General features: G+C 42.2%; 1 protein-coding gene and 1 long non-coding RNA gene across 10 annotated transcripts; one reads left to right on the top strand and one right to left on the bottom strand.

Moving 5' to 3' along the window:
- Positions 1 to 15,761: 15,761 nt before the first annotated feature.
- On the top strand, positions 15,762 to 25,371 carry LOC131913439 (uncharacterized). The gene is made up of 3 exons (XR_009379893.1): positions 15,762 to 15,875; positions 16,097 to 16,272; positions 25,114 to 25,371. It is a non-coding gene; the product is annotated as an uncharacterized LOC131913439 (long non-coding RNA).
- On the bottom strand, positions 21,722 to 43,469 carry Tial1 (TIA1 cytotoxic granule associated RNA binding protein like 1). 9 transcript variants are annotated; one of them, XM_059266019.1, is made up of 13 exons: positions 42,182 to 43,060; positions 39,600 to 39,661; positions 35,827 to 35,923; positions 28,434 to 28,583; positions 28,147 to 28,201; positions 27,925 to 28,012; positions 25,975 to 26,050; positions 25,096 to 25,204; positions 24,231 to 24,326; positions 24,046 to 24,130; positions 23,717 to 23,840; positions 23,244 to 23,383; positions 21,722 to 22,099 (listed from the first exon to the last, which is right to left on the bottom strand). In XM_059266019.1, exons 3-13 carry the CDS (start codon positions 35,836 to 35,838, stop codon positions 21,973 to 21,975), a joined length of 1,062 nt encoding a protein of 353 aa, XP_059122002.1. In that variant the 5' UTR covers positions 35,839 to 35,923; positions 39,600 to 39,661; positions 42,182 to 43,060; the 3' UTR covers positions 21,722 to 21,972. The 9 variants fall into 9 exon arrangements, with proteins under 9 accessions (XP_059122002.1, XP_059122022.1, XP_059122014.1 ...); XM_059266039.1 differs by having other exon boundaries at positions 28,434 to 28,532; positions 42,182 to 43,059; XM_059266031.1 differs by lacking the exons at positions 39,600 to 39,661; positions 42,182 to 43,060 and adding an exon at positions 43,451 to 43,469.
- Between the last annotated feature and the right edge of the window lie 12,943 nt (positions 43,470 to 56,412).

Raw genomic sequence — 56,412 nt, 5'->3', positions numbered from 1 at the left:
AGATCCACCTGCCTCTGCCTCCCTAGTGCTGGGATCAAAGGTGTGCCCCACCATTCCCAGGCCAATATGGACACTCTTACACACTTATACAGACTAAAATAAGTAAATGTGGGGACTGGAGAGAGGACTCAGTGGTTAGAGTACTTGCTGCTCTTGCAGAGGACCTGGATTCAATTCCCAGGGCCCACATGGTAACTCTCAGCCATCCGTAATACCAGTTCCACAGGATCCAAATGGCATGCATGTGGTGTACATAAGTGTGTGCAAGGAAAACATTCATACACGGAAGGTAAAGTAAAAATAGCTAAATAACTAAATAAATGTAGTAAAACTTTGGTAGGCCTGGTTGGTGATATAGTTCAGTTGCTAGGCAAGCACCAAGCTGTGGGTTTGATCTCCAACACTAAATAGAACAGGGCATGATGGTGTACACCTATATCACCAGCACTCAGGGGGAGGAGGCAGCAGGATCTGAAATTTAAGATCATCCTTGACTACATAGTGAGTTTAGAGCCAGTCTATACTACATGAAACCCTGTCTCAAACAAAACTAGTAAGCTGTGAATGTTAGAATCTCTCTTATGACATATATATATATATATGTGTGTGTATGTATGTATATATATTCACATGTGGTATATACAGACACATGTATGTGTGTATATCCTATATACATATATCATGTGTATACATATATACACATAATATATATGTACATACATATGTGTGTGTATATATATATATCAGATCCACATAAGCACTTTGAGGTAGGGTTAAATGCTAGGCTCCAAGTCAAATGACCTGGTACCCATCTTAGCCATGCAAACTGACCAGCACTCTGTCCTCAGCATATCACAGCCTCATGGGACACGGGAACACCTACATTCTGAAGGTGTGGCTGCAGCAGTAATAAACAATAAAAGCACCTGGCATGGTGCCCAGCACATGTAGGCGCACAAAGAAATCACTGGAGTCCAAATTACCCGCACTCCCACCGCAAGCCGTTTCCATAAATAGTAAACTTCAGCCTACATATAGTCAGAAAGGTTTGGGGGAGTGTTTCTTTGCTTATTTGTGGTGCTGGGGATGAAACCTGGAGCCTTGCACATGCCAGGCAAGCACTCTGCCGCTGAGCTAGACCTCAGCCCTGAATTTTTGTTTTAATTATAGGAAGTTGACATGGTAGTACCAGTGAGATGTGCACAAGGTATAATTACTAATAGTAATTCTTACAAGACGTAAGGGGAGGGCAAGTCCTTACAACTACTCAGTTGTTCAGGGAGACAGACGTGGTAAGGTGCTACTTGGCATTATGTATAGAGTCTTTGAAGTGTTTACATCCATTGAGCCAGTGAATAATTTGACAACCAGTCATTTCTGCCAAAAAGTATTAAAAAAAATAATCCGTGCAATTATTACATGTATCGTTGCAAGGTTCTTTTTGGTGTTGTTTATGGTGGCTAAAAATGCCCACTCAGAAGATGACCAAGCTACCAAGGAATGTGTTCATTCCTATGATAGACTAACAGTCCTAAAAGACCACGTGTTAGGAGGGAATGTGACTAAGTTGGTAGAGCACTTGCTTAGCATGCTGGAAGCCTGGATTCTACCCCGGCAATACAAAAACTGGGTGTGGTGGTAGCTGACTTTCATCCTAGCATTCAGGAGGTGGAGGCAGGACACCAGAAATTCAAGGTCGCTGTCAATCACATGGTGAGTTTGAGGCCAGCCTAGACTATGTAAGACACTGCCAGAAAACAAAAAAAAACAAACAAAAAAAAAAAAAACCACCAAAAACCACAAAAAAAGACCAAATGAAGCTCATGTGGTGTTATATGAGCAGACTTTTAACAAGACTTTCATAGGAAAAAAAAGGATCCCCAGATCCACATAGTGGAAGGGAAGAACTGACTCCTGCAAGTTGTCCCCTGACCTCCACATGCATGACCATGCACATACACAGTAAATAAACATAATGAATAGAAATAAATGAATAGAATACAACTTTGAGAAGCCCTGCTGGGGATATAGCTCAGTTGGTGAAGTCCACGTGCATGCCGTGGCACATGAACAACCATAAACATAAGCAATAAATTAATGCATGAATAAATAAATAAATTGAATTTAATTAAAATTTGATAAGCCTGGCTGGGGATAGCTCAGTTGGTAGAGTCTTCAGGCCCCAGCTTTTGGAATGGATGAGGTCAATATTTATTTATACAAAGCTAGCAGTTAACCACACTAAATGTTACTAGAATTTATCTTTGGATCATAGGCTTTTGGGTGACATATTTTCATTATTACATATATTCATGTTTTGCAAAATGGCCGCAGTTTATACATTATGTTGTTATTGTTGTTTTGTTTTTGTTTTTTCGAGACAGGGTTTCTCTGTGTAGCCCTGGCTGTCCTGGAACTCACTCTGTAGACCAGGCTGGTCTCGAACTCACAGGGATCCAGATGCCTCTGTTTCCCTAGTGCTGACACACACTTTAAAACCAGAGAGCCAGAAATCAGAAATCAGAACCTGACTCAAAACTCCATTTGAACTTATTGATACAAATATGAAGACTTTGTTTTTGTAAAAGTTTGCTTAAAGTGAGTGTTCAAAATAATATATTATATAGAAATTATGTAATTTAGTGGTTTCCTTATGGCATTTTTGTACACATATATCATCATACTTTGCTCATGCCCCTCCCCCATCCTCTTCTTCTGGGTTGTCATTTTTACAGCACTTTTTTTTTTTCTTTCTTAAAACTCAGTTTCCCATGGAAGGACCAGGCAGACAGCATCTGCTGTTCCCAGCTTTGATCTCTCTTGAACATCACCCCACGCGTTCCTGGCATGCCACAGTTCAGAGATCCTTGGAGGCCAGTATCGTGGGCTGCAAATCAGGAAGCTGAGGGCCAGACAGTAGCTGAACCTGGTTTGGCTATTTTCGGCTAATGTGATGTTGGGAGCACCTTCCTTGGGCTACCGGGAGCATCCTCCTCAGGCCGCATTGCATCCGTGGAGAGAAAGCTGAAGGTTCTGGATAGCACTTCAGCTAAATCGGCAGATTGGCAGGGCGTGGTGGCTCATGTCTATAATCCCGGCTGTAGAGAGGCTATAGAAAGAGGGTTGCCAAGAGTTTGAGACCACCCTTGACTACAATGTGAGTTCTAGGTGAGGCTAGGCTACAGTGAGATACTGTCTCAAGAAAAGTTGAAATAAAATAAAAATAAGACTGATTAATTCTATCAACTTGTACCTAGGCTTGTCTATTTCCAATTTCAAAATCAAAACAGTCCCAAGAAGGAAAGAAGGAAATACTGCTGTTCCTGAGACCTGGATAAACTTGAAGGATGTTGCACTAGGTGAGTACACGCAACAGGTGTGTACTAAGACGGCCGTGTGGGCAGAGCCACGAAGGAGGACCGCGGTTGCTGTGTGTCGGGCGGACGGAAACTGGGATCACAGGGCACAGATTTCAGCTATATGTGTGTGCCCCTCTAGGAGTGTGCACGTGAATACAGGTGCGGGGGGTGGGGGTGTAGAAGAGGGAGCCGAATCTCCTAGAGCCAGTTATAGGCAGTTGTGAGCCACCCAGTGTGGGTGCTGGGAACTGAACTTGGATCCTCTTCAAGAGTAATATACACTCTTCACCACTGAACCAACTCTCTAGTCCCCCAATCCGATATTGTTCTATTAAATAAGTAAACAATGAACTTTTCTCCCTAATGTGGTAGTGGTGTCTGTCTGTAATACTAGCAATGGGTGTGCTGAGGCAAGAGGATCTTGAGTTCGAGGCCAGCCTGCGCTATATAGGGAAACATGTCTTCAAAACAATTTTTAAAAATTCCCCACTTCTCCACTTATTCTGTTGCCCAACTTCATCACAGCATTTTCAACAAAACACTTCAAGTGACCTGATGCTCTCTCAACTTGCCTGGTCCCTCTCCTCCTAATCTCCTAGCCCTCACTAGTCCATTATCTGTCTCTACCACCCACGAAGATCGCCAGTCAGCCCTCTGTCCGTCTCACTTGACGGTCTCAACATTTGAGTCTGTTGAGGCCCCCCCCTTTCCATGACCCCCCTTGCTCCTTGCCTTCACCTCGATTGCTGCCCTTAGTCCCCTACCCCTCCTGTGGTGACAGTGTACCACAGGCCTGGCCCTCAGAGCTGGCTCTCGCACACTTACACTCCTTGCTATTCCATCATGTTTCATGGCTCTGAATAGCATTTTCTTGTTAAAAGACAAAAATCAACTTTATTTTGTGGAGAATTTTTAGGTTTACAGCAAAATTAAACAGAGCTTCCCTATCCTCCCAGACCTGCATGTGGGCAGCCTCCCCACAACAGGCCTCCCACACCGTAGAGGCATCTGTGAGCCATGGTTACCCAGAGATCGTATCAAGTGTGCTTTCCAGATCCAGGGTGCTCACACTTGTATCTTCAGCCCCACCCGCCTCCTCAACTTCTCCTTGGGCAGTCTAGTAAGACATTTCAGATGCAATGTTTCTAGAACAAATTCCTCCTTCCCACACCGGCTCTCTACCAGTTAAAGGTAACAATACCTCATCAGCTATTCAAACAAGTGTCTGCCAGCCATTGTTCCCGTCTTGTATCTGCTCTGCCCAGTAGTCCTTCAGAATCCAGGATTTGACGATTCTTGCTCCTCCACTCCATCCAAGGCACCATTTCTGCCCAGATGAAGCCCTTCTTCCCGGCCTGCTTCCTCTTCGCTGTCATCCGTCGTAAACCTAGTCTGCAGGGGGGCTGCTCCGTCCGGGGAAGTCTTCCATGCCAACCATCTGTGTGACACTGTTTCATGTCACCCTGAGAGGAAGTCCTGGGTCACATAGAGACCTATGAGGCTTCTGGTGACCAATTCACCCTCCTCAGGACTCCCCAGATACCTCCACATGCCCCCTGCCTGTGCCCAGTGTCTGCCTGGGTATCGAGAGCATCCTTTCCAGTATGAGTACCGCTCAGGGCCATGTCCACAGATCCTGGCCTCTCTTGTCTTCTCATCTAGGTCCCCACAAATCATGTTTAAGATGGCAGAGCCAGGACTAAGGATGTAGGTGAGTGGGTAGGTAGACTGCTTGCCTAGGATACCTGAAGTCCTGGGTTTAATCCCTAATGTTGCATGAACTAGGTTTTCTGGTGCATGTCTATAGTCCAGCACCTGACAGGTAAAGGCAGGAGGGTCAGAAGTTCAAGGTCATCCTTGGCTACATACTGAGTTTGAGTCTAGCCTGAGCTACATGAGACCCTGTCTCTAACCAAGCAAGCAAGCCTCCTTTTTCTCTATCCCTGCTTCCTGTCTTACAGCAGGTCCCTTCCAACACAGTATAATTTACAGGATCTGTTTCTTGCCAGCCCCTCCCCTAGCTCCGCACATTACATTCTCCCTTGACCATGGGCTCAGTGGTTCTGTTCGGTTCCTGCTGTCCCAGCACCTGCAAAGGTGTCTGGTCTAGGAAACACTCAATATAATGTTGGAGAATCAAAAGAAAGTACAAAGCTCTCCTTCCTCCCAAAGGCCATTGGAAGGGCAGAGGAGGAGTTAGAAGTCAAGAACATGAGAACTGGGAGATCACAACCAGTCGAGAGCAGGCAGAGAAGCAGAAACTGCCGTTAACAGGAGGAAGGACCTGAATGCAAGAAGTGCTCTGGGAGCACAACATGGTGCCCCACAGAGCTCAGAGAGTCCTGCCTGGAAAGCAGAGACCTCGGTGCAGGAAGACAGAGCAGGCAAAGGTCAGCATCAAGGACAGGAGAGAAGGCTATGTGAGCAGGAAGGGACAGAAACTATCTGGGGAAATATGAGGGCCCATGAGCAGGCAGAGGCTGGAGGGTCAGGAGTTCGAGACCAGCCCAGGCTATATAATGACAATCTGGCTTGAAACACTAAGGGGTGGGATGCAGCTCATTTGGCAGTGTTTGCTCTGGGTCCAGTCCCCAGCACCACATGAGCCAGGTGTGGGGTGCATGGCTGTCATCCAAGAACTTAGATAGTGGAAGCAGGGGGATTAAGAAGTTCAAGGTCATCCTCAGCCACAGTGAGTTTGAGGCCAGCCTGGAGTTCATGAGATATCATTTTTTGTTTTTTTAAAGGCAGTTAAACATATGTCTGTTGTTTAATCCAAACATTCCACAGAAAAATGGAAACATATGGCCAACAAGATGGTTCAACATGTAAAGGCATTTGCTGCCAAGCCTAATGCCCTGAGTTCAATCCCTGGGACCCACATGGTAGAAGGAGAGAACCGACTCCTGAAAGCTGTCCTCTGACCACAACACACTGTGACACACGTGCATGGGCACACGTACACACACTCACAAAATAAAAGTATAACAAAAAGTTTAAATGGAAGTGTGTGTAAGATCCTAATACAGAATGTCCGCAGCTATTTCAAACAGCACTAATTGGAAACACCACATGTCCATCAACAGTTGACTAGAAAGAACAATCCTGGCATATGGATATAATGGAATACTACTTGTCAACTAGAAAAGAACGCCCTCCCCCTCCATCTGCAAATGTTGGCTACCGATAGCTTCTGGGAGAGAGTGAATCATTGTTTTCAGCTGTGAACCCACTGAGTAAATCACAAGAAATGGCCAGAAAGGAAGCCTCCAAGCCTTGAAGAGAAAGTCCCGAAGATGGGAAAGGAAGGAGTAGCAGCTGGTTTTTCACACTATTATAAAATGCACACGCCATTTCACTGAAGATAAAAATTAATTTTTAAAATTCTGCTGATCCCACTTGCCTAGCCCACAGCAAGAGGGCAGATTTGGTGATGGCGGCGGTACTAGTGTCTGAAGTCTTCTTAGGTGCTTGGCACAGTGGAAAGTGTGGTTTTAAATACTGTCCTCACACCACAAGCCTTTGCCACCACACGGCCTCTAACGGTCACCTGGGCAACACAACGTCTGGGCTTCTCAGAAACTTCTCCTTGGGAATGTATCAGTCCTGGGAGGGTTTCAGGCTTTCATGGCTCTCACTGACTTTTGGAAACTGCCCAAAGCTCTTTGGTGATAATGAACAGAATGAGGTGTGAGATAACACAAAGAAATCAGCGTGGAGACTGAGGTACAGCTAGGGAGGAGCTGGGCCAGTGTATTGGTGTGTTTGCCAGTTCTGGAAACGAGTTCATGAGGTCCACAGTGGGAGAATGACAGATGACGGCTTTCAGAGACAAGCACATTTCCGGTTTGGACATCGCCGCCGCGATGGACTTGTCCTGGGGAGATGCAATACACAAACATCTAGAGGGGCCTAGTGACTCTGGTCAGTTTCAGGGACTTCCTGAAGCTATTTCGAGTTGTCTGCTTTCTGTCTTTTTTTTTTTTTTTCCTTTTATTGAAAATAGATTTTTTTCTCACATAATATATCCCGATTATGGTTTCCCCTCCCTTTCCTCCTCCCAGTTCCTCCCCTCCTCTCCTCCCCTCTGGATCTACTTCCTTTCTGTATCTCATTAGAAAACAAACAGGCCTGTAAGGGATAATAATAATAAAAATAAGACAAAACAAAACTAACACATTGTAACTGGACAAAACAAACAGAAGGAAAAGAGCCCAAGAGAAGGCACAAGAAATTTGTTTGTATATTCAGGCATCTCCAAAAGCACTAAACTGGAAGCCATGTATACACACAGAGGACCTGGTGCGGACCATTCAGGCCCTGTGTATGCTGCCTCAGCCTCTGAGTTCTTATGGGCTTTGATCACGTTGATTTAGAGGGCCTTGTTTTCTTGATGTCTTCCTTACCCTCTGGCTCTTACATTCTTTCTATCTCCTCTTCCATAGGATTCTCTGAGCCCCAAGGCAAGGGATTTGATGGAGACATCCCTTTTAGGGCTGAGTGTTCCAAGGTCCCTCACTCTCTGTATAATGTCTAACTCTGGATCTCTGTATCTGTTCCCATCTGCTGCAGGAGGAAGCTTCTCTGAGGGTAGCTGAGCAAGGAAGGCACTGATCTACGAGTATAACAGAATGTCATTAGGAGTCATTTTATTCCTGCTTTTTTGTTTGTTTTCGAACAGTAGTATTTGGTTTTACCCAGGTCCCTGAGCTCTCTAGTCTCAAGTTCTTGGTCACTCAAGCAGCGCTGGGTATGGATTCCATCTCGTGGAGTGGGCCGAAAGTCAAATTAGAGAGTGGTTGGTGACTCCCACAAGCTGTGTACCACCATTGTATCAGCGTACCATGCAGACAAGACATCATTGTAGATCAAACCTTTTGTGGCTTGCTTGGTGTATAATTCTCCTTTGGTAGCATGCAGAGTGCCTTCCTGTACCAAAGATGCTAGCACACATGGGTGAAGGCTCTCTGCAGGCACCAGCTTGGCCTCCTCATGTTCAGTGAGTTGTATAGGTGTTGTCTTCAGCAATGGGGCCTTGTCATCAGTTTGTGGAGAGCACCCTATAGTCTTGGCAACAGCCTGGGTTGTTGGGGAGTTCCCATGCGGCCCCTTTGGCCAACAACTCAATTAGATGTAACCCTGTCCTGGTACTGGAAGCTTTATTTAGTGACAAGAAATGTGCAGTTGGAGCTCTGTCTCCTGCATTATTTGGCGATTTCATTTCGACCACTTTCATATATAGATATATTTTAGGAAGCGTCTACCGTATTACGTTTCCATACTACCTCTCAAGTGGCCCTTCATTTTAACTGTCGTTCCCCCCCCCCCCCGCCGTATTCTCTCCCTCGTTCCCCTCTTGCCTCCCCTTCTTCACTTGGTCCTCCCCTTTCAGCCCCCCATCCATTCATAACTATCTGTTCTATTTCCCTTTCCTAATGAGATCTGTCTGCACCCCCTACCCCAGTCCCTTTCTCTACACTTAACCTCTGTGAGTCTGTGGATTGTAGCTTGGTTATTACCGACTTAAAAGCTAACATCCACATAGAAATAAATGCATATCATATTTGTCTGTCTGGGTCTGAGATACCTCACTCAGGATGATTTTTTTTCTAGTCCCATCCATTTACCTGCAAATTGATTTCATTTTTTTTAACAGTTGAGTAATATTCCATTGTGTAAGTACACCATTTTCTTTATCCATTCTTCTGTTGAGGGATTTCTAGGTTGTTTCCAATTTCTGGCTATTTTGAATAGAATAGCAATGAACGTGGCTGAGCAAGTGTCTCTGGGGTAGAATGAAGTGTTCTTTGGGTATGTGCCCAAGAGTGGTATAGCTGGATCTTATATTTTTGGTTGTGAGCCTAGCCTTTAGTGGCTGAGCCATCTATCCAGCCCAGTATAGCTGGATCTTGAGGTAGATCAGTTCCCATCTTCCTGAGGAAACACCACACTGATTTCCCCAGTTTTCCCTCCCACCAACAAAGGAGGAGAGTTCCCTCCCCTTACACCCTCAGGAGAATGAGCTGTCACTTGTGGCAGCTGAGGGAAAGACTGTATTTATTCACTATGTCCTGCATGCATTGAGAGCCTAACAGAACTGCTGAGATCATTTCTGCAGGCATAGTGTATGCCATTGGGTTCTAACTGCCAGCAGATTAGAATCGCCTCACAGCAAATTGAGGCAAAAGGCAACCCAGTAACAGGCTGATAGTTAGCTGGATATTTTTTTTTTTTTGCCCCCTTTGGCAATTTCATACCTATGCCTAATGAGTTTGGATCATTTTCACCACCTGTTAGCCTCTCTCATCCCTCTCCCTCTCCCGCTGAAGCCCCTTCTCCTAACCAATGCCTCCCCCACCTCCCACCCCCTACCCCTGCTTTCCGGTCTACTTTTGTGTACATGACCCACCGAGTTTAATTAGACTTGCTGACATGTGCATCTGTGGCAGTTATTAACTGGAGCACGGGCAGCTTGTCTGCGTCTACACCACACACCACTAAAGAACAGACCTCCCCTGCAGCCTCGAACTGCCCATAGCTCCTCGAGGGAGGGCCCTCTCTCCATTCGTGGTGGAATGTCTGACCTCAGTCTTGTGCAGCTGTGCAGGTAACCTCAGGTACTGTGGGTTCACGGGTGCAACAGATCTGTCATGCCCAGGGGACAGCTCCTCACAGCAAGTCTCCTCATCCTGTGACTTCTTACCTTCTTTCCTCCTGATCCGCCGGTGTTTCATGAGCCTTGAGGGAGTTGATACAAATATTCTCCCTGGGGTCCACTGTTACTTATTCTCTGCAGTTTTACTGGTTATGAATCTCTGCATTAGCCACCACCCATCACAAAAAGAAGCTTCTCCGGGGACTGGAGAGATGGCTCAGTGATTAAGAGCACTAGATGTTCTTCCAGAGGACTTGGGTTTGATTCCCAGCACCCACATGTGGTTCACAACTGTCTGTAACTCCAGTTCCAGGGGCTCTGACACCCTCTTCTGGCCTCTGAGGATACTAGCCACACATGTGGTATACAGACACTCATGCAGGCAAAACACCCATACACGTAAGATTCAATTTAAAAAAGTTTAAACACAACATCAAATTCCACACTCCACCTATTTTTAGGTGTTCAGGTCAGCCACATGGAACAGATTCGTATTGCAAAAGAGTTCTCTAGAATTTTCCATCTTGTCAACCTGCTGTTCTGCCTATTAACTAGCTTCACTCCCCACTCCTTTCACCTCTACCACTCGAGTTTGGATTCTTTAAATTTGACAACCTTAATTAACAATGTAAACAAATCTAGCTTACTTCACTTGGCCAACCGTCTTCATGGCTCCTCACGCTGTGTAAAGCCATCAGCGTTGGGCCCTCCTTCCCTCCATTCTTTACTTCTATTCCTTCTGTTCCACTTTTACAAGTCCGGGCCTCAATACGTAGCCCAGGCTGACTGCAAGTTAAGATCCTCTTGCTGCTGGGTGCTGGTGGCACGTGCCTTTAATTCCAACACTCAGGAGACAGAGGTAGGTGGGTCTCTGTGAGCTTGAGGCCAGCCTGGTCTACAAAGCGAGTTCCAGGACAGTCAGGGCTGTCACACAGAGAAAACCTGTCTTAAACCCCACCCCCCAAAAAAGGAAAACAACACGTAAGTTTCATGTATGAAACAGTGAAGTTGGGGAGCCATGAAGATGACTCGGTGGGTAAAGGTGACAGCTACCAAACCGGACAGCCTGAAGTCAGTCCCTGGCCCACACCGTGGGAGGAGAGAACTGACTCCCTAAAGTTGTCCTCTGACCCCCGGAGGTACATCGTGGCACTTGTCCCGTTTCCACACGTGCACAAAATAAAGGATTGATCTTTAAGTGAAAAAACCATTAACTAGCTCTAGTCAGTGAAGTGGCTTAGCAGGCAGAGGCGCTTGTGCACAAGCTGACGACAGGACTTTCTCTCCTGAGTCCCACAAGGTGGCAGAAGAGAACCAATTCCCATGTCTTAATATGTGCACCTGTGCTCATGTTCTCTCTCTCTCTCTCTCTCTCTCTCTCTCTCTCTCTCTCTCTCCCCCCCTCTCTCTCTAACCCTCCTTCTCTCTTCCCACTCTCTCACACACAATTTTAAAATGTAGTTAATTAGGTCACTGTTCCCAGAATATGAAAAATTTCTATTTCAAAATCTTTTATTAAATTTAGATTTCCACTTCTTTTATACATGCTTTCTTTATTCTTGCTACTAAAACCCTGACAGAGCCCATTCCTAATGAAAAGTCACCAGCGAGCCCTCAGAGCAGAAGAAGCACTCACTGGAATGCACACAGTGAAGCCTCAGCAGATGGCTTGACCTGGGAACAAAGAGGATGCGTGGCCAGGAGGAAGGCAAGACTGTGCACCCAGACCGGCTTCCTTCTTGGAAATTCTGTTCCCAACCTTCACAAAGCACTTTCACAAGCCCCACTGGGAGCACCTCAGACAATGCCAACCTGCTGGAGAGTCCCGCTTGTCAGTCAGAGGCTTCCGGGGGTACTCTTCGTGGCCCACCTCTCCCTCCCATAGAGCAGTGGTAGAACAGTGTCTAGACTTAGGGAGACAGTTGAGCTTTGATGTAGAAAATGAGTATCCTTGAAGTGGAGTGAGCTAAAAGCCTCCAGGATCACGGCATTTGCCTCGTTTCAACCGACGACCAGATTCTGTTCTGAACACAGTGCCTCTGTTCCCTTCTGGCCTAGGGGTGCTTTTTTAAATTTTTAACATTATTTGTTTAGAAACAGTTTACAAACTTATCTCACATAAACTTTATTTCTCAACAACTATTCATTAAGCATCTAATGTGAGTACAGGCTGTGACATCAGTAATATATAAAATAGGAAAAATCCCTAAAGCCCCGTGGAATTTATAGTCTGGGTAGCATCATTAAGCAAAGAATTATACAGATACACAGAGCCATCATCGAAAGGGCTATAAAAATAAATGATATGACAGAGGAAAGGCTGAATTTCCTCTTTCTACATAAAATATTACAGCCTCATTGTCACATGAAGGATTAGAGGTAACATAACCAAAAATATGGGGTGGAGGGGTACATTGAGCTTTTAATTAAAATATTGCATCTGGCCAGTGAGATGGCTCAGCAGGTAAAGGTGCTTGCTCCCAAGCCTGAAACCTAAGTTCCAGCTCCAAGATCGGCATGGTAGAAGTACAGCCAAAACTGAAGTTATCCTCCGACCTCTAGACATGCACCATGGCTTGTATGTGCCCACACACATACACAAAATAAATGCACGTATGCCTTAAAAAAATAAAAACAGTAATTCATAAACAAAGGATGAAGGAGCAATTGAAAATGTAACTGGAAAAAAATTAATGTGTATGTGCACATGTGTGCAAGTGTATGGTGGCCAGAAAACATCAGGGGGGCACTCTCAAGACACCACCCACTTCCTTTTTAGACAAGGTCTTTCCCTGGCTTAGAGCTGACCAATTAGGCTTGACTGACTGGCCAGTGAACCCAAGGGAGCCTCCTGCCTTCCCCTGAGACTTGGGCTCAGACTACAAGCATTCTCTACTGTGCCTGGCTTTAAAACAAACAAACATGGTTGTGAGCCTAGCCTTTAACGGCTGAGCCTGCCTCGGGAAAAAAAAAAAAAAAAAAAAAAAAAAAAAAAAAAAAAAGAAAAGAAAACAAAACGTGAATTATGGGGATTGAATTCCAGTCCCCACACTTGAAGAGGCAAACACTTTAGAGACTGGGCCATCTCTCCGGCCTGACAGTTCTCAATATGGAGATGAGGCAGTGGAGGAAGGCTTCTCAAAAAGTGAGGATGCCCGTGTAGGCAGTGAAGGAAGGCTTCTCAAAAAGTGAGGATGCCCATGTAGGCAGTGGAGGAAGGCTTCTCAAAAAGTGAGGATGCCCATGTAGGCAGTGGAGGAAGGCTTCTCAAAAAGTGAGGATGCCCGTGTAGGCAGTGGAGCTCGTTCTGGAGAGAAGGACTGCAGAGCGCACAGCCCTGGGGTGGGAACTCAGGCACTGAGAGCCAGCGGTGGACTTGATGCTTGCTCACATGGAAAGACAGGAGAAGAGGGCTAGGTAGGGAGGTGAGCACCCAGTTGCACATGCGTGTAAGAACCTATCAAGGAACTGGGTCTTAGGCTAGGGGCAAGGAGGAGTCACTGAGACATTTTTGAGCTGTTAGAGTAGGGATTTGAACAATAATGTAACCTTTATACAGTCAACTCTAAGATTTACTAAGTGAATGAAAGAAGGTACAAATGGAATGTAGCTTCTGGGGAAAAAAATGGGGTCCTAAATGTTCACATGCAGGTAAACCTCACCTCAAATCACACAGGACATGGATCACATTGGTACCTGTTCGGGTTGGAGCTACATGGCTGTGGGAATGGAAGGAGCATGGCTTGAGTTGTGGTTAAGATGGAGTGCAGTAGAATACTGCCTAGCATTAGTGAGACCCTGAGTTAATCCACAGGAGTGGAAAAATGAAAAACAAAAGGGACAGAAGAAAAAGAAGCCTGCTAAGATGTAATGCTGTGGATGTGAGGAACTGTGATTTTCACATACCACATGTAGAAAACAAATGTATCCAGCTTGAAAAACTATTGGACAACAGTAACCCCAACTAAACACATATATTCTAACCCAGAATTTCAGTCCTAAGCATACACTCTTACACAGTACTCACCAAGTTATTGGTTAAAAAAAGAAAATTCCTGCTGGGTGGTGGTGGTGCACATCTTTAATCCCAGCACTCCAGAGGCAGACAGATCTCTGTGAGTTTGAGGCCAGCCTGGTCTATAGAACAAGTTCCAGAACAGCCAAGGATACACAAAGAAACCCTGTCTCACAGGTGGGAGGTGGCAGATGGGGCAGGGATTCTAATAGCCTCTAAAAGTTGATGTTCAACCCAGAGTAGAATGGATAAATTGTAGCACATTCACAAGGCACTAAAAAGCTCAGCAACATTCAGAGAGGGGACTCACAGGATTAAGTAGGAATCATATAGTTTCACTCCACTTGCTAGTATATATATATATATATATATATATAAACAAACCACAGTGCCGGAGAGATGGCTCAGAGATTAAGACCACTGGCTGTTCGTCCAGAGGTCCTGAGTTCAATTCCCAGCAACCACATGGTGGCTCACAACCATCTATAATGAAATCTGGTGCTCTCTTCTGGCCTGCAGGCAGAACACTGTATACATAATAAATAAATCTAAAAAACAAACAATGAAGCCAGTCTCTCTGTGAAATCGGGCTATGAAATCAGGCTAGTGGCTGTCTAGGGAAGAATAATGTTGCATTTTTTTTTTAACAATGAAGTGTGTATGTGTGCAGGTGCCCTCAGAGGCATCCCCCTGGAGCTGGAGTTCCAGGCGGTTGTGGGCCACCCCATGTGGTCTTCTGGTAGAGAAGCAAGCGTTAGTACTGCTGACTAATCTCTCAAGAGTAGGATGAACAAACTGCGTGTATGTGTGCATGCACATGTGTGTATGTGTACAAAGAAAGCCTGGTAAGACGATACTGCAGGCTGGGGGTGTGGGCTCGGTGATAGAGCCGTGCGTAGCCCCTGCCCCTAACCTAACCCCCAAATACTACTGCAGATGTTAGTATCCATCAGGATACAAAAAGTGGGTGGAAGGGCTGGGGATACAGCTCAGCGGCAGACAGAGGGGCTGGCCTAACATACACATGGCCCTGGGGTTCATCCCCAGCACTGCCCTCCCCACCCTCCAAAGAGATCTATTTTTGTTTCTGCTTTTGAATTCCATCACCAATATAATGAGCATAATAAAACCCTCCCTCAGACCTAATGTCAAAACAGCATTGGCTTAAGAGTTAACTCAGTAAGTCAGCAGAGATCTGTGAGCAAACGCAAGTGACCTCCAGACATGTTGGAGTGAAAGCCTTGGTGTTTAGCAACACTAGTTTCAGGGTACATAGTCAAGACCCAACCAAACTAAGACTAGAGAACGTGAAGGCTTCAATAAACATGTAGCCTTCACAACAGAGGGGCAAATCAAATTGAATCAATACACTGGTTTGATTGCGCCTTCCTGTGGGGGATGTCGAAAGGGAGACTACCCCTGTTAAATGTTTTCTTTCCTAGGATTGGCAGGTCTTTCAGAGCTTATCACCACCACCACCACCCATGTCTCACAGTTAAGAGACTTTCTCATGTGATGGTGCCCAGCTCCTAGGAAGCTAAGACAGGTGCGTTCCCAGCCAGTATGGGCTATTCAGTGAGACTATGTCTCACAAAACAAAAACAATCTCCGGAAATAACAAAGGTACCAACTTTAAAACAAAAAATAGCCTCCTCTGCTAACCAATTTATCCCAAATGCTAAGCACTCTCTAGATGTCTGTGCTCTACTTAACTGCCACTTCAAGAGTCCCAACTGTCGCTTCCATGGGTAGGCTCAGATGTCTCCTTTCTGCCACACCAGCAGCCCCTCTTTCTAAAAAGCAACCCTGCCTAAGCTATCTGGTGCTAGCATGCAGTCTCATCCAGGTACTCCCAGAGTGCATGTCTCACTCAGTAGGAGAGCGTGAGGCTTGCTTTGAAGCCTAACACATGGTAGGAGAGAATTGACTCCTGCATGTTGTCCACGGTCTTCTACATGCACATATGGCAAACATGGATCATGCCCCACTACACACACACACACACACACACACACACACACACACACACTAAATAAATAAATGTAATTTTTTTTTTTTTTTTTACAGGAATACATCCCCATCAACCTCTGAAAGCTGTTTGGCAAACTATCCTGGGCAGCAGACACAGAGATCATGAACGCCAGAACTACGAGTACTTCTAAGACCTGGGAGAGGAAAAAAGAAACCAAGGCCAGTGAGTCTTACTCCACACTCTACAGCTCTGGAGCCCCGGAAAGTGCATTGTAAGTACCCAGCAGGATGGTATGGTCTCAACAGAGAGACTAAAATATGATTCCTCTCAGTCCCTTAGCTCATATGTTCTACATTATGGAACATTCCACGACATGCCAAAAGCACCATGCAGATGCTAGAATTCATGTATATGATAATCAATTTAAAAAAAAGTACCTGGGGCTGGAGAGATGACTCAGTGAATAGCACCAGTTGCTCTTTCCAGAAGACAGGGTAGCTGCCAACCATCTCTAACTCCAGGCCTGGATCTGATGCCCTCTTCTGGCCTCCATGGGCACCAGGCACATATGTGGTGCACAGACATCCATGCAGACAAAACACCCACACATATAACTTTTATTAAAAAGTACCTGCTCCACTGGGCAGTGGTGGTGCACAGTTTTAATCTCAGAATTTGGGAGGTAGAGGCAGGTGGATCTCTGTGAGTTCGAGGCCAGCCTGGTCTACAGAGTTAGTTTCAGGATAGCCAGGGCTACAGCAAGAAACCTGGTCTGGAAAAAACAAAAACCAAACAAACCAAAAGTGCCTGTTCCTTGCTTCTGGAAGCTCCTTCTCAGGGAAGAAGACTGACACCGTCAAGTGAAGCAACCATGGAATGAGATCATCCATTAAAAAAATATCCCTGGGTATAACACATCAGACACAGAATTGAAAAAGACCTCTCTTGCACTGCAAAATGCTCAAATGAAGTTAGTTACAAATAGTAACATTTGCCCAACACACATATAGAATCCACTTCACTAAATATAAACATATCTGAGTAGAAACTGAAGCTATCAGGGCCATATACTGGCTTTTATTGTATGGGGGGCGGGGGCGAGGACCAGGCTCTTGCTCTCTAGCCCTGGCTGCCCTGGAACTTGCTATGTAGACCAGGCAAGCTTCAAACTTGTGATTCTCCTGCATCTTGCTGAGATTATAAGCACGTGTCACCATACTCAGCCTTGCTACTCTTGATAACGTGTATACTCTTAAACCAGTGACATCAATAGCCAAGTTTGCATGGCATAAGCCAAACCATACTAGTGCCTAGCCAAACACAGTTAAAATGCTTTTCAAGTTTACTCCTTGCTTCAGAACGAAGCAAACTAAGATGAAATGGGCAAGGGTACGAGCTTGCTCTCCTATGCATCTGTTCTTTTATTTTTTGGTTTTCTTCGAGACAGGGTTTCTCTGTGTAGTTTTGGTACCTGTCCTGGATCTCGTGCTGTAGACCAGGCTGGCTGCGAACTCACAGAGATCCCCCAAGTGCTGGGATTAAAGGTGTGTGCCACCACCGCCCAGCCACATCTGTTCTTTTAAAGTTGTTGATGTGTGAACAGTGTGTGTGTGTGGGGTGTGTGTGTGTGATCAGAAGACAGCTCTCAGCAGTCAGATTTTCCCCTCCACTGTGGGATCCAGGGGTTGTCAGGTTTGTGTAGCAAATGCTTTGACCAGCTGAGACATCTCATCAGCCCATTTTACTTTTTTAAAAAATTAGACATGTAGATTGTGTTTTGCCCCCATGTTATGTATGTGCACCATGTACATGCTTGGTGCCCACAGAGGTCAGAAGAGGGTATCAGATACCCTGTAACAAGTTGTGAATGGTTGTGAACCACTATGTGGATGCTGGGAGTCAAACGCAAATCCTCTGCAAGAGCAGTAAGTGTTCTTAGCCTCTAAGCCATCTCTCTAGGCTCATTTTATTTAAAAAAAATTTTTTTCTTAAACTTGTATGCGTGTGTGTGTGTGTGTGTGTGTGTGTGTGTGTGTGTATACGCGCGCAAGCCAGAGGTCAAACTCAGGTGTTGTTGCTTAGGAGCTGCCCATCTTGTTTTCTGAGACATGGTCTCTCACTGGGACTTCAGGCTCCCAGATCAGGCTAGGCTGATTGGTCAATGAGCCCCAAAGATCTCCCCATCTCCGGCACTGGGATTACAAGTATGTGTCACCATACCCGACTTTTTTCATGTGTTCTTTCCTGAACACAGACAGGTCTTCATTGCTTACAAAGCAAGTTTATGGACCAAGCCATCTCCCCAGCCCTAACTTCGTTGTTTATTATTCTGTAATGTTATATGGGTATCTTGCCTGCATGTATATATATGCACCATGTGTGTGCTGGTACCTGCAGAAGCCCGAAGGGGCTTTAGACCCCTTGGAACTAGAGTTACAGATGGCTATGAGCTATTATGTGGGTGCTGGGAATCAAATCTTAGTCTTCTGGGAGAGCAGCCAGTGTTTTTTGTAAACACTGGGTCACCTCTCCAGGGGGCCTAGCTTTAGTTTTTAATCAGTTTATTGAATATGAAAATCTGGAATGCACACTTACCAATTATCAGCACAATACTGCACACTGCTACTTCTTTCATGCCATTTTGCTTAAATAAGTTTGAATTTCTGTTTACGGGTATATTCAAATTTAATGATTTCTTTAAAATGGGGGGAGGGGCAGGGATTGCAGGATTGTGGTATCTACTGGCTACATATACACTAAAACCTGGTTTATCTTTAAAATGTCAATTCTACAGTGCCACTTAATGACCAGAAATTTTGCAAAACTCCTCTCAGTGAAAAGAATGAATAAAAGTCAAAGTGAGGTCCACAGGCAAGCAGAGCCCAGCTTCAAGTTCAGTGACTGGCCTGTAACCAGAAGCCATTACTTTCCGGGCAGGATCGCCTGGCTGTCGTCTAACAGCTATCCAGATGCACTAGGTTTAATTATTTTGTGAATTTTCCAAGCAAACCAGGCACAGTGGTATAAACCTGCAGTCCCAGCCATTCCAGAGACTGCAGCAGGAAGATCCCTTGGGCCCAGTAGTTGGAGGAGAGTCTGGGAACCCTATTTATTTACTGTGTTGTGTCTATGTAACCGAGTCCTTACTGACCCCACGGATACAAATTTCTGTCCCTCCATATTCAGAGCTTGAATTTTAATTAACACAAACAATCCAAATCCTGGAACGGTAGGTTATGTCTTACTCCTTGCCGAGAAAAGCAAACTGCTTATCTCGTGGCAGCCTGGAAGAGTTACACAATGAACAACAATAAGAAAAAAAGCCACTTACATAGTCTCGTCTTTATTGACAGACTTACTTCAACTGTGGTTTACAGCTTTGGCTTTAGAAGGCCTCTCACTGCCGGCACACATAAAGACCAGACGGACTGGCACCGGGGAAATGCGAGAAGAAGGGTTCAAGCACAGACATGGCAGGCAGAAACACACCAAGATAAATCTCAAGAAACTATGAAGAGACATTTCCTTGCATGCCAAAGAGTCTCTGCTGTTCTTAATGAACACAGGAAGGAAAGGCAACAGTTCTTAGGCTTAAAGTGGACTAAGACGGCACGGCCTCCAACCCGAGAAGACAGTCTGCACCCGTGTTAAGCTTCATCTCTGTACTCTCTAGAATGGTGCACTTCGTTTGGACGTGTCCCTTTCTATCTTAAAACTATGTGCTGTGAAGCGACTGTGACTGACTTATCAGGAAACCTTCTTTTCTCATCCAAATTAAGACAAAAGACGTGTCAGTCACATGCTCACTATGGCAATGTAACTACTCTGGATAATTTTACTAAATCATAGACTATATAACAGAAAAGACTACAGCTAGAGTTAGCCATTGGTTATCTCAATAAGCCACTTCATTTACTGGCAGAGGGAAAAAAAAAGGCAAACTGAAATTTTAATTTAAAAAGCTCTTAACAATTTATCAACTTAGAAAATCTTTAGGATGTTTGAGTTTCACAACGGTTAATGAAAATCTTAACTCAGGGGCAGAATACAGCTTCTTGTTTTCTTCTTATAAAATATAAAGTACCTTTTCCAGATCATCCCCCAAAGGTAGGATGATCAAAAGAAAGATGGGTATATTTAGTGATAAATGAGTATAACACAGGGCCATTGTGGTCTAAAAAAAAAAACTAAGGTACATAAGATTTTGGCTCAAAAATAAACTTCAGACCCTGTAAATTTTATGCTGAATACATGTGGCTGTATTCCTAAGTGAAGGAGGAAATAAACACCTGAATTTTTGTGGTCATCAATATATAAAACCACATTATCTTAATCTTTAGACTCCAATGGCTGAGTTCGAACACCAGCTGCATCTTACCCACCTTCCCACTGACCTGTTAGGGGTCGTTCGCTCTTGTGCACACACGGGCCAACAGGTTAATACGCTGCCAGAACATCTGCACCCCCTAGCTGTCACAACTGAAACACATAGGATTGTACCTATTTGACACTCCTGTGTTATAGAAATATGAGGCAGACTGTATCCACACAGACTGAAAAACGCTGTGGGAGCACACCCGAACTCCCGCATCTTCCCAACAGATTCATTTACAAACTGCACACATACAACTCAGGCCTGTTCAGGCTTGTCACCCACACACTCCCCACAGGGAAAAAGAACGAATTAGAAATAAAAGTCACAACTTTGTGTATGACTTAAATTGAATATCCAATTATAAATTGGTACATCAAGCTGTCTAAATAAGATATTTTAGCAATCTTGTTAAAAAAAAATTCTTGGGCAAAATGTATCTAATTTTTAAAAACATCCCAAGATTTAAAAAAAAAAAAAATTGTGCTATACAACTTATAGGGAACTTGAAATCATTTCACTGGGTTTTAATCAAAGAATTTTGTACCAAATAAAGAAAAAACAAAACCAAAGCCCAAATCTAACTTACTTCCACTTACAATTTAGAATACACTAATGCATCAAAGATGGTATGAAATTAAATTAAGGCTGCTTCTGTGTAGTCCTTTGTGTCATTTCAATTTTACATGGCCAACTTGAAAATGTCCCTTAAACATTGTTACTGAGCACTGCACTCACTGCAGTGAGACTGTGTTACTTGTCACCTCGAATAATTACATTGCTGCTACTTCTATGTTGAAGCATGCTTTTGAAACACTGTAGTTATTCAATATTTACAATGTTTATCATTTGAACTCCATGTAAAAGACAAGTATGACTGTCTGACTTTAATATAAACACCATACTTGGAATTTTTCCCCAAAATGAAATGTAATATACTACATTTTTGATAACCAACACTTTGAAAGTTTTAAAAATATGTATTACTGTGGACACCAACACTCGCTCAAGATGCTGTTCCTTATAGGCTGCAAGCTTCCAGTCTGGCTTCCGTTTCTTTAACAGAGAGAGAAATAAGTATTTCTTCCACAGCGATTCCCATATCATGTATTTCTTCTGAAATCACACTTTGCCTGCTGACTTCAATGTGGTCCACCTCAGGGATGGGAGGGGAGTATCAGAATTCAGGACGAACTGATGTGATTCTCAGTTTCACGATACTCCCTTTTTTGCACTTTTAAAAACACAGTGAGTTAAAATACTGAACAGCAAGATAAAAACGGAATAGTGTCTAAGAATCAAAACGTATTACCCATTTCTCCTATTATATCAAAATTTATAGTCAGAATTGTCTTTATTGACTTTATTTTTGTTTTGTACACAAAGAAAAATCATGTTCATATCCATCATGAACAAAACCTTAAAAAGGCAGAACTAGAAGACACGTGTCCTTCACCAAGCAAGGCTGTGCTAAAGGTTCCAAACATTTCAATCTTTAAAATAAATATTTTCACTTTCCGATGTTTACTTTTCATGTCTTCAGAATGTCACAGGAAACTGCAGCTTATGGTGAGTTACAACTGTGTTTAGAGTCCCAGCTCACTGTGTTGGGAAGCTTGCCATTCCATACCCAGCTTGATTTGGAGGAGGTATTACAGGAGGAGGAGCTTGTCCTTGAGGAGGCTGAGCACCAAATCCACCCATCCAAGCAGCAGAAGGTGATTGACTTGGAAGAAAGTGGGGAAAACAATCTTCAGCAAACACAAGAAAAAGATAATCTACACAGCTATACAGAACCAGGCAGTCTAATCACAGAACACAAAGACAAACCACAAATCTACAACAAACAGTACATGCACCACCATTAAATCTTACAGCTTTTCACTGCTTTGTATTTTCATGCTGTGTGGGGATCACACCCAGGGCCTTGTTTATGCGATGCGGTGCCCTACACTCCAGTCCAGCTTTGTTAAGATAATCACACCTTACCTCAAGTCTGCAGACCACCTAAAAGCTGGTTTTTAAAAAATAAATATAAATGAGGGCTGGCATGATGGTGCACATCTCTAATCCCAGCGCTTGGGAGGCAGAAGCAGGTGGTCTTTGTGAATTTGAGGCCAGCCTGATCTATATAGAGTTATAGGCCAACCAGGGCTTAGAGTTATAGTGAGACTGTCTCAAAACATCCAGGACAGCCAGGGCTACACAGAGAGACCCTATCTCAAAAATAAAGATATAATAATTATAATAGTAATAACAGTAATCATAAGTGAGCCAGGCATAAGGCCTCCTATCTGCATCCCAGTACCTGGAGGGTTGGGACAGGACTGCTGTGAGTGAGTGAGATCTAGGCCACCTTGGGCTAGAATGAAACCCTGTCTTATAAAAATAAATGACTTAGGAGGCAGTACTCTTGTTACAGCCCTTGACTCCTGCAGTATTCTCAATAAACCTGTGAAAATAAAGGTCTAGCTCAGCCTAGAGGAAAAACTGAAGCTCTACCAACATCACACAAAGCAAACTGCACTATGTCATACAGGTTCCCAAGGTATCTTCTATAGGCCAAACAAACATAAAAACCTCTTTCTGAGCATATCTAGACAAAGACCCTCTATACACATAGGATTAAACGAAAGCGCTACTACTATAAATGAGTCACTCTACCAGCTGCTTAGAGAAGTTAGACTGCGTCCCCACCTCTGTAATGAAGTGTTACAAATTATATTTCCTGAGATTTGTTACATCACATCAATAACCCAAAGGCCTTGACATAACATCCTTTCAGAAGACTCTCTCCCCTAGGAGAGCACAGATTTCTCTTTCCCCAAAAGCTCATCTGTTTCTACAATGGAATAACCAAAACAACTCACTCTACTCCAAATCCTTGTTGGTTCCATGGCTGCCCATATACTCCATAGGGAGGCACTTGCCACCCATTAGCCATATACTGCCCATACTGTTGTGGGTTTCCATACACTTGGCTCCACTGGCCCCACTGACTGTAGTCAACCTAGGAGAAAGCAAAGTACTGTTTCAGGGAACAAAAAAGAAACACCGGATGTGAAGAAAGAGTGGGAGACAAGGAAGAGAAAAACTAAGTAAGCACCCTTATGTGAATAGGACTCTGTTATTTATCATTGGCTAAGTTTATTGGGGTGGTGACACCTGCGGAAAGAAAGTATTAAGATTCAGTTAATACGCACAACAATTTTGAAATAGCATTTACACAATTAACTGAAAGCAGCTACATGCTTCATTTTACTGTCTATTTTACAATTTCCAAAGCTCCTATGTAGGCATGTAAGACGGAAACCTTAAAAAGTGCCAAGAAAAATGGAATTACCTGTTGGAAGTTTTTAGTCATATCAGGAGATTCTTTACCCCAATAGCATTTAACCACATGTCCTTCGATTGTAGTACCATTCACAGAAACAATGGCATGGGCTGCACTTTCATGAGTTGAAAATCTAGGAGAAAAAACAACCAATGAGGCTTTGTCTTCACTCTTTAAGAACTTGGGCAAATAATATAGAACTCAGGGGTTAACACCTTTCAGCTGGCATTTTCTTAAATCCCAGTATGTAGGTAAACTGACATCTAGTCAGGATCCAATGTGTGAGTGAGAGGACTAAAGCGGATGTACGAGTAAGGATATTACAGCTGGAGTATTACCTGACAAACGAATAGCCCTTCTCAGGAAAAACTCTAATTTCCATAATTTGTCCAAATGGTGAAAATGTTTGTCTCATAAGCTGATCTATACAAAGAAAAATATACAAAGAAAATATTTAAAGCTCATGCTAAGCATGAAATTTATACTAAGAGTGCTGAAGGTGATTTTAAACTAAATACTGTACCTGTCAGCCCAGAAGCAATTCCTCCACAGTACACAGTGCAATTTTTTGGACTTGACTGGTTTACTACATCTTCAAATCTCAACTGCTTAGTGTTAGCTATAGGGAGAAAATAACACAGCCCGGACTGTTAGACAGTGTTATAAAACTGGTTTTTGAGCTGATGTTGAAGCTCTGTGGCAGAACGTTAGCCTAACATGTGCCAGGTCCCACACTCAATCCTCAGCACCACACACATCTTTTGTGCTTATATACCACTTCTAAAATTTTATTTTTTTGGTTTTTTGAGACAGGATCTCTCTATGTAGCCCTGGCTATCCTGGAACTATGTGGACTAGGCTAGCCTCTGCCTCCTGAGTACTGGGATTAAAGGCATGCACTACCACTCCCAGTTAAACGCTCCATACAGTTAAGATATGTCCCAGTAGGAGGAACAAAATATTTTTCTCCATGCTATCACTCAATAGATTGGGGGTAGGGTTTCAGGTATCCCAGGCTAGGCTCGAACTCACTATGATGCTGAAGAGGACTTTGAACTTCTGTTTCTGCCTCCACTCCCAAGGTGCTGGGATTATAGGCATGAGCCTCTATACCTGGTTTATATGATGCTGGAAACCAAACTCAGGGCCTCATGAATGTTAGGCAAGCAGAAGCACTCCTACCAACTCAGCTATTGCCTCAGCCTTAAATATAGATCTCATCTCTAAATAAACCAGTCGGTTCTTATCCCAAAGGTACTTATATCTAAAGTTCATATAATGAGATTTAAGGTAAAACTTACACTAAATTAAATATTATGAAATTAAGACATAATGTTACATGGTATGATCAGAATCTATGCTTGCAACATACATGCAGATTAACTTACTTTCTTGTGTACTTTTAGGGGCAGGTGGTTTACGTGTGGCCCAATTGGTTCTGATCTGTCGACCTCCCAACCACTGACCCCCCATATGCACAATTGCATTTTCTGCATCCTATGGAGAAAAAAAGAAGACAGGAATAGCAATCAGAAACAAAAACAGATACAGAAGACCCCCAGTAAGACAAAAGGAAAACTGGCACTGCTAAATCCAATACATCTCATCATCTGTGAGTCCACAAAACACAAAGATGTTACCAATAAAACAACTTGAACCATAAAGCTGCTTTTTACTTAATGGGTTTCAAAATACCAGTATAACGTTTAGATTTAAGAACTATGTTTCACTAATATAAAGAAAAGAAGATAATCCCATTCATCACCACAAAATCATTTTTCTCCAACACATACAAATGAGTAAAAAAAAAAAGAAATCTTACAAGGTCATTTTTAAGTGCCTTAATTTTATGGTAATATTATACTTGCTAAAGGAAATGTAAAAAGAGGCTAACATACGTACATAATTGCTGCAACAATATTTGTTATGAAAATATAGTTTTGATGAAACGATTAAAATAGAGATTTTCTTTGTTAATATTGAACATAATTCTCATATTGGTTCACTTCTATTGATCTTGGGTTTTACTTCCAATTCACTCTGCCTTTACCAACGCAAAAATGCATTTTAATAATCTTCCTTCATTGTGTTATCACCGTAGCCTTTTCTAGATATTTTCAAGTTAATGAAATAATTATTTTCTATTATTAATACAAGTTATATTTCTAAGTTAACATTCAAGCACATTAAGTTTCAATCATTACTTTTAATGAAGCAACTAAATAGAGAATAGAGGATTTTTAATTGAGTTAATTTAAAGGACGTACCAGTTTGTTATAAAAAGATACAAAACCATAGCCTTTGGACTTTCCAGTTGCCATGTCTTTAACTACCCGGGCATCCCTGTGAAAAGAAGCACAGCTAAATGAGGGAAGTAAAAGTCACCCTCAGAATTAAAAACTAAAAGGAACCACACACACTGTATTGTGAGCATTTTAAAATAAACTCCAGTTAGCCCTAATTAACTACAGCCATTCCTGAACTCTCCCTAATGCTTCTTTACCTGTTAGAAAAAAGCAGTAGGACAAAAACATGTAATAAACATGCAACCTAATCATATAACCTGTGCTTTCTAACTAGATACTCAAATCTGAAGATTAATAGGAACAAATCTCCTTTTCTAATATTCTATTTGCTAGTGTCCTCTAAGATTTACTGAGTCTATAAATTACTGTAACAATGCTAACTACTTTACCATGCAATATCTAAATAGTTAAATGTCTTCTGCCTAGTGATACAAAATATATGAAATATTAAAAAATTGAAAAAGAGGAAAAAATAGGAATTAAAAAGGCATACATGGCCTGTTAACAGATTTCTTTATTTTTCTTGGTCAATTCTCTATCATCATTTTGGAGTTTGGGCAGCTGTAAATTTTGAAAAATTGACATTTTCAGAAATTTAAGAAAGGAGAATAAAAAACTAACAACAACGCTAAGCACACCAGTACGAAAACAACAAATTTACACAGAAATTTTAGTGAGTAAGTTAAAATGATTGGAAATATAGAACTCCACTGAATATAGAATGTTAAAATGTAAATACTAAAATATGTATATATAAATAATGTATAATAAGAATAAATAGAAATGAGAAAAAAAATCTACAACTGAGTTCCAGTGTGCACAGTTCCTTGCAGTTAGCCTTCAAGATCCTGTCCATTCTTATGAGCAATTCTGCAAAATAACCAGAATGCTATTACTTTTAATTGTGACTTGGACTGTAGAAAAACTGCAGGTCTCAGGTATAAATAAAGATCAAAAACAGCAACCTGTATCATTTTATACTAATTTTACAACAGTACTACTTACCACATTTAGATTAAAAAGCAAAGCAAATATCAAAACAGAAAATTAAGAATTAAATGTTCTTTAATTAACAAATAAAATAAATCTATAGAACAACAAGTTATCTAAGTTAATAAAAAAGTTGTTGTTCTTAAAACATTTCTGTAGTCATACATTTAATTTAAACTGACAAATATATAATAAATTAATTTTAATGAAAGATAAACTGACATTTTATAAAACTTGCAACCACTTTTAATTTCCCAATATATTTAATCAAATAACAAAATTTGAGCATATATATTTAAAAAAAAAAAAAAAAAAACAACCCATATTTGTCCCCTCCCTAACAGAATGAATCATCACTAACAAAAGTCAAATTAATCCCATATTTATTATCTAGAAAAAAAACATTTTAATATTGCAATAGTATCACTTTTTCTCAAAGCTAAATATCAAAATACACTTATCATTATATTTAAACATGAACATTTCCAATTTAACCATAACCATACTCAAGGATTTGCCTAGATCACCCCCCACTTATAAACTCTGATAAAAGTTAAATACACAATATAAATAACTTAGTTTTTAATTAACCCAATATTCTTAATCATTAAGATTTAAAAACATTTGACAAAAAGCTGGAAGTTTTAACATCCAAATATTTGCTTTAAATATAACCAACAGAATCACTTAAAATTTTAAAACATATTATACACAGGATTATCTGAAAACAAGACCCCAAACACTGAAATGACATAAACATTTGTAACAACATCTACTCAAAAAACAAAACAAACCAAAACAAGAAAAGTACAAACCAAAGAAAAACACACTAACTAGAGAAAGAAAACCTTGATTCTACTACAAGTTAATCGTACAGTGTTGCCTATCACTACTGAGTCCGACATTGATTATGATACTTACGATATTTTACCAAAGGGGGCAAATGCTGATTTGATATCTTCTGTTGTAATTTCTGGACTCAAATCCCCAACAAACACATGGAAGTGATCTGAAATCAAAGCATTTGGTAATCAAATACTTAAGAAATCAGGCAACACTAAAGGAGGACAAAACCTTAGGTAAGCTGGTAATGCTGCCAGGCTAACTTACGCTTCCACAGTGAAATGCTGCAGGAGTACTTACTGGAAGTGTCTTTTTTCTGGCTACTTGGTGTTGTTGCCCAGTTTACTTTGACCTCCTAAAAACAAAGATTATATTTAATACAATTATTAGGCATGTCATTATGAACTGTTAACACTTACCACTTAATAAATCATTTATCAAGTTGGATTATTTGTGCAAAGGCACTAGGCTGAATAGAGATCACTCAGTAGCCGATTGTCTATTTTAAATCCCACTAAGAAAGAATACAGACTGATTTAACATGCAAACATAAACATTTACTGGATGCTATCATCCCATTAGCTTACCTTTCCCAAAATTTTTCTCCCATTCATAGCAGCTAATGCAGCAGCTGCATCTCTGTGTTCATAAAATTCCACAAAGCAATATGGGTCATTGCTTGTATGCTGCAAAACAGAAAATCCAACAGAAGAGTTGACCCTTCTGCTATCGGGTTGCTGAGAAGAAAATCCAGGAAAAAACATTACTGACAGCTAGGAATGCACAAGGTGAGATTGTATAAGCTTATGAAAGCCTAACACTTAAGACTTAAGCTGAACTTCAGAATACTGTTGTATTCAAGCAGAGTCACATAAGTAGAAAAGAATCATGACTGTGAGAATTAAAATAGGCAAGTCTGGCGAAGTATGTTTAGTAAGACAGAACCTTTAACTAGCCCTAAACCTACCTCAGGCTTAGTGAGGACTGTTTCTTATCGCTGCTCTTTTCTTCCAACATTATTCTTATTATTAGGTTTTGTTTTTTCAAGACACAGTTTCTCTGTGTAGCTCTGGCTATCCTGGAACTCACTATGTAGAGCGAGCTAGTCTCAAACTCAGAGATCTGCCTGCCTCTGCTTCCCAAGGGCTAAAGGATTAAAGGTGTGTGGCGCCGGCGCCGCTGCTGCTGCCACCACCACCTAGCTCCAACATTATTTTAAAAGGCTGATTTCTACTTATATATTACAATCCTTCATATACTATATTCCAGACTTAGAAGGGAAAAAATACAAAAATGCAGCTGGGCATGATAGTGCACACCTTTAATCCCAGCACTCGGGAGGCAGAGGCAGGCGGGTCTGTGACTTTGAGACCAGCCATGGTCTACATAGAGAGTTCCAGAACAGCTAGGGCTAAATAGACTCTGTCTCAAAAAACAGAACAACAAAATATATAGAAATGAGTTAATTTTACCTCTAATCAAAACTAGGGTGGTAACTACTACAATTTACAACATTTTGTATTGCTACACAGATTGGATATAATGTATTCCTTGTCTAGAAGAGGAAAGAAAGAATAAAAATAGAAAAATTCAAGATTTGTAATTAGTCATGAAATGAGTTCTCCATCTTTCAAAACAGACATGATAGCTAGACATGATTACACACAGCTAAAACTCTAGCACTTGGGAAGCAGAGGCAGGAGGATCAGAAGACTGTAAATTCAAGGCCAGCATATGTACACACACATACTGGAGATGGAAGATATTTTGAATATGTCTTCCAGTGTCCAGTAACTACACTCGTGACCTAGAACGTAAAGTGTGCTCACATATTCTAGCCTGGTAGCACATCTCAGAAGTAGAGCAAGATCGCCCAGCATGTGTTAGGGCCTGGGTTGCTACCAGCATCTTAAAACCAAGTAACTAAATAAATATGTAGTAAACCCAGGGTAAAGCTACAACTCTGCACCACAAAACACCAAGATAAAAAAACAAAAAACAAAAAACTTCATTTGTTGGCAAATACATAACTAATAAGGATGCTAAGAAATCACAGTTACCTAAAAAATGGATATATTTTTATAAAACTGAAACCTATACCGGCCAGCAGCTCTTTATGTCAGGTTAAAAACGTTCAACACTATTTAATGTAAAATGTCCTAAGAGAATAACATGGACTATATGCTCTATGTGCAATTACTAGGAAGAAAAATGCCAGATAAAGATCTTTTCAACAACCAATGTTTTTCATCCCAGAAAATTTCTGTAGAAAAATCCAAAAAGATGTAGCAACCAGCTAGGCAGTGGTGGTGCACACCTTTAATCCCAGCACTAGGGAGGCAGAGGCAGGCGGAGTTTTGTGAGTTTGAGGCCAGGCTGGTCTACAGAGCGAGTTCTAGGACAGCCAGGGCTACACAGAGAAACCTAGTCTTGAAAATCAAAACAAAAACGAAAGATGTAGCACCCAGAGGCATTTCCTTGGGGGTGGGGGTGGGGGTGGGGGAGAGGATCATTAGCAATGAAAAGAAAGTTAGGGGCTGTCATACAAAACCCTATTCTCATACCCACATGACAAGAGAAAGGTAGAGCAAAGACTCCAAATCAAGTTTCTCCTGTGAAAGAGTGAATGTTTACCAGACACGTTCACTGAAGATTGGCAGACTACAAAAACAAACCACCAAAAACCATCCTGGACTAGAACTGGTGGAGCATACATTTAAGCCCTGCAATGGAGAGGCAGAGGCAGGTGGATCCAAGTGAGTTCAAGTTTAAAGCCAGCCTAGTCTACATAGCAGTTCCAGGACAGCCAGGGCTATATAGTGAGATCCTATCTCAATAAAATAATATAAAACCATCACAGACTTTAGGAAACTAGTATATTCATGCACAGTAATAGCAATTTCATCTAACCAGTAGCAGACCAGCTCTTGTATGTTCACATTGATATTTTCATACTCTGTGTGGGTTGTGTACAGTGACTTTCATCTGTGGAGGAAAGTTCTAAGACCCTAGTGGATACCCGAAATCTAATAATAATATACTGTTTTTTCTTTTCTTTTCTTTTTTTTTTTTTTTTTGAAGATAGGGTTTCTCTGTGTAACCCTGGACCAGGTTGGCATGTGCCACCACCACCCTGCTATACTGTTTTTCTTATAATGCCTGTTCCATCTTTTGTTTGTTTTCGAGACAAGGTCTCACTACGTGACTCTGGCTGGCCAGGCATGCCTATCCATCTTTAACACACTGTTGCCAGCACATGCTAAGTGGAGTTTTAGGACGGTCAAACTAGGATTAATTTTTTTTTTCATTTTTGGCACTTTCACAGAAGATTCACTCCTATTGCTAATCTTCACGAACTTAGCATGTAGTTTTCTTTTCTTACTAACTTCAGAATTTTCACCCATCACTTAAAGGAAGCATTTTCTGTCTTATCTTTGTGATTTCTGATTATCAGCATTACTCCACACTGAGGCCATTATTAACTTCAAGTTACTGGAACATGAGTACTAAATAGATGCTTTGGTCATCTGATGACAGTCACTGAGTGACTATTGGGTGGGTAGCACGTACAACCTTAACATGTTGGACACAGAAATACTTTGTATCTCATTCTGGACACCAAGGGAGGGATTTCACCACACCACTCAGATCTGCATCTTAAAAATTTTTGAATTGGGCTGGATGTGGGGGCACACGCCTTTAATCCCAGCACTCAGGAGGTAGAGCAGGTGGATCTCTGCGAGTTTGAGGTCAGTCTGGTTCACATAGCAAGTTCCAGAACAGTCAGGGCTATATAGAGAGAGACTATCTCAAAAACAAAAACCAAACTTCTAAATTGTTCTCTTGTGAAATTTTCCATTTCCATTTCCATTTTGAACTGAAGTTGATGAGAGGTAAGGGAAGACTACTGTATTTAAATTGTTTGATCCATGTTTTAAAACTTAAGTCAAGCTGGGCGGTGGTGGCGCACGCCTTTAATCCCAGCACTCGGGAGGCAGAGCCAGGCGGATCTCTGTGAGTTCGAGGCCAGCCTGGGCTACCAAGTGAGTTCCAGGAAAGGCGCAAAGCTACACAGAGAAACCCTGTCTCGAAAAACCCAAAAAAAAAAAAAAAAACCTTAAGTCAAACCCCAACTGAACTGTCAGATGTTAAAATCTTTAATGTTGCTGGGCGGTGGTGGTGCACAACCTTTAATCCTAGCACTCGGGAGGCAGAGGCAGGTGGATCTCAGTGAGTTCAAGGCCAGCCTGGTCTACAAAGTGAGTTCCAGGACAGCCAGGACTGTTACACAGAGAAACCCTGTTTTGAAAAAACAAAAAACAAAAACAAGTCTTTGTCTTAACATTAGAGATTTTATATGTGTGTGTGTATATATATATTATATCGTTATATTATGAAAACTAGAATCTATGATAACATCTAATAAATTTTTTTTAAAAAAATCAAAACAGGTGGATGTGGCCGCCCAGGCCTGCAACCCCAGCACTCAAGGATATCATGGTAAGTTTCAAGGCCAGCATGGAAGTTTCAGGACTACGTAGCAAGACTCATTTCAACAATGAAGACCAAATAAAAAGAAATCATAAAACAAAGAACAGGATTCTTTTTGTGGGATTTATTTATTTATTTGGTTTATTGAGGCAGGGTTTCTCAGTATGTAGCCCTGACTGTCCTGGAACTCGCTTGTTAGGCCAGGTTGGCCTCAAACCCAGAGATCCTCCTGCCTCTGCCCCCTATTGTGCGCCACCACCACTCGGTTAAGAACCAGATTCCTTATATAACAAAATCAAGTTTATAAAGGAAGCTGTCCAGATGTTAGGTATTCCTTCCTGCAGTTCATGTCCTTTAGAAACGTCCTGCCTAGACCACTGCCAAGCAACACTCTAACAATCAGTTGAGTCCTTACCTTAATTAGTCTGGTCACCATTGTTGGATGACATAAATGTCAAAACAGAAAAAAAAGAGATTTTTAAACTATTTACAAGTTCAAATCTAGGAACTATAAGACATGGTTAAGCTGTAAAGAATTCTATTCCTTAAATGTCTGTATACACAGACTTTTAAAATATTTGTTAAACAATTTATCAAATGTCTCTCAAAAAAGTTCTAGAGACTCTTTCCACTTCCTTCATCCTCTGCATCCTTGAAGTCACTCAAGTCCATCCCAGCCAACCCAGTCACTGAGCCTGTGCATTAACTCACCAGTGACTCTCCACCGCCTCATCTCTTTTCTGCTCTTCCACATCCAAAATAGCTGACTACCATCTTCCCTCCTACAAACGCTCTCTTCCGTTGGTGCCACACCATATCTGGTGCCCCCACTTTCTCACTGGAGGATGTTTCAGAAGGCTGTTTGTCCCTCCTTAACTCTGACCGGAACTCTTGAATGCTGAGCTGTTCCAAGCTGCAGGCCTCAGACCTCAGGCCCCTACTCTCTTCTACCATCTTTCTCTAGGGATTTTACCTACTACTATGGCTTCAAATTACTGTGCACTTCAGCACTGGTCTCTCCACAATTCCAAATTCATTTCTAACTGCCTCCATTTGTATAGCCAAAGTGTATCTTAAATTTAACACTGCCGAAACAGAAATCTCGACTGCCACCACTCCCCCAGCCAGCCTGTGCCTTTCTCAGTCATTCCCATTTTAGCAAGTAGCATGTTAACACCCGCACAACTGCACTGACAAGAATCTTGAATCCCCCTGACTCCTATAGACATTCTACTCCTATTGCTCTCACCTCCAAAATAGAAACTCTCAATTTCTCTACTGTCTTTCTTCACCACCACTCAAACTCAACAATCTATCATCTCTACATAGACCAGCACAATAAATCTGCCTGGTTTTTCCACTGCTCTTGTGCCCTACAATCCTCCACACAAAACTATTTTAAAAATACAAATTAGGCTGGGCAGTGGTGGCGCCGCCTTTAATCCCAGCACTCAGGAGGCAGAGCCAGGTGGATCTCTGTGAGTTTGAGGCCAGCCTGGTCTACAGAGAGAGATCCAGGACAGGCTCCAAAACTACACAGAGAAACCCTGTCTTGAAAAAACCAAAAACCAAAAAACAAACAAACAAACAAACAAAAAATACAAATTAAACGCCAGGCAGTGGTGGCGCACGCCTTTAATCCCAGCACTCGGGAGGCAGAGCCAGGTGGATCTCTGTGAGTTCAAGGCCAGCCTGGTCTACAGCAGGGTGAGATCCAGGACAGGCTCCAATACATATCAACACCTTGTCTCGAGAAAACTAAACTAAACAAAAAACAAAACAAAGCAAAACAAAACAAAATTAAACCCTGTCTTCTCCCTGGCTAAATCTCTCCAATGTCATAACATTCCAATCTCAACTCTGTCATGGCCCACACTGTCCTATGTTACTGTGATTCTTGTCTACCTTGTTAGACTCCGTCCCCACCACTACCCTTTACCACCCACTTGACTCCAGTCATCCTCTGTACCAAGGTGAAGCCTTTGCTATTTGCTTTTCCTCTTTTCCAGTCTTTAACACAGATGGTACCATCTTGATATTCCTGCCTAGACTAAGAGAAGTGACATCTTCCTTTACATGTGGCCTTAGCCTCATCGGCCACTTGGTCATCGTAGAACACTTATTCTCTCTATGGCTCTTATCTCTATTCTTCTGGAACTTCATTTGCTTCTCCATTATGTTCACAGTGCCTTCAATAGTGCCCATGAAAAATGTATTTCCCATTAATGAAAGAATAAATGTACAATCAAAGTTAGGAATAAAAAGAAGGGAAAATACATACCAGAATAAAAGGTAACTATCATCAATTAGAAAGGTCAATGCTTTTCACAGATTTCTACAGTTCTACACTAGAACACCAGTTTCAAATAATAGAACAACGGTTTCAAACACTCTTGCTTCATCACCTACTGGCATCTCTCTGACTAATTCCACCTATGCATCTACTGAATACAATTCTAACAGGAAACAAATGTCTGGTTTTTCTTTTTCACAGACACTCCTGTTTTGCCATAGGATCCATCAACATTCTTCTCTCCATATCCTTCTTCCTCAGACTCCACTACAGGAGAGTATCCACTATCCTTTAGTCTGTGCTCTGACTCCTAGTAGATACTTCCCCTGACCCACAACCACAATGATATTCTCCTCATGGTCCTACAGCAGCTTAAGCTATCTGATCCCTAGCACTTAAGTCTATGTCCTACGTGAGTGTTGACTTCAGTCTCCTACAAGCCTGTAAAATCTTATGGGGTCAGGAACTCTCTTATTCATCACTGGATTCTTAGCACTTACCATAGTATCTAGTACACAATAATCAAAAAAATTTGATAAATAAGCAGAAAGGAAGAAAAGAATAACTGACACATGCATCACTAGGTACAACTAGAGTCTTAACTGAGCAAAGTAAAAATTTTTCTTTGAAAATAAGACAAAACTTTTGGATTTTATTTTGGTACTAGGGGTTGAACCCAGGGCCTTTCATATTACAAGTACATGTTCTACCACTGAGCTACATCCCTAGCCCAAATAAAATGATTATAACAGTTTAAATTCCTATGTTTTTCAGACCTTAGTATTTACTAAAGACACATAAGAGGCATGCGGCTCCCCTGTGCACATAATAACCGAATGTTGACTTCAACACTTACCAGTCCCTGAACTTGAAATGCAGATTGAGTTCTCAGCATTTGCACTGGAGTATGTGAAACACCATCATCTTACATCTTTCCCAGATGGCTATTTACAAGCAGATCACCTGACGTTAACTACATGAAGGACTATGCAATAACCATGCAGGGTCTTTGCCTCCTCACCTAGCTTACTGGCCAAATCAACGGATTAAGTCAATACCACAAACATGAATTTCTCCCACAGAATAATTTGAGGCTTAAATTAAAATGAAGTTTTAAATGGTGTCAATCAACTCGTGTATCATCTACAAATGTTCAACATCAGGCAGCGGAGGACACTCCTAACCGAAGATCTTACCTCTGTTATCATTTTACAGCTTTTACAGGGTCCGATCTGACTGAATAACTGGAGTATAAGGACTTCTGTCACATCTCTGGAGAGGTTACCTACGTATCTAAATGAGAGAGAGAGAAAAAAATATATTATCAGCAATGTTTCTTTAGTTACAGCTCTAATGTGTTTATATTCATTATCTTTTACTTCAAGTTCCTGTCTATGATAAATTTTTTCCAGTTAAGCCTATGATAGCTATATTTTCAACTTCAGAATCATTTGTAATATAAATATAACAAATACTGAAACATCTTGATGATGATTAATACTAGACAGTAGTTGTTAGTGGGCTCATCTTAACACTGCCAACCAAAACAATGACATGATCAAAGAAGAGAATGAGAGTCAAGTTGTCCTAGCAAAGCAGAGGGTGGTTGGGGTGGAGGAGCTAGGGTCTGCTCCAGTTTGGGCTAAAGAAGACTGTTAGTGATGGCACATCTTCATTGCTTTAAGAACAATGGAACTGAATAATTGAAACTTCCTATCAGTATCAACAAAACCATCTTTAGATAACAAACAAAAGAAATTCAAGAAGAGTTCTTTAGAAATTCAGAGAAAAATTAAGACAGACCCAAATATACTTTTGACTGGATATTTAAAGGTTTGAGGGGTTTTTTTTTTCCTGATTAAAAATTTTAATGAGAAAAAAGAAAAATCACCACCTAACCCCCAAGAGATGACCACCTTGGTTTATGTCTTATACAACTTGATTTATATCTTACACTATGGATTTAACTTATCTCAATAAGTTGCCAAAGTCTTTCTGATTCTCAACAAGTAACACCTTAAATGTTCATTTCTCATGAACCACTTCATAAGCCAAAACATTACTTGTAAAATGTGACACAGTTTCTTCTGGGAAGTAAAAAGGACACCATTTTACTTTTCTGACCACAATATAACATCAAGAAACAGTGCTGAGACCAAATAAGGCTCGCAACAGTTGCCCCGTTAAATACACACAAAGCTTTCAAATGAAACATGCTGAAAGAAGAAGGGCTGGACCAAGTTAACGTTTAAGGAAAACCTAAAATGATTGGTTAAGAATGGGTAGGAACTGGGGCTGGAGAGGTGGCCCAGCCACTGAGAGCATGCTTGCTGTTCCTGTAGAGGACACAGTTCAGTTCCCAGCACCCAGGTCTGGCAGCTCACAACTGACTGTAACTCCAGTTCCAGGGGATCCAACACCATCTTCTAGCCTCCTCTAGCACCTGTGTACCCACATGTATACACATGTAATGCACACAGGGACACACACACATACACACAAAATTAAAAATGAAAAAAAAAAATGAGTAGCAACTTCCCAGCTTAGGTAAGAACCTCACAGCAGTGATTACCAATAACCTCAAGATACATGTTCTAAGGCTGAAATACAAGTCCAGTGCTACTGACATAAAAGAATAAGCCAACTGACAACCTGGTTTAGGTCTAGTATGCCATCTTTCCTTATAATTAAATGGAGCTGACCCACTGTAGGCCATACAGTAATTCTTTTTCCAGCAGTAGCAAATAGTTAAAGGATTATGAATTAGCCATAAATAACTGTTTGCTCCTTTTCACTCACAGGGACTTTATGAGCCTGTAACCATGGAATAACTTCCTTTTGTAAGAGACCCAGTATAAAGAAAATGAGCAAGTGATCTTGATTTTCTAAACACTAGGTTCATCTGCCCAGGCTAGTCTGCAGAGGGCAAGGGAAAGCAGTGATTTTTAAAGTTTATTTTTTAAGAAAAATAAACACTAGAACATCATTTTACTATAGCAAAATTTCAATGATTTGAACAGTTTTAAGTTTGTGTTGATGTTTTAGCTAAGTCACAATAAAGCTGTTTTTGTTTTTAACAAGACTTTCACTCTAAGTCAACCCATTTCCAATCAGTCAGGGAACTCCCAGGTTCCAGAGGCACATTGATGTCTATAATTAATTTCCATATCCAGCACTGTCAAAGATTAAAAACTGTTAACATTCCAGTTTAGAATGCCATGAAATATTCATAGAAAAGTCCAGTGCTAAGATATCCTATTTTTCAAGTACTTCTAAGAGTTAACTCCTAAAGCAGCAGACTAAATTGTAAAAACATACAAAGCCTTCTGTAACACAGAGAACATCTTAGTTTATCAAGATGAAAAAGATACAATTCAGTATATAATTTCACCTACATTTATCTAATTTTAGACTGACTTTTCTACTCAAGGTTCTGTAATTTATGTATCTAACAGTGGCATAATTTATATTCTCAAAAACACTGTAGTATACTGTGCCTTTTACATTATCAAAACATAACCCACCCCAGAATAATTCTAACAAAGGTATTTAAGACAAAATTCAACACTGAACCTAGGAAGCATCATCTTTCGTAGCTTACTGAATTTGATATCTGTTTCTTACAAACAATATTTTCTATACTTCACCTTCTGCTGCAGCTTAGTAGTAAGTATATTCTAAAGTTCCAAGTTTTTAAATATGCAATTTTTACCCAAGGAATATGTACAAAACACAGATGAAGACAAATAGCTTAAGTTCTTATAGTAACAGAAAACACTTTAAAAAATCCCAAAATGATTAACTCAAGGAAAAAATAAGGAAAATGCATACCTTACAGTCTATTTTGTCTTCTAAGAACAGGAACTGTAGGAACTGAAGCATTAATAACTGAAAATGATATCTTTATCCCTAACATTGGGTCTAAGATCCAATGGAGACTAGAAAACTTGGCAGTTTCACAGCAGGCAGAAGTTCACATTGCCAGTGAACTACTTCCTATGTCCAACTGGGCAGAAACTAAGAACACCATGCCCTGCAGAAAGCTAATGACAGCTTTTCCACTGAATGTGCTCTCACTCTAAAAAGTAACCCCACCAAGGCTGAAATTACCAGCACTTTTATACAAAATACTGTAGGGCTAAATTTCCATAAAGGTAGTTGTAGTTTTTCAATTATTCTTAACAAGTTCCTATACAAAAGGAGATATTCAACAATAACCCTCAATAGCCCTCTAAAGGACTGTACTTAGCTGTCACTACTTGATTTTAGGAAGGAGGTAAAGTTGAAGAAAGGCACCATAGCGTAGGGTAACTAACCTGACCAAGGACCTCTAAAGGATGGACCCATACAAGCTTTAAAGAAACAAGATGACCAAGTTGAACCAGCTTGATTATAGCCACAATATAGCTAAATCAATGGTGCAGGCAAGTCTATGAGATCTTATATTGTTTTCTTCTGCTTTGTTCACAGATGTTCAGAATACACTCTAAATCAAAAGTTTAGTTCCTCCTTTTTACTGAGTATCAAGGAAGAATAAATAGCCTTAAAGGATGGCATTGAATAGTATGGTTTTATTCTAGTCACACAATTTCTAGGGTTTTTGTACACCAAATAAACTACGATTGATCGCTATAATAATTTAGTGACACACTGTGGGCTCAGATACCACAGATGAAATCACTGCACTGCAAAGACACAACCCAAGACTGAAACATGTCCTACAAGGAGGCTAGTCTACTTCAAACACCAGTATCACATATTGTCATCTCATTGTTTGGTTTTAAGATCACTACTACATAATACCCCAAAATAAATACCAAATGAAAATGAGGAACATCAGAAAACAGACCTTTAAAGCAAGTATATGGCAAATAAGATTTCAGACTCAACATCAAGGCAATTCTATACCACTTTAAATATCATCAAATAAATTAGTAATACTGTAGATAATGAATATTTAAAGACCTACCTAGGCTATAAACACCATATTGTTTTCTGAAGATAGAACCATATGTCTTAGCTTGTGTGTGTCTGCAGGAAGAAAACCTTACTAGTAACACACAGGCATTTTAAAGTAAACACGTTAAGATAAAACTTTATTTAGAGTACATTGTTTTAAAACATATAGCCACTTGAGAAACCTAATCCATAGATCACAATGCAAAATATAGGCTCTTCATACACAAAATCAAATCCTATTAAACATTTGCTTTGATGTCAAGACTTTACATTAGGTTTACACACTAATAGATATATACAGATATATATATATCATCTTATATATATATCATCAAACTTCAGTAAGTATGACAATGTCCGCCTATAATTTAAGTCAATCAGAACTTTGAAAAAATAATGCTTAACACTAATTTAACCAAAGAAGTACAACTTGAAAATATTTATTGAGTACCTCTTATGGTCCAAGGAGTGAACTAAGTGCAGAAAGGGTTAAGACCTAGGGAGCAGTAGTCCTTGTATTTAATAACAAAACAAAACCCAACCACGACTTCCCATGAAGAAAAGTGGGAAAAGGAAGACATAATAAACACATACTGACATACAGGAACAACAGAGCTTAAGATGTTTATTCACTCATATGTACACATCACAGATTGAGATACCAAACACAGACACCTGCAGTGTGTTTCAGAGAAAACAAAAAACAAAAACAACAACAACAACAAAACCCAAAAGATCCAAGATGGTAAATGTATGAAATAATAAAATTTAGCTCTGGTCGAGAGAAGATCTGACAGTGGATGCAAAGACAATTTACAGGAATAAAAGGGGGGAAAGGCATACTATGTAACAGACACATGCTAAGAAACCCCTAAGGAACAAATAGATGCAGTAAATGAGACATGAGAATTTACCAATTATCCAGTAGCTATTATGACGCAGTGATGACATGTCAGGTATTTTAGATACAATGTAACTGCCATCTTCCTTGAACATAGGCTTGCTAGGCCTTAAGTCTAGCTTTCCCAGATGCTTCTACCTAATTACACACTGCTAACTATGAAATACCAAGCCTTGGCTTAAACAAACGTTGAAGAACAAATTTCAAGTTTTGTCTCAATTATCTTTTTTTCTGGGAAGACAGAAATGAAAAACATACACACACACACAAAAAAAAATTTACTACCAAATTTTTTCATTCAGGAGTATGATATGATTAGGATGTTTTTCAAATTTCCAAACAACATGTTAAGAGAAATAAGAATGGAAAGTATAAACGATGTTTAAAAAATGGGGGTGGGGGGTGGGGAGGTAGTCAACATTGACTATTTACTGAACATATTCTCTGTGGTAAGAATGAAGCTCTGAGAAGCTAGTCAGAGGTCCTCAGTGTCCGTTCACCGTCGTCCATTCCCCAAAAAGTACTTTCCCCATCAGCTAACCCAGCCAAGTGGACTCTGATCATCATATCAATCAATACCAGGCAGAGCGAGGCAAGAGAGACAATGCAGCAGGCTGACTGTGTACGTACTTACTCCAGGCAGGAGTAGTAGGCCTGGAGCGGCTGGGAAAACCCAAGGTGCTCACTTTAAACAATGAATTGGAAATTACTCAGACGAAGGAAAAAAAAAAAAAAAAGTGCCACACTATTTGGAAAGGAATACAGACGCTGAGTCATCATTCTGCATTGGGAAAGGAAGGGAATCGCCAATTAAGCGGTTGGAAGATGCAATTCATTCATTAGATTGGGCATCAGGTGAAATACAACAGCTAGACCGCGGGAAAAAAAGAAAAAAAAAAAAAAAGGCACCCAAAAGACACGCATCAAATAGCGGGAGAAGACATCCTTTTATCGAACTCTGATGGTCCTGACGCACAAACCGATTAGGAAGCGGCATCACCAACTGAGCGAAAGGAGTTTTTAACTGGTTGTCAGTTTGGCGTAGTGAGCGCTCAAAGTAAACTTCGTTATCCAAGGGACAGAGGTGGTGCACGGCGGCAAAAAGCAATCTCTTTGGCATTTCAAAAGCAGAGGGCGCTGAGCGAGTGTTTCTGACAGCGTGGGGCACGTGGGGCAGAAAGGGACAAGGGGCTCCTCTGGTTCAAGAGTTGTAGGCTAGGGAAAGGGACCCGGAGCGACTGAAGCTGAGGACGTGGACGGCTGAGGACGTGGACTGAGTCTGAGTGCTTAAGCCAAAGGATGCAGCAGAGGTCCCACCCCCGCCAAGCCCTGCCCCCGTAGAGACCCACAGCTCCCGGCTCAGCCCGGAGCCCCCAAAGCACCGGGAGAACCGGAGCTCTCCCGGGTCTGACAGCCTCAGCCGTGCACAAGCCCAGTCTAGGAAGAGTGTGGACAGAAGGGTTCGGGAGGGAAAGGTCGAGTCGAGCCCTAGACCCTACGAAGTTAACTATGTTCGGGGGGAAGGGAGGGCTTCCTTCTCTAGGAAAGGGGGACAGATGAGGAATGCACTTCGCAGCGCGCCACCTCAATGCCGGGCTCCCGGCTCCGGGTCCCAGTCTCCCGCTCCCTCCCTCAGCATCCCGCGTGCCCGGGCAGCTCGGTGCCTGGCACCCCCGGTCTCGGGTACTCACAGAGTCCGGGGCTGTCCGTCGTCTTCCATCATGGTGGGTGCGACGGAGTGATCCCGGGACAAGGGGGAGGGCAGGGTTGGGGAGGGGAGGGGGTGGGAAGGAAGGGGAGGGGGGCTCCGGGCTCCGGCTGGGGACAGAGGAAAAGGTACTGAACCCAGCTCTCCGGTCCGCTCCCCCCAGCCCGCTCCGGACACTGAGCTCCAACCAGGAGGAGCAGGAGGAGGAGGAGAACGAACAAAATGGCCGCCGCCACCAGCCAGGCAGGAAACGCGGCAGGGCGCAGGCGCGGCCCGCCAGGTCACTGCTCAGGCCAGCTGCGACGGCCTGTCCGTCAAAAGTGGCTGAAAGAACAGAAAACTCGCAGAAGAGTACACCCTGACACTGGACACGACAGACCACGTCGACGCTGTGGGCCTACTGGCCTAGCCAGCTCCAAGAGAGACAGAACACAGAGAGAAAAGCCGCGAAGTCAAGTCTCTGGGAATTGTGGTCCCGGGAAAGCGGGGGAAGCCCTTCGCCAGTGGCCTTCTGGGAACTGTAGTCCAAGGAAGACCGAGAGCCTGCCCGAGCGCGAAGGAGAGATTTCTGGGTAGTGTAGTCGTACGTGAGGAAGTGCCTTGATAAAGTAGTCGGTGTGCCGGGAGAGAGCGAGGATTAAAAGGCGGGCGGCCGAAATGAGAGAGGAGCTGTCCGGGAAGAAAACTACAAATCCCAGAGTGCCTCGCGCCGGGGACCGCCCTAGGACCGCTTTTAGCATCTTAAGGCTCTTCTGTTGGCCCAGTGTGAGCTTCTGCTCCGCCTCCGTCCAGCCCCAGAGCGGTTTCTTCAACTGCGGAGCAGGCGGTGTGATGGGTCCTCGTGGTTCCCCAGTCAGGCAACGCCGGCCTCAGAACTAATGGTCCGTGTTCAGCAACCGCCGTCTCACGCGACGGGCAGGAGAGAGGCAACTCTGAACTGGACCCGGGGGGACTGTGGTGGACATCGGGCTGCACCAGAGCCAGCCTCGTCTTTGAGCATGTTTTCCTGCAAGATAGGCCTTTCTAGTTTAGGTACACCGCTTGTAACTTGCTTTACAAATTCCAGAGGGATCGCTACCCATTATATCATCGGATTAGTGGGTAAGGGGGAAAAGAGCAATCCCTCATGAAAATAACTTGTGCCTCTACCTCCCTTTCAAACTCCTAGTTAAAACTAAAAAATTCGCGTGGTGGCGCACAGTACTGCTGAGCAGGAGGATAATGGATTTAAGGCCATCCTGGAATTACATACCAAGATCTCATCAAAAACTAATAATCAGTGAAAACAGCAAAGAGGCTCAGAGCCTGAGACCTATGCTAAAACATGGTCTGGATGAGGTATTGGATATGGAGTGCTAGTCTTGAGTTCCTAGGGCAAGAGAGGAGGTAGAGCCGGGCGGTGGTGGGCGGTGGTGGCACACGCCTTTAATCCCGGCACCCCGTGGGGCAGACGCAGGCGGATCTCGGTGAGGCCAGCCTAGTCTACAGAGTGAATTCCAGGACTACCTAGAGAAACCCTATCTCAAAAAGAAAAAAGAAGGGGTGGGGGTGGGGGTGGGGGGTAGAATCACATCAAGAATCTATTGGACTGAGGACTCAGAGCTTTAGCTGACTGGCAGTGAAGAGCCATTCAGAGGTTTCATCCTTTTTTTAAAAAACGTTGAAGCGGAACGTGATGGCACACCCCTTTGATCTCAGCACTGGGGGAGGCAGAGGTAGGGAAATTTTTGTGAGTTCAAGGCCAGCCTGGTCTACAAAGTGAGTTCCAGGACAGCCAAGGCTGTTACACAGAGAAACTGTCTGGGGTCGAGGGTGGGGTGTTGTTACCTAGGGATAGAACTACATTAATCATAACCATAATTCAATAACTGACCCATGCCTAGCCCAAGATATATTTCTTGTTGCTATTGTAACAACTTATAAATTTAAACCAACATGCATTATCTTACAGTCCTAGAGGTCAGAAAGACAAATGCAGCCAGGCATAGTGGTACATGTCGGCAAATCCAGCTCTCAGGAAGATCAGGAATTCAAGACCCTTTTTGAGACAAGGTCTTAGGTAGATCAGGCTGGCCTCGAACTCACTATGTAGTGGTACGTGTCGGCAAATCCAGCTGTCACATTTAAGTCATCTTTTAGATTCATCTCCCTCTGCTTCCTCACTATGAACTCAGTGTGACCACTGCCTTACACTCCCACCGCAATGCCCGGGCTTCCATGATGGACTGTACCCTCCATTTGTGAACCAAAATACCCTCTTCCTTAAGTTGCATTTGTTGGATATTTTGTACCAGCCACAACAATGGAAAAAGTAACTAAGTCATACCCCAAACCTACATTAGAGTTGCCTGTGAACAAAAATCAATCAGTCTTCTGTGGTAGGGAAGCACACTGCCACCAATTTAGGCACATAACTTTTTTTTCCCAAAGATTTATATTTATTACATGTGTATGAGTGTATGCCTGCATGTGTGTTTACCACATGTATGGCTGATGCCCCTAGAGGTCAGAAAAGGATGTGGGATCCCCTGGAACTGGAGTTACAGGTGGTTGTGAGCTGCCATGTGAGTGCTGGGAACCAAACCAGAAGCCTTTGCAAGAGCAACAATGCTCTTAACCGCTGGGCCATCTCTCCCGATGCCTCCGACTGCTTAGTGTTATCTCTGTACTCAGTGTCTCACTGGAGAACAGAAAAGTCAATGGCAGCCAATAAAGTTTTGGATTGTCCCAAGTTTTGGGGTAGCTTGTAGATCTGCATAGCTGCATACTGGAACCCTACCTTCTCTGCATGAGACTTATGGATAAATGGGAAGTGGGAGGATGCCTCTGTGTGAGCCTGTGAAGGAGAGAGTCAGAATGAAAAGCAGATTTTATCCCAAACAGAAAGAGGAAGAGCTTCAGAAATCTACAAAAGTGAGAGGAAGGGATTAGAAAATAAAAATTGTATGTGTCTGTGACACAGAAGCCAAGCTCAGCCTCAGCCATACAGTTCCCTGGCAGAGAAGGGGAGGCAAAATAGAAGCCACTTCCAAACGGTAAGGCAGATGGAAGCCAGGCAGTCCTATACCCAGGATAAGCCTACAACCCTCAGAAGCCTTAAATCCAGTTGTGAGGTTTGATGCGACAGTAATTACCCCAGCGGAAAATTCAACAGCATAGAGAAATCCCATTTTGTCACGATGTATGACTCAGAGGGCAGCAGCCAGAAGCAATCTTAAAGGAGAATCAATTTTTAAAGACAGCTACCTGGGGACCTGAGATCAGGGAGCATCTACAGAGCCTCAGTTTGACCTGTCAGAGCCCCCAGATAAAGGGAGGTCCAGAGATGCAGTTGTGGAGGGCAGAAGAGCCGGTCACTGGAAAACCAAAGGTTGCAGTTGGCAGCATGTTGTTCTCAGAGAAATTGTGATGGGGGCCTGAGACTGTGGGTGGATCGAATTCTAAAGTCACCTGTCCATGACTCACTACTGTTTATGCTTGAGAAGCTGGAGTTCCAAGGGATGTGAGATGTCCTCAACTGTATCCCTTCAGCAGGGTGATTAGTATTCAGGAGGCCTTGAAAGGAGTAAGACAGGGCCTCAGGCTGTACCAGTCTCTGCTTCTCATACCCCCATTGCACTTAGCAGACACCACTCAGCTAAAACACTAGTCACCCCATCAATGTGGTTTAGAGAGTCACGGCAGAGTGGGAAGCCTGCCCAGTCCACAGAATGTAAAACTTGACCAGCAGACATTCCTGTTTCACAAAAAAGGAAAACAACCACGTTGAAAGACAGGTCTGGGAGACCTCAGACACTTAACCAATAGAGATTCAGCAACATCACAAGCCATAGGAAAGACCAGTCTCCAGTTCAACTGACAGCCCCTCCCCACCCTACATACACTGACAGTCTTTAATTTTTTTTTCTGAACTTTTTATTTTTTAGAGGTTTTAAATTATGTGTATGTGTGTGGGTATGTGCATAGAAAGTGGTGGTTCCTTTGGAGTCCAGAAGCATCAGCCACCCCAAGAGCAGGAATTAGATGTAGTCGTTAGCTGCCCAATGATGCAGGTGCTGATACTAACTCGGGTACTCTGCAAGACCAGTATGTGCTCTTAACCCCTGAGCATCTCTCAGCCCAAGGTCTCTCAGGTTTTGAGGACCTGGAAAGAGGTTGCTTTTTTTTTTTTCCCCCTTTTTTCTGTGACTTTTCTACATTTAGCAGAATTTTAAAAAATTTTGCTTTATATTTGTGATTTTTTTCTTCATATATTCATCTGATTTTATTTATGCATCTTTTACATTTGGGAAAGACTTATTTTTAATTTATCTATATGAGTGTTTTACCCGAATATATGTAAGTGCACTGTGTGCATGCATGGTACCTGCAGAGGCCAGAAGGTCTGGATCCCCTGGAACTGGAGTTACAAACAGTTGTAAACTGCTGTGTGGATCCTGGGAACAAAACCCGGGTCTTCTGCAAGAATTACAAGTGCTCTTAACCACTGAGCCATCTCTCCAGTGGGGAAAATTTGTTTTTCTTTTTCTTTGTTTTGTCTGAAAGCCCGTGCTAGTCTTGAGCTCCTGCTCTTCCTGCCTCCCCCTCCCGTTTGCTGGGTTTACAGACGTGCAGCTATGACCAGCTCTAGAGTTCCTCTCTGTTGGTTTTCTTGCACCTGTGTTCCCTCATCTCAGCATTAGGTAGTATTCTGATGTTACCATATTGTTGGTTGTCCTTTTTTTTTTTTTTTAAACAGAGTTGATAGCCCTGCCTGTCCTGGATCTCACTCTGTAGACCAGGCTGGCCTCAAACTCACAGAGATCCACCTGGCTCTGCCTCCCGAGTGCTGGGATTAAAGGCGTGCGCCACCACCGCCCAGCTGTATCTTTTTACTTTTTATTTAATATAGTTTTTATTTAATATAGTTTTTATGTTTTGTTCCTCTTTACATTTATCTAGTTTTGTTTTTGAACTTTTTAATTACTGGGAAATCTTTTCTGTTTTTCCTCTATGTTTCTTTTAAAGTTTTTTTTTTAATACAAAGTCTTGTTTGTTTGTTTTTTTTGGGGGGGGCGAGATTATTGTTTGTCTGTTTGTTGGCTCTAACATTCTCCACAGGCCTTGTTTCTCCTCTCTTGTTTCTGCTTCACCTCCCCCTTCCCCTATCCTTTATCAGTTGGAGGAGGTCCAGTCCACGGCAGTGAGGAAGGGGTGGCTAGTCACCTGGGGCCCACAGTCAGAAAGCAGAGAGAGGTGCGTGTCCACTGATGCTTCTCATGTTTTCTCCATTTTATTCAGTCAGGAAACTCAGCCCATAAAGTCATGCCATCTACATTGAGGGCAGGCTTCTTACACCCCAATTCACCCAGTCAAGAAATTGCCACACAGACAAGATTCCAGATCCTGGCAAGCTAACAACATTCATCACCACATTTACTATTTTCACACTTACCCTAAATAATTTGTAACTTCTCAGCTCATTGTACAGTAGTATTGCTATTTTCAGGCTTTTGGTCATTTGTGTTATATTATGGGATATAACTGATTTTAAGTGTATAACACAAGTTTTTTGGCTTTGTTTTGTTTTTCAAGACAGGGTTTCTCTGTGTAGCACTGGCTGTCCTGGAACTCGCTCTGTAGACCAGGCTGGCCTTGAACTCACAGAGATCCACTGGCCTCTGCCTCTCAGAGTTCAGGGATTAAAGGCAAATGCCACCACAGCCCGGCTTTATCTCAGTTTTCATTTGAAGAGTTTTCAATGAAAGTCATATATAAGTTTACTCTGTTCCTATACCTTTTCAATTGTTTCTTATGTTCATACTTCAATAAGACCACACCTCCTAGTCCTCCCCAAACAGTTCCAACAACAAGGGACCAAATATTCAAACATGACCCTATAGGGGCCATTCTTATTCAAACCACCACACTTGGTCAGACTTGACTTTCTTTCTCTCTCTCTCTCTCTCTCTCTCTCTCTCTCTCTCTCTCTCTCTCTCTTTTTCTCGAGACAGGGTTTCTCTGTATAGCTTCGCGCCTTTCCTGGATCTTGCTCTGTAGCCCAGGCTGGCCTCAAACTCACAAAGATCCACCTGCCTCTGCCTCCCGAGTGCTGGGATTAAAGGCGTGTGCCACCACCACCCAGCCAGACTTGACTTTCTGTTCCAGGATCTTTCTGCAGGCCTTGTCCAGTTTTAGCCTGGTGGATTGCTGAGATGAGTGTTCACATAGACAGCTGTGCCATTCACCTTTTCTCACTATGCCTGTTCGGTGCAGATGACATATTCCTTCCTGCACAACCCTGACTACTTTGCCAAACGGCTGACCTTTATGGTGCCTTTGCATAGCTTGAACTTTATCATCCTTTTGGATGGTTATAAAAGGATCATTGTACATTGTCTCAGCTCTCTGGAAAGAGGGGAAGACTTACTCTTCCTCTGAATATGGGAAGGTGCATCAAAATTTCTTTTATGGTTCTTTTGTCTGCTGTGTCCCAACAGTAGCTGCAAAAGCTAAGTATCTGGTATGGCTTCATGCCACTGCTGCTACAGCAGTTTGTTTTCTCCTCACTGGTGTTGTCTTAACTCGGGCACAGTGGCTGTGCCTTAATCTACTACTATCTCAGCCAGCAACTGCAATTCCACAGTTACCAGCCTGCTCCTCTAGCAGCAACCTGGCCACTCAGGCTACAGCCTGGAGAGAATTCTGCTCCCACAGGTACCAGCCCTGTTACTGCCACTAAAGGTAGCTTTAACCAAGTCTCTACCATTCTAATTATGACTAAGACTCAAGATTCAAAGGCTGGGGTGAAAACCTGTGAGCTCAGAGAGGCTGAGTAGCAGCTAGCTAACCCTCTCTCCTTGCTGGCATCCACAGAAGACCCATGCCTCCAATTCACCAAACCAGAAAAGCTTGTGCCACTCCAAACCCACTCCACTACTTCCTGTGTCTCTCTAGCTCTCCCAGATGCCGTCTGAGACTCTATGATTACTTTCTGTCAACTAGTTGCTAATGCAGCCACCTGACCCAAAGTAAGTTTTACTTAATTAATGCAAATGCACAGTGTGATCGAATATTCCCCACCCCGCCACGTGGTACTAGAGTTGAGCCTTCAAGAGTAAGCTGCTCTATCAGAAGACCCACCACTGCAGAAAGGAGCTACCCAAACCAAGAGACATGCAAATAGCAACACAGATACGTAAGAAACATGAAAAGGCAAAGCAACATGGCTCCTTCAAAAGCTCACGCCTCCTCAACTACTGAGATCAAATATACTGAAATACATACAATGTCAGGTAAAGATTTTTAAAGTTCTCTGGTGAACACGATCGATGACTGAAAGAATAAAAATGGGGGGGATTAGTTCGATCCAGAACCAAGAGTGGAAAGCCACGCGAGGAAATGAGCCATTTAACAACATGGAGAAGAAATAGCCAAGAAATTGGCATTGTGAAAGAAAATAGAAATGTTGAAAACAAAAAAATCAATCACCAATAGACTCAACTGAGCAGAGGAAACATCAGGGATGGAGGACAGAATACTACATTCAAACATCAGCAAGTGTGAAAGTTTTAAAAAAGTATGACTGTAATAACATCCAAGAACTGTGGAGTGTGAACAAGAGACCGTACCTGGGCTGAAGTGCTGCCTTGGTGGTAAAGAGCCCTTGCCGCTCTGGCAGAGGGCCTAGGTTGGGTTCCCAGCACTCTTATGGCAGCTCACGAACATCAGTGACTCCATTTCCACGGCATCCGGTACCCTTTTGGCTTCCCCAGGCACTACATGTATGTGAAGCACCAAGATGTATGAAAGTACAACATACATACACATAAACTAAAATAAATATGAGAGCACACGAAAATGAAAATCTATGGTATAGAACCATGTAAGGTAAACAGTAAAGCATAGAGAATCTTGTGGTATTGTATTCCCCCAAATATTGTGCATGCTAATAAACTTATCTGGGGTCAGAGATAGAGCAGCCACAATATTAAACATAAAGGATAGGCAGTGGTGGCACACGCCTTTAATCCTAGCATTCCAGAGGCAGAAATCCATGTGTTCAAGGATACAGACAGGCATGGTGACTCATCACGCCTTTAATCCCAGAAAGCAAGCCTTTAATCCCAGGGAGTGGTGGTAGAAAGCAGAAAGGTATATAAGGTGTGAGGACCAGAAACTAGAAGCATTTGGCTGGTTAAGCTTTTAGCTGGTTAAGCTTCAGGCTTTCGAGCAGCAGTTCAGCTGAGAGCCATTGAGATGAGGACACAGAAGCTTCCAGTCTGAGGAAATAGGAGCAGCTGAGGAATAGGCAAGGTGAGATAGCTGTGGCTTGTTCTGTCTCTTTGATCTACCAGCATTGACCCCAATAACTGGCCTCAGGTTTGATTTTATTAATAAGAACTTTTAAGACTCATGCCATAGAATCTATTAAATAAAATAACAAAAAAGTTTCCAAAATCTTGAGAAATAAAGCACCAGAGGCGTTTAGCACCCCAGATAGACATGGCTGGAGAAGAACAACTCAACACTATATACCCAACATGTCAACAACACAAATCGAAAGTCTTGCAATAGCTCAGTGGGCAGCATGCTTGCCCAACTGCTTCAGACCAGTCTCCAGTGCAACAGAAATTGGCTATGGCCATGCACGCCTGTCGTTGCAGTACTTGGGAGCCGAAGGCAGGAAAGTCAGAAGTTTAAGATCATCTTCAGCCATGTAGCAAGTACAAGGGCATACAGGGATACGTGAGAATCTGTCTTAGAAGAAAAACATACATAATAAAAGCTGTGAAGAAAAACATTAACTCACCTATAAAGGCAGAAAATCAGACCTCATCAGCAACCTCAAATTCAGGGAAGCATAATAAGGTATATTTCAGTCCTGAAAGAAAATGATTGCCAATCACAATTTCTATAGCCAGTAAAGCTATCTTCTAAAATTTACAGAGGCATTTCAAGTCAATCACAAACTAATACACTACATGGCCATCAGACCAGGGCTACAGAGGAGGAAGAAGGTTTCAGTCACAAGATCACAAGAAATAATGAATTTCATGAGAGGAATGGTTGAACAAAGAACTAAGAAGGAATTTCATATGACCTCTAATACTAATAGAGGAGAAAGTAAAGAACAAACAGTAATCAAACCAGTAAGAGAAACAACAAAATTACAGCTGTTAGTATGCATCTCCTTGAATATAAATGTACCCTTGAATATAAATGACCCCACCATACCAATAAAGAGATGCAGACTGTCTGACTGGTTTTAAAACACTAGATCCGCCGGGCGGTGGTGGCGCACGCCTTTAATCCCAGCACTCGGGAGGCAGAGCCAGGTGGATCTCTGTGAGTTCGAGGCCAGCCTGGACTACCAAGTGAGTTCCAGGAAAGGCGCAAAACTACACAGAGAAACCCTGTCTCGAAAAACCAAAAAACAAAACAAACAAACAAACAAAAAACCACTAGATCCAGGTGCTGGGTGGTGGTGGCATATGCCTTTAATCCCAGCACTTGGGAGGCAGAGCCAGATGGGTCTCTGTGAGTTCGAGGCCAGCCTGGTCTATAGTGTGAGATCTAGGACAGGCACCAAAACGACACAGAGAAACCCTCACTCAAAAACAAAACAACAACAACAACAAAAACCACACATACACACACACACACACACACACACACACACACACACACACACATTCATACAAACCCTAGTTCCAGGCCAGCCTGGTCTAGAGAGTTTGTTCCAGGAGAGCCAGGGCTACATAGAGAAACACTGTCTTGGAAAACAAAAACTAGATCCAACTATCCATTGCCTACAAGAAACATACCTCACTGATGAAGACACTACTAGACCAAGGGACAAAGGACAGAAAACAATCTAGCAAGCAAGGGAAAACTAAAAAACAAACTGGCACAACCGTTCTGACTTCAAACCAAAATGAAGAGACAAAGAAGACCTCTACATATTAATAAAAGGGGAAATGCATAAAGAAGACATTCAACAATTGTGTGGGTGTGTGCACATGTGTGTTTACATACATGGGTTCTGATACTGAGTGGTTTCAGTACCCTACTAAATAGGTCACACAAACTAAAATCAATAAAAAAAATTTCAATTAAACGTCATCATAAATCAAATAGTCTTAACCAGTATCTTCAGGGTATTCCATCCAACAGAAACAGAACATACATTTTCTTAGCACCTCATGAAACATCCCATAAAATAGGCCACACTCTAAGCCATGAATTAAGTCTTATCAAGTGCACAAGAATCAAAATAATCTCTATCAGATCATAGTGCAATCAAACAAGAAATCGATAGTAAGAGAAACTACAGAAACTACACAAATACATGGAAACTGAATAACATATTTTTGAATGAGCAGTTATTGAGGAACTTAGGGAGGAAATAAGAGTTTCTAGAAGCAAGGAAAAATGAAAGCACAATCTACCATAACCTTTGGGATACAGCTAAGGCAGTTCTAAGATAACATGAATACTATTTGAGTACTTACATCAAAAAAAGTAGAGAAACCCATGATGCAGCTCAGGTTCTTAGGAACACAAGAACAAGGCAAACCCAAAGCAGCAGGCAGAAATAAATAATAAAGGAGAAGAATTAATGAAATTGGGAGTAAAAAGAAATTCATAGAGCTCATCAAGCATATGGCTTTTTGGAAAAACAAGACTGAAAAACCAAAATAGTCAAAAGAGAGAAAAGATACAAATTCATTAGAGATGGAAAGGAAGGAGGTTGCGAGGACCTAGCCTCACTGCACCTCACACTTTCATAAAACAGAAATGGAGGAAACGCTACCAAACTCATCCTGTGAAACGAGCTTTACTCGATACTAAAACTAAATAAGAACACACAAAGAAATCCATAGACTGATTTCCCTGGCAAATATAGATGTTAAAAGTCTTGATAAAGGGTTTGCAAATTGAGCTCAATAATCCTTTCAGGAGATCATGCACAGGAGTAGAGAAATAGCTGTATGGTTAAGAGCACTTGCTGCTCTTGCAGAGGACCTGGGTTTGGTTCCCAGAACCTACACAGTGGCTCACAACCATCTACTATTCCAGTTCGAGGGGATCTGATGCCCACTTATGAATTCTGTGGGCACTACACATATATGGTGCTTGTGCATATATGCAGGTGAAACACCCATACACATAAAAGAAAAATAAATCGTAAAAAACCCCACCATGACCAAGCTGATATCATTCCAAGGGTGCAAAGTTGGTTCAACATATGCAAATCAGTAAGTGTAATTCTGCACATAAATAGACTGAAGGACAAAAATCATATCAACATCCAAATTGATGCAGAAAAGGCCTTTAACAAACTTCCCCATCTTTTCTGGATAAGAACCTGAAAGGGGACCAAAAAGATGGCTGAATGGGTAAAGGAGTCTGTCACCAAGACTGATGACCTGAGAGTTTGATCCTCCCAGAACACTAAATAAATACAATGTAATATCAAATTGTTAAAAGCCCGATGAAACCAGAAATAAAAGGAACAAACCTCAGCATGATGAAGACAGTATATGACATGTATATAGACCTTTATACTAAGTGTCAAAAACCAGCCTTTACCCTAATGGAATGAGACAAGGGTGCCCACTTTTCTTTTGAGACAGGGTTTCTCTGTGTGTAGCTCTGGCTGTCCTAGAACTCGCTCTGTAGACCAGGCTGGCCTCAAACTCAGAGATTCACTGCCTCTACCTCCCCAGTGCTGAGATTAAAGGTGTGCACCACCACCGCCCAGCTTCACTCTTATCCAAGTCATCAAAGTCTTACCTAGAGAAATAAGACAAGAGAAAGGATAAAAGAAAACACTCAGAAATTATCTCTATTTGAAGATGACCTAATCCTATACTTAAAAGACCCTAGAGAGTCCACTAGAAAACTCCTAGTTCTGATAAACACTTCCAACAAAGCAGCAGGATACAAATCAGGATCTTCTTTACACACTAATAACAAACTCGCTGAGAAAGAAATCAAGAGGAAAAATTCCATTCCCAATAGCAAAAAAAAAAAAAAAAAAAAAAAAAAACCAAAAAACCCACAACCTAGAATAAACCTCACCGAGAAAGTGAAAGGTGATTTAAGACCCTGAAGAAAGAAATTTAAAAAAAATACTAGAGGATGGAAAGATGTCCCATGCACCTGGATTGGCAGGATTAGTATTGTGAAATGGCTATGTTACTGAAAGCATTTTACAAATTCAATGCAAAAACTACCAAAATCCCAATGACATTCTTCACAGAACTAGGGGGAAAAAATCCTGAAATTCATGTAGAATCACAAAAGACCCTCAAATAACCAAAGCATTCCGTGGGAGAAAGAACAGTCCTTAGGGTGCCACACTATCTAATCTCAAATTATATTACAGAGCAGAGCCATAGTTGTTCTATTTTTTAAAAGTCATCTGGGTGTAGTGGCTCAAGCCTTTAATCCCAACAGAAGCCTGGATCAGTCAGAGGCATGAAGATCTCTGTGAGTTCAAGGCCAGCCTGGTCTACAAAGTGAATTCCAGGACAGCTAGAGTTGTTACACAGAGAAACTTTGTCTCAAACAAACAAAGTAATAAATAATAATAATAATAAATAATAATAATGCAAAAAATAAACCAAGTTAATATTTTTTAAGAATTGGGTGGGGCTAAAGAGAAGGCCCAGGGGTTAAGAGTATTTGCTACTTGGGGGCTGGAGAGATGGCTCAGTGGTTAAGAGCACAGACTGCTCTTCCAGAGGACCCACGTTCAATTCCCAGCATCCACATGGCAGCTCACATTGTCTGGAACTCCAAGAGCTGACACCATCACTCAGACATCCATGGCAAAACATCAATGTTAAAAATAAGAAGAAGAAAAAAAGGAGTATTTTCTTACAAAGGATTGGGTTCTTTCCCAACACCTACATGGCACCTCATAACTGTAACTCCTGTATCAAGGAATCTGAAGCCCTCTTCTGGCCTCTAAGTTCAAGGTCAGCCTGGTCTACATAGAGCGTTCCAAGTCAGCAAGGGCTATACAGTGAAACTTTGTCAAAAAAGAAAAAAAAGAAAAGAAAAAAGAAAAGAAAAAGAAAAAAAAAAAGACTTGGGGATGTTTGTTATGCAGCAGTTGATGACAGTAACAACACTGATTAAAAAAAAAAGATGGAATGTGCTTCCTACAATTATTCTCTGTAGCTCCCAAAGGCCTATGTGATTTTTCTAGTTCTCCAACCTATGTTCAGAATTTCCCCCATATTTTCTCTGCTAGCATATAATTTCTGTCTCCTCACTATAAAGATGAGAAAACAGAGGTTCAGAGAGCCTGAGAAATATACCAAAGGTCACAGCTTCCTAGGAGTTCCCGCTAACTCACGCATGAGCCTCTACCACCCTTCATTTGAACACTGTTACTTGTTCTACCTAACTAGATGGCCATTGTTTGAGGGTGATGTCACTGGAGGAATGACCAACATCCTGGCTCCCACACGTGGGCCAGTAGGGGGAGCTCTGTTCCTAAGGAGCCACTTTCCACCACCCAGCAGGGGACACGCCAATGCAGCGTCTTGGTGGAAAGGCATTCTGGGAGATGGCAGGTTCCTTGAAGGGAAGGGTAAAGAGGGAAGCATTGACTAAGCTCCAGATTTACCGTATTAATTTTTAATACAAGAGCCTGGTGCTGCCTTAAAGAACCCCTGGGTTCCTCTGTCCTGCATCCGATCCCACTCCAAGCTCTAGGGCAGATCTCTATGGAGGCCATAGAGTTCCCAAGAAAAGGGGATCTGCGATACCGGCACAGCTGTCTTCCTTAGTTCTCCACCCGCTGGCAGGATACCAGAGAGCGGGTGTTTCCTCCTTGGAACCGTCTCTCCCCGCATCGGTCCTCCCTAGACCTGTGCCAGCCCTGTTCTTAGCTCCAGGAGCTGCCTTGCTCTTGCGCTTTGCCAACATTCTCCCTGATGTCAATGGGTGAGAGAAAAGAGACTTCCCTCCCCGATTGTAGAGGCAAAACCAGAGACTCAACTCAACATGGGAGATAAACAGTAGTCCTTGGTACGTACCAGGGTTATAGTCCGCCATTGCCGCCCATTCTCCCCACTTTCTCTGCTCCAGGGTTTGGAAAGAAGGAACGATCCTTTGTCTTACTTTGTCTTCTCTGACCACCTTTGTACTGATACCTGCTTTAGAGCTAGGTCTAGAGAAAACTGATCAACCAAAGGGAGCATGTGGACGTTTCTG

This window comes from Peromyscus eremicus, chromosome 1 (assembly GCF_949786415.1).
Source record: "Peromyscus eremicus chromosome 1, PerEre_H2_v1, whole genome shotgun sequence".
Classification (NCBI taxonomy): domain Eukaryota; kingdom Metazoa; phylum Chordata; class Mammalia; order Rodentia; family Cricetidae; genus Peromyscus; species Peromyscus eremicus.
The sequence above is the reverse complement of the archived record's forward strand: the minus strand, read 5'-3'. Positions and strand labels throughout refer to the sequence as shown.

Coding starts and splice junctions, on each gene's coding strand:
- Tial1 (XM_059266004.1), bottom strand. CDS start 42,213: ATGATGGAAGACGACGGACAGCCCCGGACTCT. Junction 24,327..25,095: donor CCCTAAAAGTACACAAGAAA/GTAAGTTAATCT, acceptor TTCTCCCTATAG/CTAACACTAAGCAGTTGAGA. Junction 23,384..23,716: donor TGACTAAAAACTTCCAACAG/GTAATTCCATTT, acceptor GCTTTCTCCTAG/GTTGACTACAGTCAGTGGGG.